Source organism: Meriones unguiculatus, chromosome 2, assembly GCF_030254825.1.
Source record: "Meriones unguiculatus strain TT.TT164.6M chromosome 2, Bangor_MerUng_6.1, whole genome shotgun sequence".
NCBI classification, from domain to species: domain Eukaryota; kingdom Metazoa; phylum Chordata; class Mammalia; order Rodentia; family Muridae; genus Meriones; species Meriones unguiculatus.
In genome coordinates, this window is record NC_083350.1 from 49,649,441 (window position 1) to 49,710,629 (window position 61,189).

General features: G+C 47.1%; 2 protein-coding genes and 1 long non-coding RNA gene across 5 annotated transcripts; 2 read left to right on the plus strand and 1 right to left on the minus strand.

Moving 5' to 3' along the window:
• The first annotated feature begins 1,324 nt into the window (after positions 1-1,324).
• Positions 1,325-16,489, plus strand: Pcdh12 (protocadherin 12). The gene is made up of 4 exons (XM_021664455.2): positions 1,325-4,529; positions 7,834-7,931; positions 10,144-10,295; positions 14,419-16,489. Exons 1-4 carry the CDS (start codon positions 1,665-1,667, stop codon positions 14,826-14,828), a joined length of 3,525 nt encoding a protein of 1,174 aa, XP_021520130.2. The 5' UTR covers positions 1,325-1,664; the 3' UTR covers positions 14,829-16,489.
• A 5,119-nt stretch (positions 16,490-21,608) lies between these two features.
• Dele1 (DAP3 binding cell death enhancer 1) lies at positions 21,609-36,709 on the minus strand. Of its 3 annotated transcripts, none has more exons than XM_021664450.2 (13): positions 36,551-36,709; positions 35,771-35,885; positions 35,570-35,687; positions 33,062-33,209; positions 31,956-32,114; positions 31,605-31,693; positions 31,407-31,503; positions 29,411-29,553; positions 27,557-27,715; positions 27,381-27,473; positions 25,241-25,400; positions 24,254-24,481; positions 21,609-23,696 (listed from the first exon to the last, which is right to left on the minus strand). In XM_021664450.2, exons 1-12 carry the CDS (start codon positions 36,579-36,581, stop codon positions 24,255-24,257), a joined length of 1,539 nt encoding a protein of 512 aa, XP_021520125.1. In that variant the 5' UTR covers positions 36,582-36,709; the 3' UTR covers positions 21,609-23,696; position 24,254. The 3 variants fall into 3 exon arrangements, with proteins under 3 accessions (XP_021520125.1, XP_060233347.1, XP_060233346.1); XM_060377364.1 differs by having other exon boundaries at positions 24,254-24,397; positions 36,533-36,709; XM_060377363.1 differs by having other exon boundaries at positions 36,533-36,709.
• Positions 36,710-36,719: 10 nt separating this feature from the next.
• On the plus strand, positions 36,720-47,365 carry LOC132652324 (uncharacterized). The gene is made up of 2 exons (XR_009589830.1): positions 36,720-44,139; positions 47,250-47,365. It is a non-coding gene; the product is annotated as an uncharacterized LOC132652324 (long non-coding RNA).
• The last annotated feature ends 13,824 nt before the right edge of the window (positions 47,366-61,189 follow it).

Here is a 61,189-nt window from a genome sequence, read left to right on the forward strand (position 1 = left end):
TGGGACATCTCTGGCCCCAAGGACTCAGCAGCAGACACCCATCTCTGGGAAGCTGACCTTAATTTCCACCATCTCAAACCTTTACAGACCTCCAGAATAAACCTACATAAGGCTAGGGCATAAGGCTGGAAGAATATTGGAGGCAGCATACCGAGGAAAACAGAAGGCCATGCAGGCCTCCTTCCCCCTCTGCCTTCCTGCACCTCGCCCAAGTGAGAAGGTGAATGGGAGGGAGATCTCACCTTAAGTCCCTGGGTGGGAGTGGAGGCATGGAACAGGCCGCTGCTGTTTGTAGGACTCACATAAACAAAAGTGGGTTGAGAAGAATTGGAGGAAGGGAGGAAAAGACAGATGAAAGGGAGAGGAAGGTGTGGGAGAAGGAAATGTGAAGAGTTTGAGACAGAGGAAGGGAGGATGGGGGTTCCCCAGACTGGGACTCAAGTTGGACCAGATGCAGAGAACAATGGATCTCAAGGATCTCAGGAAGGGAAGGGGGGAGGGAGCCTTGTTGTCAAACCAGACGGGTCCTTACAGCTTCTGGTAGAGCCATGGGCACCCTCTGGGGTCAATGTGTACAAAAATTACCCCATGGCCAAAACTCCAGCCACAGGTTAAGAGAAGCTGTGCTGACTACAATACCCTTACCCAAGCAACATTATTGTTTGTGATTTGGGACCGGGACCAGGCCAAGGGATTTTATACCTTGTTTCATCCAATCCTTACCATTTCCTTCAGTGAAGACAACTATTCCGTTCCCCACCCCCCCACTGAAGATGAAGGAAGAGAAGCACAGAGAGGTCAAGTCGTTTGTCCCAGAAGACCCAGCTGATGCCTTGCAAAGTCAGCATTTGAAACCACGCCACTTAGCTCCTGTGGCTGTTCTACTAATCATAGCTGCTTTTCAGAGAGACAAACACTGGGGCCAAGTTGAGGCTGAGAGTCAAACAAGTGTAGGAAAAAGACTGAGGCAGAAGGTAGAAGATTGCGGGCAGGAAAGCGAAAAAGGAAATGAGAAAGAGAGATGCGGAGCCTGACAGGCCCTAGAGGGATAGCAGTATAGGTCAAGTTCTTTGCTCACTTGGCTACTCAGTGACTCCCTGTCCCTCATTGGCTGCCTTGATGCATGGACAGCACCTTCTCACCCAGCCTGTCCCGGGAGCCCTGGCCTCATCCTCTTCAGCAACAGGCCCCTCTCTGCCTCACAGGAAATGCTCTTTCTCTAATTGCCATTGAAACTCACAGCCCTCCCTTTTCCTGTAGGTGGGGTTTCCATAGGAAAAAGCTGCTTCTCTGCTTCCCCAGCCTAGTAACTGTTTGGAAGTCGGCTCCCTACATCCTGCTTTACTAGGTCAAGTCTCTCTCAGACCGGTACTTGCCCATCACTGCTAAGTGGACCAGCTGGTGCTGCTGTGGAGCAGGGATCTCTTCAAGTAATTCATCTGTTTGGTGACCTCTCCGATCACTTGTCACGAAGATGGCCTTGCTTGGGAATCCTGCTTCTTTCAGCAGGATTATTATGGATTATTCTAATTATGGGAAAAAGTTGTACCAGCAGGTCTGAAGTGGAAGATCCAGGCTGACCGAGCCGTTCAGGAACCACTGGGGGCCACGTCCTGCCTTTGAAGAGCTCCAGTGGGTCAAGTCGAGCCCTCCCTGGGGTAAGCATGATGCTACTTCTGCTTTTCCTGCTAGGGCTCCTGGGGCCTGGAAGCTACTTGTTCCTTTCAGGGGGTTGTCAGGAGGTGGCCACTCTCACAGTGAAATTCCAAGTAACAGAGGAAGTGCAGCCTGGCACGGTGATAGGGAAACTGTCCCAAGAACTGGGAGTGGAGGAGAGGCGTGGGAAGGCGGGAGATGCCTTCCAGATCCTACAGCTGCCTCAGGCACTGCCTATTCAGATGAACTCTGAGGATGGCCTGCTCAGCACTTCCAGCCGGCTGGATCGGGAGAGGCTATGCCGGCAGCAGGAGCCCTGCCTGGTGTCCTTTGACGTGCTGGCCACAGGGGCCCTGATCCATGTGGAGATTCAGGTGCTGGACATCAACGACCACCAGCCAGAGTTTCCCAAAGGTGAACAGGAGCTGGAAATCTCTGAGAGTGCCTCTCTGCAAACACGAATCCCCTTGGACAGAGCCCTTGACCAAGACACTGGTCCTAACAGCTTGTATTCCTACTTCCTGTCTCCCAGTGAACATTTTGCCTTGGAGGTTATTGTGGGGCCGGATGAGACAAAACATGCGGAACTTGTGGTGGTGAAGGAGTTGGACCGGGAAGTCCACTCATTTTTTGAGCTGGTGCTGACTGCCCATGACAATGGGAATCCCCCTAAGTCAGGCACCAGCGTGGTCAAAGTCAATGTCCTGGATTCCAATGACAATAGTCCGGTGTTTGCTGAGAGTTCACTAGCACTAGAAATCCCAGAAGACACTGCCCCTGGCACTCTTCTCATAAACCTGACCGCTACGGACCCAGACCAAGGACCCAATGGGGAGGTAGAGTTCTTCTTTGGCAAGCACGTGTCCCCAGAGGTGATGAACACCTTTGGTGTAGATGCCAAGACAGGCCAGATCATTCTGAGCCAACCCCTAGACTATGAAAAGAATCCTGCCTATGAGGTGAATATCCAGGCAAGGGACCTGGGTCCCAATTCCATCCCCGGCCATTGCAAAGTTCTCATTAAGGTTCTGGATGTCAATGACAATGCTCCAAGCATCCACATCACGTGGGCCTTCCACATGCCGCTGGTGTCAGAAGATCTTCCCAGGGACAGTTTCATTGCTCTCATCACTGCGAATGACTTGGACTCAGGAAACAATGGTCTTGTCCACTGTTGGCTGAAACAAGAGCTGGGCCACTTCAGGCTGAAAAGGACTAATGGCAACACGTACATGCTGCTTACCAATGCCACACTGGACAGAGAGCAGTGGCCCATCTACACTCTCACTGTGTTCGCCCAAGACCAAGGACCCCAGCCTTTATCAGCTGAGCAGGAGCTCCGAATTCAGGTCAGTGATGTCAATGACAATGCCCCTGTGTTTGAGAAGAGCCGGTACGAGGTCTCCACCTGGGAAAACAACCCACCCTCTCTTCATCTCATCACCCTCAAAGCTCACGATGCTGACTTGGGCAGTAATGGAAAAGTGTCATACCGTATCAAGAACTCCCCCGTTTCTCACTTAGTGATTATTGACTCTGAAACAGGAGAAGTCACTGCTCAGAAGTCACTGGACTATGAACAGATGGCAGGCTTCGAGTTCCAGGTGATAGCAGAGGACGGAGGGCAACCCCAGCTGGCATCCAGCATCTCGGTGTGGGTTAGCCTCTTGGATGCCAATGATAATGCCCCAGAAGTGATTCAGCCTGTGCTAAGTGAAGGCAAAGCCACTCTGTCAGTGCTTGTGAACGCCTCCACGGGCCACCTTCTGTTGCCCATCAACAATCCTAGTGGCTTAGGCACTGGTACACCACCAATGGTTACCCACAGCCCCTGGTCCTTCCTTTTGGTAACAATTGTGGCAAGAGATGCTGACTCAGAGGCCAATGGGGAGCTCCTCTACAGCATTCGAAGTGGGAATGATGCTCACCTCTTTGTCCTCAGCCCTACCTTAGGGCAGCTCTTCATTAATGTCACCAATGCCAGCAGCCTAATTGGGAGTCAGTGGGACCTGGGGATAGCAGTAGAGGACCGGGGCAGCCCCTCCTTGCAGACCCAAATTCTGTTGACGGTCATGTTTGTCACCAGTGTGGACCACCTCAGGGACTCTGCTCATAAGCCTGGGGTCCTGAGCACGCCAGCGCTGGCCATGATCTGCCTGGCTGTACTGCTGGCCATCTTTGGGCTGATCTTGGCTCTGTTTGTGTCCATCTGCCGGACAGAGAAAAAGGATAATAGGGCCTACAACTGTCGTGAAGCTGAGTCCATGTACCGCCACCAGCCCAAAAGGCCCCAGAAACACATTCAGAAGGCAGATATCCACCTGGTGCCTGTGCTCAGGACCCAGGAGGATGAGACTGATGAACTTAGGCCATCTCACAAGGATACCAGTAAGGAGGCACTGATGGAGGCAGGCTGGGACTCCTGCCTGCAGGCACCCTTCCACCTCACACCAACCCTATACAGGACCCTGCGTAACCAAGGCAACCAGGGAGCACCAGCTGAGAGCCAGGAGGTACTACAGGACACATTCAACTTTCTTTTCAACCATCCCAGACAGAGGAACGCCTCCCGAGAGAACCTAAGCCTTCCTGAGGCCTCACTTGCCCTAGGCCAGCCACACTCGAGGCCTCCAAAGGTGCCTGGCAGCCCCATCGCCAGGCTGGCTGGAGACCAAGGCAGTGAGAAAGGCCCACAGAGCCCGCCAGCCTCCTTGGCTACCCTGAGAAGACAGCGGAATCTCAATGACAAAGTGTCTCCTGAGGGAGAGTCTGGTCCGCATCAGATTCTGAGGAGCCTGGTCCGGCTATCTGTGGCTGCTTTTGCGGAACGGAACCCTGTGGAGGAGCTCGCTGGGGATTCTCCTCCTGTCCAGGTACCTCTGGCATGGGCAAGCTCTTTTTCTGGTGATCGCAGAAGCATTAGGGCCCCCCCCCCAGGACATTAGACACCCTCATTTTTCATATTCATCCTTAGATTCTCCCAGAACATTGTGTTGCAGAAGTTATGGGCACAGTGGCGGAGGTGAACAGATCTTAACTGTCTGGTCCTGGACTAATTTTTTGTTCCTGAGTCTCCATTTCCTTATTGGTGAAGTAGGTATGGCAGTGAGAAGTATGTGCCTTGTGGAGTTGTCCTGAGGTGCAGCCAGCTAGTTCCTGTAAAGTGCTTATACACGTTTGGCACATGCAGACACACAGCAAAGTGTAGTGACTAGGAATAAAACCTGTGAGTAAGGTTGCCTGGGTTCAAATCCTGGCTCTACCTCTTCCACCTGTGGCTCATAGAGAAGTTACAGCTCAACTGTTGAAGGTCTCCACTTTACCAACGTCTTCCTCCCAAGTCTACATAAAAACAAAACGAATCAGTAGTGGCAGCAACTCCTGGACAGCTGTGTCTGTGTGGCCTGTAGCACAGCCTCAGCAAATGAGTGCTGTCACCTCCATCCCTTCTACAAAGCTGCTTCATCTTGGCTAGGCAACCTTTCTGTGAAGTAGTCAGGCCTGGGTACCACTGTCCCAGGCTCCAGGGGCTGCATTTGACTGGCCTGAGACCCCCCAAAGCTTACCAACTGGGTCCACAGAACGAGACAGTAGAAACAACCCTGCTAGTTAAGCAGATCCAAGTTCAAACAGAGCAACTTAGAACTGTAGTCTACAGAGAATAACCTGTGACTCTGGAGTCTCGTTTTCTTCATCTACAGAATGGGACTCAGAAAGCTAAACTTGGTCTCAATTGTCCTAAAGGGAGGAGTAATGGAATGATGAGGGACAGTGTGTTTCATGTCTCTGTATTAACACAAACAGGAGTTCTCCTCAGGGATAGTGCTTAACATATCCTTAACTGCGTCTCTGACATCCAGAAAGCCATCCTGTGCTAGCCTGTGCATCAGAGACATACTTCTATGTCAATCAGCTCAGGTTTCTCATGGAGCAAAGACACAGCTTCCTTCGAAACCCCGCTTCCCAGGAAACCGCCTGGAGATGGCTTAGCTATTCTCTTAGGGATCCTACCCTGGGGTCCCCTGCAAACCCAGAGGGACTTACAGCCAACCACATCATTCATTCACCCAGCTGCCTTTATTTTTTAATTTATTTATATATATGAGTGTTTCATTCGCATGTATGCCTAAGACAGAAGAGGACATCAGATCCTCTTATAGATGGTTGTGAGTCACCACATGGGTACTGGGAATTGAACTCAAGACCTCTGGAAGATCAGCCAGTGCTCTTAACCACTGAGCCATCTCTCCAGCCCAGCCATTTGCCTTTCGAATGAATTCTTATGCCATGCCAGTGGACATAACTATAGAGAACAGACAGTCTGCATGACACACTGAAGTGATGGATAGAAAGGTACCCATTTGGAATCAGTTGGAGGGTGAGAGCAAGATGCCCAAGGCCCAGGTCTTTTTTGACAGTTCAGCCCCACAATAAAGTGAGATATGAGTTCAAGTTCCAGGCCTTGTTGCTGCGAGGACTGCAAAGCTCAGGTTCCATCTCTACAAAATGCATGGGATGATGTCTTCTTCCTGCCACTGTTGGGTTGCACAGATGAGGTAGCTGTCACCAGGTAATTACTAAGCGCTACCACAGGCTCTATCAACAAGTGATTCACACACCTCAGCTCATTTAAATATCACAAGCACCACGTGACCTCCGTCTCATTATTATTCTCCTACTGCTGAGGAAACTGAGGCTCAGAATCCAAAAGTGACTTCTCTAGGGTCATGGAGGTGGGAGGTAAGGCAGGAACAGATTTAGAATGTGAGCCTGAGTCCAACTCCAGAGTTTGGGTTCCAACTATGAAGCGACTCAATGGCAGGATGCAGCCCTGGGCGTGGCCTTTAGGTTGCATTTACTGACTGTCACTTGGGTAAAAGGTAGCAGGTGCCTGCCTTGTAAAGGCTTTTGAGCCTGGTAGGGAGGCAGGATCTACCTGAGAAAGGCTATGGGATTCTGATTCTCCCAAGTCACAATGAAACAGTCCTGGCCATCCGGAAGCAGCATTTTTAGACGTTACATCCCTGATGAGTCTGCAGAACATTTTTAGTATTAACATATCTAATTAACACTGACAACGCTATAGAGAGTGCAGACCCACTTCAGACGATCTGTCTGAACATTCCCAAGCCACTGACCCTGAAGGAGAGCTCAGTCTGTCAAGACTAGGTCGGCTTCTTCTACAGTACCTTAGGGTGTGGGGCTGATAGCTAGACAATCCACACTTCTCCTACCTGCTGAAACCCTATCATTTTTCTGGTCTTCAAGAACCCTCAACAGAAGCTGTCTTCTCTTGATGTCTAGACCCCCCCCAGTCTCTGGCGGAATTCCTGTGGAACCGTAGGTCTCAGCAAGAGACCTGGCACACAGCCAGAATTAAAAAAAAAGTGTTTGCTAAATTGCCTGAAAGCCAGGTTTTGTGACGCATGCCTGTAGTTCCAGCCCTCAGGACTAGGCTAAGGCAAGAGTTCAAGGCTAGCCTGCACAGCATAGTAAGATCCTGTCTCAAAGGACAAGGAAGCAAATGGACAACTTTCATAGCAGTACCTCCCTACTTCCTGCCTACTCCAAAATAGGTTTCAGACCTCTGCTCCTACAGACCTCGCCCCTTCCTTCCCAACACTCAGATAGTCTCTGTCACCCCTTTCCTAGCCTTCCTTGTAAACCATGAGCTTCCAAAGACAACAGGGGATCCCCTTCTATGCCTGGCACAAAAAAATGCTTTTAAATACATGGCCATTGATTGACAGGGTGAGTAAGTGAATTGGTTAAATGACACCATTTCTTCCCTCTACAATGCAGTCTTAACACACTGCCCATACAAACTGGCCAGAAGGCTTGAATACTGCTCGCAGGGGAAAATAACTAGAAGATAACCCTCATCAAAATAACAACTGTAAGATCAGGAAATGCCTCTTTCGCTCCAACCCTCCAAGTCCACCAGCCGCTCTAGCTTGTGGGGATCACTCCAAGGGTCTCCATGCTGTCTCCTTCAGCTGCCCAGGTCCCTTACTCAGTCACACAGGTCCATTCCCCCGCCCCCTATCTGATCACAGAAGCATCTGAAGCCAGAGGAAAAACTATAAAAAGAAAGCAGCAGCCTTGAGGGAAACATCCGGCGAGGAAGCGTGCACGGTCGGAATTGTGTGGAGTCAACAGATTTTTCCTGTCTTGTAGCAAATCTCCCAGCTGCTGTCCTTGCTGCATCAGGGCCAATTCCAGCCCAAACCAAACCACCGAGGAAATAAATACTCGGCCAAGCCCGGCAGCAGCAGGTAAGCAGCGCGCAGCACCCACGGCACAGTCTCCTACGGGCCCCTAGGCCGCCTCCCTACAGCCTTGGTGAGGTGTGGAAGGGCGAGGACACCCTAGGAACCCAGCCCAGGGGGTACTTGAGGCAGACAGCACCCATCCCCCACTCCGGAAGCTCCATCCTGGGGCCACTGTATTTATGATATTTACAGGTTTCCATGTCGCTAAGGAAATTACCTCATCTCTTGCCTCTGTCTGTCCCCTGGTTACTTGAATGGTTTGAAACCTGTAACTTTTACCTTCTTTCTCTTGGCCTACAAACACACTTCTATAAGAAGGTAGATGTGAGGGTGTGGTCCTCAGGACAGTCCTGGAGTTGAAGAAACCTGAAGGGGATATCAAATCCTGTTCTTCACTGCACATGGAAAAACATTTTCTTTCTGCAGGCTCAACATTTGGGTCTGTGGAAATAAAATGGCAATAGGCCAATGAAGAGGTGGAAAGCCATAACATTTTTTTAAAATTATTTTACATTTGTTTATTTTGCATATGAGTGGGTGGGCGTTTACATGTGGAGGATAGAGGAAAACACGTGGGTGTCTGCTTTCTCTTTCCATCGTATAGGTCCTAAGGATTGAACTCTAGTCACTGGGTTTGGTGGCTAGTACCCTTAGCCATTGAGGCATCTATCTCATCTAAATAATAAATTTTTTTTTAAATCATAGTTTTATACAACATAAAAGCCTTTAGTTGAAGATTCAAAGACCCATTTTAAAGGTTGGGTTCAGCTGGGTTGCAGGAATACCTGTGAAAATATAAGTGGATAAAAAGGATATGAGCAAATTGAAATTTAGATGGGGGGCTCCCATCAAGGCCTACCTGCATAGCTTTTTGACTGTTTCACCAAGCATTCCTTGCTTCCAAGTATGGGCTAGGTGCTTTTTGGAATGAGGGACTTAGAACCTGTGATCAAGCTAGCCAAGTCAGAGAGTTTTTTTTATTGCCGGCTCTTACGCAGAAAGTGAGGGGGAGGTTCAGGTCGTGTTTTTAGGCTCTCTGGTTGGCTTTGGAGGAAAGTTCTAGTTTCTATGACCTACTTGGGAAAGAAGTTCTAGATTGCTATCCACTTGCCTGGGGGTGGGAGCCCAGGGATAGGAGGTCAGAGGGGCAGCTTTAAAGGCCCTCCCTCTTTGGCATGCTTACCGGAGCCGTGACAGTACTCACATTCCAGAGTCACGGGTCTGGATTTGAATTCTTGCTTAATTGTTTCGACCATGGGATCCTTAGACAAGCTGCAGAAATCTTCTCGTCGGTAAAATGGGAATGACTCCTCTACGTGGGCCTGAGGGGTTCCAGTGAGTGAGTGCCTGTGTCCCAACGAGCGCCTTGCACAGGGCAAGGCCTGGCTTAGGGTAGTTGTCGCTGATACCCACAGCTTGCTGCCTTCCGCTGATCTTAATAGCAGCAGAAACGGTCACAGTAGAAAATGAGGATAAACCAGTTAGGACTCTCGGGCCTTAGAGACCCTCTGGAAGACTTCTGCCCTGTAGAAATAGGGTCTATCCTGAACGACTGTGAGAGGTCGTGAGCATCAGTGAGACATGCGGCCCCCAGGTTAAGCCGGGAAGCTGGGGTGCAGGTGTAGGTACGAGCGATTTAAGGATGCCCTGTCCAGTTGTGTCCCTCACATCCTTTGCTCTGGGGCGTGGCTTAAGGAAGAAAGCCACAGTCACTCATTCCACAGTGTTTACCCAACACCCAGCGTGTGCCACCCCACCTTCTGAGCACTCCACAGGAGAACAAGGAGGAAGGACTGCAAAAAAGCCCTGCCTGGCTGGTGCTGTGTGGATCACAAAGCTGACTGAAGAACTTTACTGCAGGCCACCCGGTACCACACCCATCCAAGTTGTGAGGGTCCAATAGTGAGCAACATTCCCAATGGCTTCCTGTCTCTTCTGGATGCCTCCTATTTACCCTGTTGCCGGGCACTGTGCTAAACCTTTTACCTCCGGAGTCTCATTTTATAAAACCCTGTGACAGTTACTATATACTACTCCCATCTCGTAGTAGAGGAAAGAGTCACAGGAAGGCTGAGAACGTGAGACACAGTTCACCCTGACACGGTAAACCAGGCTCTGCACCAGTTCCCTGTGGAGACGACAACGCTGCTGTGAACAGACAGGTACGTGGGGATTCCTCGCTTGAAACCTGGTTGGGTTTTTTTTTTCCCCTCAGGGCCACCATCCCAGACACAGACGGCCTAGGCGTCAGGCCTGGTGGCCAAGCAGAACCTGACTTGGAAGAAGGGCCCTTGAGCCCCGAGGAGGACCTTTCTGTGAAGCGACTTCTAGAAGAAGAGCTGTGTAGCTTGTTGGACCCCCATACAGGTAAGGGATGCCCCGGAGTCCTCATAGTGCTGTCTCTGTGTCCATCGCCTTCCAGTGCACCCAGGCTCCAGAGTTCTGCTGCAATCTACTTCGAAGACGGGCATGGCCAGTGTTTCAGTTCCCCTGAAGAAAGTGGTTATTTCTGTCTGTGTATTTAGTTATGTGGTGGTATGTTGACGTTAGCTATTTAAGATGGTTTGGTTATTTAAGACGGGGTTTCACTATGTCAATATGTAGCCCAGGCTGACCTTGAATTCTTCAAAATTCTTCTGCCTCAACTCCCCAAGTGCTGGGATTAATAGGCAAGAGCCACCATGCCTAGCTTTCCTTTGTTTAATTCCCAGGCTTTATTTATTTATTTTTTAAATATGTATCTATTGGTGTTCTGTCTGCACATTCGTCTGTGTGAGGGTGTTGAATTCCTTGGAACTGGAGTTCCAGAAAGTGATAAGCTGCCATATAGGTGCTGGGAATTGAACCCAGGTCCTCTGGAAAAGCAGCCAGTGCTCTTAACCACTGAGCCATCTCTCCAGCCTCCAGGTTCAACTTTTTAAAGAAAAAAAAAAATCATTGATAAGAACAATAAACAGACTGGAGAGGTGGTTTAGTGACTAAGAACCCTGGCTGCTCTTCCAGAGGACCTCAGTTCATTTCCTAGCACCCACATGGCAGCTCACAACCACCTGGAACTCTAGTTCCAGGGGATCTGACACCCTCTTCTGAACCTCACAGGTACTAGGTACACATATGGTACACAGACAGATATGCAGTCAAAACACTCATATATATATGTATATATATATATGTATATATATATGTATACATGTATGTATATGTATATAAATATAGAATAAATAAATCTTTTTAAAATTAAAAAAGGACTAACATAGCACTAGGCTTGACTTAGTGTCATTGCTGAGTAAGCGATGTGCCAGGCACCGGGAAAGCCTGCACGAAGTCCTCCGGAAGTAGGTGATGTCAAGTGCAATATACAGGTGAACACCACTCGGCAAGTAAGCAGGCTGCCAGCGTCTCCTCCTCCTGGCTGGGGTGCCCAAACCTCGGCAGCATCGACATAACTGCACCATTGCCTTTGGCGTATTTAAATAACTTTTTCCTCCAGAAACGAGACAACTCCTTAGTGTGTTAATTGAAGCTAAAGAATGTTTTTTATATATAGAAAACAATTAGTTTTGGTTTGGTAGAGTGTTCCTGGGTTGATTCCCGAGAACCATATTAAATGGGCCTGTTGATACATTCCTGTAATCCCGGAATTTGGGAGTGGAGGCAGGAGGGTCAGAAGCTCAGATCCTCCTCAGTCACAGCATGAATTCTGGTCTAGTCTGGACCAGAAAATCCTGTAAAAAGCAGAACAAGAGGAGGAGAAAGAAGAAAGGGAAGGAGGAGGGAAAAGACAAAGAAGAGGAGGAAAGCAAAGCAATTACTTTTAACAATTACTTTTAGTGCAGACCTTTAATCCCAGCGCTTGGGAGGCAGAGAGGCAGGTGGATCTGTTAGTTTGAGGCCAGCCTGGCCTACAGAGTGAGTTCCAGGATAGCTAGGGCTACATAGAGAAACCCTGTCTTAAAAAACAAAACAAAAGACAAACAAAAAACAAATAATATGAATTTTCATGCAAGATTCTGCCAGCCGAACACCCTGAGTGGCATCTGGTTTGCCTCCTTCTTGGGACCCACTCTCTCCCTGGGCATCTCATCCTCTTCCTGCAGCTGATTTACTTCTCTCATGTTCTGTCTGGATGCAAAGCATTCCAGGTTTTGCCCTGGAATGGGGGCTAAAGACCATAACTAGCATTGACCGAGTGCTTTTTAAGTGCAAGTCACCTATTGTAAATTTCTCTGGAGAAAATATGAAGAGAACGGGGCTATTCTTTATCCCCATTTCATAAAGGAAAAAAAAAAAAGCTGAGGGTCAGGAGTGTTTAATAATTTGCCCAGGGTCATGCGGCTAATAGCTATTAACATAGGCAATATGGCTCTAAATTTCAGAGCTCTGCTGTTCAATATGATAGCCACTGGCCACTTATGGCTATTTAAGTTTAAATGAAGTGAAATTAAATAAAATGAAATATCGAGTCCTTAGTCACACCAGCTACACTTCAAGGGCTTAGCACCCACGTGCAGATGGTGGTCAGCTATCATTGAATTCTACCACTGACCAGCTGTGGCTGGAACCCATGGGCTCACTCAATCCTTGACCTGTCCTGCCTCCCCACAGCCCAGAAAGCACTTGGCAAAGTGACTCTGGAAGAAGGAAAAGGGGTTGGGAAAGACTTTGCTATCCAAGAACTGGATGGATGTACTTAGGACTGGGGACTTGGTGATTAGATTTAAAAACACAACAAAAACTATGTGAAGATGTGAGCATAATGGGGCTGATATGACTCAGTGGGTGACATGCTTACCATAAGTTTGAGGACCTAAGTTTGGATCCCTGAAACCCATGTAAAAGCCAGGTGTGACAGTGTGCCTCTGTAATCTCAGTGCTGGGGAGGCAAAGACTGGAGGATCCCTGAAGTTTGTTGACCAGCCAGCCCAGCTGAACTGTGAGCTTTAGGTTTAGTGAGAGAATCTGTCTCAAAAAATAAGTTGTAAGTCAGGTTTAGTGGTGTATGCCTTTAATTCCAGTTCTCAAAAAGTAGAGTCAGGTGATGCCTGTGAGTCTGAGACTTGCTTGGTCTACATAAAGAGTTCCAGACCAAATTGGGCTACAAAGCAAGAACTCACTTCAAAAAAAGAAAGAAAGAGAGACAGAGAAAGAAAGAAGGAAAAAGAAAGAAAGAAAATGGAATGAGACATCTGATGTTGATTATGGTAGTCTACACATACATACACACACACACACACACACACACTGATGAATATTGAACTCCCTGATGACATGAACTCCCTGAATTCATATTGGAGGTTGCACAGTAAACTCATCTCTCTCTATTTCTTAATAGAGATTTGGCGCTCTCTCTCTCTTGTTTGGCCTTTGCTTTGGGAACAATTCAAGTTTGTTTGTTCTTATTTGAGAAAGAGTCTTATGTAGCCCTAGCAGACCTAGTACTCTGGGTGAAGCCTATTCTAATTCTGGAACTCCCAGCAATCTTCCTGTCTCAGCCTCCTGAGTGCTGGGAAAGCAGGCTTGTGTCAGCACATCCAGCCTTTAGAATTATTATTTGGGACAGAATTTTTTGTTGGAGAAATGAGAAAAGAAATGTTGAGGTGGCATGAGAATCTAGGGGACAATTTTTTTAAAGCCTCAAATACCAGGCTGTTGCTGACGCTGCCACCGCCCTGTCCCTTTCTCAGGACAATCCTCAGGCAAGCAGCCCCTTTTCAGCTGGACACTAGACCAGGATTTCCTGCCTTTGGAAGAATTACAGTGTGAGGGGGGAGGTGACAGGGGCCTCATAGCGACAGTGCAGGCCCTGGCAGCCCTGGGAATTCCAGAGGCGGATGCCAGGAGCCTCCAGGAGCAAGAATAGCATGCCAGAGAGTAGGTAGTGTTGGGAACTACCAGGGACTTCAAAGTCACCAGACCTGGGTCTAGGTTACCTCATGGACAAGACTTCTTTGAGGGTCAGTTTCCTCATCCTTAAAAAGGAGCTAAGACCCTTGACCTCACATGCCTGAGTAGGTGAAATGAGATAGAGAGGCAATTTCTTGGCATGTGAGCAGTTACTAAGTGGTCATTATTATTTCTTTCCTTTCTTGTTTCTTTGTTTTTGAGATAGCTTCTCATTATGCAGCCCTGGCTCTCCTGGAACTTAAAGCACAGATGAGGCTGGCCTCAAATTTGTGGCTCTCTTGCCTCAGTTTCCCAGGTGCTAGGATGCAGATGTCTTCCTCCCTACCAGGCTGAAACAGGCTAATTCTGTCTGTCCTCATGCTCCTCCTAACTTAGCTCTTCCAGCTGCTTTGGTCAGCAGCTTTCCTGCCCAGGGAACTTGCCTGTCAAGGCCTCTTCCGTCCGGTCCCCCTCTCACCGTAGTGTGTCCCTCACCGTTTCCCTTTCCTTCTTTGTCCACTGCTCTTGCTCTGCTTACAGCCCCACCCCACCCTGCTTCCCTGCCCTTCCCTGCAGATCCCTCACCATGTCCCTCCTTCCTCTGCAGGTCTAGCCCTGGACAAGCTGAGTCCTCCTGACCCAGCCTGGATGGCGAGACTGTCTTTGCCCCTCACCACCAATTACCGAGACAACCTGTCTTCCCCTGACGCTGCAGCTTCAGAGGAACCGAGAACATTCCAGACATTCGGCAAGACTGCGGGACCCGGACCCGAGCTAAGCCCAACAGGCACACGCCTGGCCAGCACGTTTGTCTCAGAGATGAGCTCGCTGCTGGAGATGTTGTTGGAGCAGCACACGGTGCCAGTGGAAGCTGCCTCCGCTGCTTTGCGGCGGCTCTCGGTGTGCGGCAGGACCCTCAGTCTAGACCTGGCCGCCAGTGCAGCCTCAGGCTCCGAAGCACAGTTGGGTAGAAAGAAGGCAGCTGAGGACAGATTTGGCTGTGGCAGGAATCTATGAATACGCTTGGTTGGGATGCCTTTCGATTCAGGGACTGGGTCCCCTGGGAAATGTTAGGGCACTCAGGCCTTGAGGATCTCAGGGAATGAGCTGGTTTCTAAAATTGTGGATTTCACTGGCCAAAGATACCCCTAACTTTAGGGTGACTGATGCTATGCTATTCCCACAGAGGAGGCAGGAGCCCAGGACTAAACAAGCAACTGACTGGAGCAGACTTGGTAGTGGACTGGGTAGCTGAGCTTTATGGAAGACAGGGACGGCTTGTTTTTCTCCCAGGAGTTTGTGGTAAAACACAGAGTGTAAAGAGGTGGCCCTCGGGAGGAACAGATGGTGTAGTATCATGAGCAGAGGGAGAGCCTCATTGGAGACTGAAGGTAGGGGCTGGTTCCTGGGGGAGCCGGGCAATGCTCTCTGACCTACTAATAAAAGGAAAACTGCAGCTCATTCTGTTTTCAATCGACAGGAGGGAGGACAGAGTATCAGAGCGAGGGCTGTTTGTCATCTAGCTCCTGGCCTGAAACTCCTGTTGGGTCAAGGCAGGAGTGGGTCACACCTGGTTCACAGTGACAGGTACGCAGACAATGGGCGTGTGTGTCCTTGACCCCACTCCACTATGTTATCCGACAATATGCTTCTCAGCTGGAAAATCAGGACTAAGTAAAGCAAGACTGTAAATAGGGTATTTATATGAGCCAGGCACTAGGCTTTAATTTGATTTTTTCCCCATGCTAAGTTGGTGATATTATTTTACCCACTTAATAGAAACAAAGCTTGGAAAAGTTGAGTGTATTCCCCAAGACTGATCAGGAAACAGAGACCCAGGATTGGTGCTAAGCCTGGCCCAACACCAAAGCCTGTGCCATCAACCATGGCACTAGATTGCCAACCACGGAACAGAAAAGGAAAAGTCCCTGAGATGAAGGCTTGTAGATAGAAGGCACTCAGGTCCATACGAGGCCATGCTTACAAGCACAGGGTAAAAGGAGCTTGCATCTGCCCAGTGCCAATCCAGTCCTCTTCCAGGCTTCCGATGCAGAAGTCATCTTACCTGAAGCCCCAGCTGGGGAAGTCTTTCTCTATTGGCAGGCTTGAGTCTAAGAATTGATGCCCCAGAGGATGGCTTGTGAACTAGGACTGACAGCAGCCATCCATCCAGGGGTGGGAAGAGTGAAGAAAAAGCTAACATTTTCCCAAGGCTTTTTGTTCCTGGAAATTTCCAAGCAATCATGGCTAGTTTAGGGTAGTGTGGAGGTTGTTCTGGACACTGAAGGCAGACGATATCGTCTGCTTCACCTGTCACCTTCAGGAGCTCAGTGGTCTTGACTCTCACTGGTAGCTGGGCCAGCCATAGTCCCATCAAGGGCTGATGCCTGTCACACTTAGAATGTAGTGGTTATTCCATCTTACATATGATACCTGAAGATGTTAAGCATTTCAAAGGCAAGGTCTGTGTCTCTGATCATCTCACTCCAGGTCAGGGTGATCTTACAGGACCTGTGGTTGTCAGTCTGGCTCACAGAACTGTTGGGTTCCAGGCCACTGAGAGAGGCGATGAAAACTAAGCAAGAAGGAGCTCTAGCTTGTCCAGCCAGATGCCTGGCACAGATGACACTTGAAATACTTGTTGAGTAGATATATGAATAAATAAATGGGTAAACAAATGCTTCAGAGTTTCCTTCCACTTATGTTGGTGCTCCAGGTAGAAATTGGTGGTGGTGGTGGTGGTGATGGGTGGGGGTTCTAGTTCTGCTGACTAAAGTCAAAATTTGAAGACTAGCACAAAAGTAGACCATGCTGACAAATTATTAGTGGATTTGCAGGTTGAGGAGAGATGGAGTGGGCAGATGACTTAGGAATGCTGGAACCATAGATGAGACTCAGTTCATGGAAACACTAAATCAAGCTACGGGGTGGTGGCGCATGCCTGTAATCCCAGCACTCAGGAAATAGAGCAGGCAGATCTCTGAGTTTGAGGCCAGCCTGGTCTACAGAGTGAGTTCCAAGACAGCCAGGACTACCAGAGAAACCCTGTCCTGAAAAAAAAAAGAAGAAGAAGAAAGAAAGAAAGAAAACCAAACACTAAACCATTGCATCACTCTAGTCATAAAACTTCAGGCTTTGAATCCCTACATACCAGACAAAACTTTGTGCGTAAACATTTTTATCTGAGCAGAAGATACAAGGATCTTATCAGATCCCCAAGGAAACATGTGACCTGTAAAAGTTCATACAGCATGGCTCCGAGACACTGAACCATTGTAGACATGAAGCCTGAACGTTTCACTGTTTCAACTCTTCATGAGAGTTCAGTATAACCTTGAGTTCTTGACCCCGCCGAGTCCACCTCCCACGTCCTGGGATTGCTGGTGTAAGAGAGCTCGGCTCTCACTTTAAAGCCAAGGATATGGAAAGATGAAACAATGGGTGACCTGCACAAGCCACGCAGCAAGCTTGCTGCAGAGCTAGGATATGGGGTCAGGGATTTGGAATCTAACATGATATTCTACATCACAGTGGGTTTTTCTTTTCTTTCTTTTTTTTTGAAACAGGGTCTCATCAAGCGGCAGTCATGTACTCCTTTAATTCCAGTCAGCACTTGAGAGGCAGAGGCAGACATATCTCTGTGAGTTTGAGGCCAGCCTGGTCTGTAGAGTGAGTTCCAGTATAGCCAGGGCTACACAGAGAGACCCTATCTAGAAAAACCAAACCAAACCACCACCACCAACAACAACAACAAAAACAAAAACAAAAAATCAAACAGGTTCTTACTGTGTAGCCCTGGTTGGCCTGGTAGACCAGAGTGGCTTTGATCTCACCGAATCTGCCTTCCTCTGCTGCCTGAATGCAGGGATTAAGGACATTGATCACCAGGTCTGGCCACTTACATCTTTAATTTTTATTATTTCTAGTGGGTGGGGGTGGGTAAAACACACACCACGGACATGTGAAGGCCAGAGGACAACTTGCAGAGGTCAATTCTCCCCTCCTACCAATCCAAGAATCCAAATCAGGTTTTCAGGCTTAGGCCCAGCATCTTACCTTGCTGAGCTACTCATCTGACATTATTATTATTATTATTATTATTATTATTATTATTATTAAGATAGTCTCATAGTGTAACCTAGGCCAACTTGGAACTTACTGGGTAGCCATGGACTTGGACACCTGGCAATTCTCCTCCATCAGCATCATGAGTGGTGTTATCAGACATGTGAACCACCATATCTGGCTTCCATCACAGGTTCTTAACCTATGGCATTTGAGCTTCTGGATCTGAGTGGCTAAACTGCATGCCGTGCAGGGATGGGACGCATTTTCCTTTGGGCTGGAACAGTGCTTTCACCAGATTTTCAAAGTGACTCTCACTCCACTAAGATTAAGGACCACTGCGGCCTCTAAATCTGTCCTCAGCCTTCCCTACAGAACTCAGTGAACTTCTGGGCAATGCTGTCTCCTCAGAGTGGGGGGTAATGTGAGAGCTGGGGCTGCACCCAGCATCACGTGTCCCTTCCTAGTACGCTGACACCAGCATTTTTCCCTGCAATAGGCTCAGAGCAAGGCAGTACATATGGTGACAGAACTGGGTGTGCTGAACAGGAAGGTTACAGAAATTTCTTGACATCAGCCAAGATGTCAAAGCTGAGGCTTTGGACATACTTGAAACAGTTTCCACCAAGATGGGTTCTGTCCCCTGAGAGACAGGGAGAGCAGGCGAGCCAGCCAGCACTCAGTTAAATGTCGTCTTAATTTGGAAAGCACAGAGGGACATTTTTTTTTTTTTTTTTAAATCAATAGTCAACCGTTCTCCAGCACCGAGAGTGTCATGCAGTGTTCACTCAGCCTGGGGGCAGCTCAGATTGACAGGCAGCCTTCTCGCCTGTCACCCACTGTCAGCTTGGCAGCGCACTGACCCTACCTCTCCTCTGGCTGAAACAAGAATGAGACAGCAACATTACCCTTGGGACTCTGGAGGGAACCAAATTCCCAAAAGTGATAGGATGGGGGAGGAGGGAGACTTAGCAGAGGATCGACTTGGTACATCTTATTTACCTGCCAAGTAGGTCAGGGTTGTCTAGTTCCTCCCAAGAATGGTGTATATATACTATGAAGGCATATATAAACATCACTTAATAAACTTGCTTGCTTGACACACATGGTATACACTCACTTATATAGACCTGTAAGATATGATAAACATAATGAAATCTGTACACCTAAAGAAGATAAACAAGAAAGAAGACCCGGGTAAGATGATCAGTCCTCACTTAAAAAGACAAATGGGAATGGGCATTGGACGTAGGAGAAAACAACAGGACAGGAGCCTACCACAGAGGGCATCTAAAAGACTCTACCTAGCAGTGTATCAAAGCAGATACTAAAAGCAGATACTAAGACTCATAACCAAACTTTTGGCAGAGTGCAGGGAATCATATGAAAGAAGGGGGAGTTAGTATGATGGGGAGAGGATAGGAGCTCCACAAGGACCAAATATATCTGGGTACAGGGGTCCTTTCTGAGACTGCTACTCCACCAAGGACCATGTATGGATATAACCTAGAACCTCTGCTTGGATGTAGCCTGTGGTAGCTCAGTAACTAATTGGTTTTCCCTAGTAAGGGGAACAGGGACTATTTCTGACATGAAATCAATGGCAGGCTCTTTGACCTCCCCACCCCCAAGGGAGGAGCAGCCCACTAGGCCACAGAGGAGACTTTGCAGCCAGTCCTGAAGATACCTGATAAAACAGGGTCAGATGAAAGGGGAGGAGGTCCTCCCCAAGCAGTGGACTTGGAAAGGGGCAGGGAGGAGATGAGGGAGGGAGGGTGGGATTGGGAGGGAATGAGGGAGTGGACTACAGCTGGGATACAGAGTTAATAGAATGTAACTAATAATAAAAATAAAAAATTAAAATTAAAAAAATAAATAAACTTGCTTGAGTCAGAGTCTCTCATAGAAGGCCTTGAACTCAAGGTAATCCTCTTGCCTCAGCCTCTTCAGCGTTAAGATTACTGACATAAACCACCACACTTGGCAATATTTTGCATTTCTTAAACAATTTCTTTTTTTCTTTATGTGCGCTGGTGTTTTGCCTGTATGTATGTCTTTGTGACGGTGCCAGATCTTGGAGTTACATTTGTGAGCTGCCATGTGGGTGCTGGGAACTGAACCCGGGACCTCTCAAAGAACATTCAGTGCTCTTAAACTGCTAGGCCTTAAATAATTTCTAAGTGTCAGAAGTAGCATAATGATCAGAGAGAAGAAAGGCATAGAGGAGAAAGGCACAGAGAATCATTCATCCATCCACCAAAGAATTCTTTAAAACACCTACTATGTGTAGGCTTGTTGCTGGGCACAGAGTAGATGGGGTGCACAAAATCACCATTTGTTGAATAAGCATTTGCCAAGCATCTCCATGTCCTGCAATCACTGCATCTAATGAGCTGAATGGTATCACGGCTTCCTGAACAAAGCATCAGTACAGCTTTGCTCAAAGGTCTCACAGCTAAGGGACTGGTTGCATGGCCTGGCCTGGAACCCTGCATCCCGCAATACCCAAACCTGGCTGGCCTTGCTGTAGGGCCACCTCCCTGTCCTCATCTCACATTTTCCCTTCCTCAGGGCACTGATGAGTCATTAATAGAATTTTAATGGCAGCACAGCAGTTCAGGCCTGCCCATGCCGCCTGTCCCCTGGGGCTGTATGGAGACTGCAGTGATTGCATGGAGGCTACAATGACTGCACAGCCAGGGGTTTGGAACCCCTGACAACATCTCTTACGGCTTCTACTGTCCTCTCCCAGGCAGAGGCTCTTCTGAGACCGGAGAGGTGAGAAATACCCGACCCCAACTTGGGTGCCCAGACAGTGTGTCCAAGTGAGCAGGGACTGAGCTGGAGAGGCTCCTTGCACTATCACTGCAGTTCACCGGGATCCATTGTCTGGCATGCACAGTTGGGGAAGCAAGCATGCCTCTGGGGACCCAAATGACCTCAGTGAGACTCCTTGGAACGCTGGTGGTGACACTTTTCTGGGCTTCTTAGAACTGACTATTCTGATGTATACTGTGAATCAATAAATAGGGCAATGCTTCCCAAACTTATTTGACTACTGAAACATTTCTTACGTATGTATGCATGTACGTATTTATTTAAATTTTGCCATAGAGGTTAGTGTACTGCAGGGCTTCACCTTGCCTGGGACACTGCTCTAAGTGCCCATGTCTAAGGAGCACGGTCTGTGGAAGGCGGCATGGAAAGCGTCCAGTGGGGGTGAGGATGGAGTATAGGGCAAATCTGAGAAGAAAGCAGGGAGCGGGGGAGGCACGGGGTCTTCAGGGGAAGGAAGGTACTAGAACACTGTAGCTAAGACCTCACAGAAGTTGGGAGAAGTAGGGGTGGGCTGAAGAAAATGTGAATTGTCTTCCCTTCCAAAGCCTCCCATCTTTGAACTGACCATGCTGGCCAGGCAAGGAAACAGTTGCGGGGGAGTGGGAGAAGTGGAGCTGATCCTCAGTTCCTCCCACCCCCTACCCACAACCACATTTCTGCTATTGAACTTGGGCTAATTTCCAGAAGCCAGGGAACAGCTATTCACAAATTCAGTAATTGGAGTCATTAGCGTTGACTCAGAAAGTAATTTTTTTTTTCTAAGTCTCTCTCTTGGAGAGCTTTTAAGACCCTTTCAATTGGTTAATGGAGAGTTTAGAGAGGAGGATGGAGCCTCAGCTTCCAGACCGCCCCCCATCTTCCAGGCTTCCCTCAACACACTTACAAAGGCAAGACTGAGAGATAATCCACCATCTGTTTTATTAAGCACTTCTGTATTCCTAGCTGACCTTTCCCAAAATGGACTCATGGCCTCCACTCTCCACATGCCTAATCTCTACTGATATCTCCACATCTGCAGGGTGATGATAATGTTTTCAAATAACACTGCAGTATGAACTGGTAGACCAGAAGTCTGGGCTGGAGTCATGATGTCAGCTTTGATCCCCATCCTGGCCTGGTGATTCTTCTTTATTTTTGGCAGTGGTGGTTAGTGTTCAAGACAGGGTTTCTCTGGGTAGTAGTCTTGGCAACCCTGGAACTCATTTTGTAGACCAGGCTGGCCTTGAACTCACAGAAATCTGCCTGCCTTTGCCTCCTGAGCACTGGGATTAAAGGGATATGCCACCATGCCCAGCAGGCTGGTGACTCTTTAAGGCCATGGAACTGCAGGCACTACTCTACCTTCGGGAACCCAAGCAAGGGGTAAAAGTCTTTTCTGCAGTGGAAAGGTTGCACCTCATTCCTTATAGGCAGGGGGCACGCACTACAGCCCTTGGTCTACAACTGAGGAAACAATGTTGGGAAACCAGGTCACTGCTTCCAGGTGGCACAGGCAGACCAGTGGCAAAGCCAGAGCTGGGTCTTTTTTTTTTTTTTTTTTTTCAAACATACTTTGCATTTCTACTTAAGGCAAGTGAATTTCTTTTTTTTTTTTTTTCAATGCAGTCTATTCAGGAACCTTGAACAATCATCTGACCCTGGGGAAAGCCAGCCCACAGCTTAAATAGCCTCTGGGTAGCCAACCCCAGCGTACCACGTGGGAAATGCAGATAGGTCCACATATATGGAAGCAAGCCAGATCTTCAGCCTTAGCCAAATGTGGAGTTGTTCGTGACAGAGAGCACTCACCATCGGGAAGGTGGAAGGCGGAAACCAGCTCCATCTTTAAGGCATAGCATTCCGCAGCTCTCTACAGTTCCCCCTTTTTGTTTTAGACGCATCAGGCAAGAGTAGAGGTCTGATCTCTGATATTAGAAATAAATTGGGACTTTGTACTGATGTTCATTTAGGTGTCATCCACCCAAAGAGCATCAGACCTGACCGATACCCTTTTCTCAGAGGCGGGACCTGGGGCATCAACCCGCATGCAATCATACATGCTCTTCTCTGGGTCCAAAGCGGCTGACCCTGAGTCCAGTGCTTAGCCTTGCATCCTGAGCGTAACATTTTAGCTTTTTATGGTAGCCAACCATGCTTGGGGAGACTGTCCTGCTTCAATGGCTGTAAAGGCCTGAATGATCATGGCTGCCTGTGCCCGTTGATGCCCCTCACGCTATGACTCTTTTCAGACAGAAAAGAGATCTTAGAACTACAGCCACCATTGTTACTGCCATCTCATTGGCGGCTGTTGGAGCTACCACCGGGGCATTAGCCATGAGTCATACTGGGCAGACTGCTCAGACCCTGAATAATCATTTAGCCAATGTAGCTCATGCCTTAGTTGTACAAAAAGGAATTAATGCTCAACTAAAAGGAAGCTTGATGGTGTTCAATCAGAGGATTGACCTTGTGCAGGAGCAAACTGATACCCTATGGCAAATGGCTCAACCGGGCTGTCAATGAAAGTATGCTGGAGTTTGAGTCACTAGCATATAACATGAGAATTTTTCCTGTGCTGCAAATCTGTCTAAACAATTGTCGAGCTATATTTTAGGTAATTGGACTGGAGAATTCGATACTACGATGGAGCAGCTGACAGTGGCCATTGTCACAGTAAATTCTACCAGAGTGGACGCAGGACTAGCCACAGGATTATCATCATGGATTGCTGCAGCCATGAATCATCTGAAGGAATGGGTGGGCATGGGAGCGTTAGCAGGCCTTCTGGTGTTGGTCTCCTTGGTTTGCCTGTGGTATATATGCAAGATTAGAGTCTCACAACAGCGTAATGCAGAGCTGGGTCTTTACACGCACTCCTCTTCTTTATGGTGCTGGAGAGGTACTGATGGCTTCCCGGAAGCTGAGTAGCGAACTGGCCTCTTCTTTGGGACTCAAGTTGTGGTATTTCCGAGAACTCTCAGGTTCCATCATTAAAATGGAGGTCTGAAAAAAACCCAAGCAGACATATGCAGCATTCAGGCAACCCCCCCCCACCACATCAGATATGAAAATGATCACGAGTCTATTGGAGATGAACAAGGTGAGAATGCTGGGGCTACTCAGAATTCCCCGAGCTTCAGATACTCAGGGAACACCTCTGCACTTTTGCCACGCTTCTGGATCTGCTATTATATTCGGCATTATATATTAAACAAATCACTAAAGCAAAGCATCTTAATTTCATGCCACGAAAAATCCTATAAAGTTCTGAATGCATGCACATGTCAAAGGTTTTTGGCAAACTATGGTATGATCTAAAGGTGAGGAAACTGAGGCACAGGTACAGAGAAAGTTAGTTATTTGTTAAAAAACAAAGGTGAAGGTGACAAACAAGGGGTCTCTGAAGGAATATTTCTGCCAGGGTTAAAGTGGAGAAAAGGCCAAAGTCATGCACCTGAGCACTAACCAGAACTGCTACTAACACCCAATCTTTGCCACCAACCTCCAGCCTACCCTCTTCCTAGCCCACATGGCACTGCCAGGGCTGCATTTTATCTCACCTTAGCCGAAACCCAGTCTCACGAGACTCCTTTCCAAGGATGGTACAGGCCTGCCAGGGGCTCCACGGTTGACTCCAAGATAGCCACTTCTGCAGAGGAGGCCAAGACTCCCAGTGCTTGAAGCATGAGGGAGGCTTGAGGCACCTGCCAACAGGGGGTTTAGGCTACAGAGGGAAGGGCTGGAGAAAGACTTCAGTCCTGTCGTGGCCAGGTGGCTGGGCCCTGGGGCTACAAAAAGAAGTGACAGCAATGCTTACTCAAGCAGTTCTCAGAGCAGGGCCTTTGCGGTAGGCTCTCTCTACACAGTCCTGTCTGTCCCGTAACCCACTATATAGACTATACTGGCCTTGAATTCAGAGATGCACCTGCCTCAGCCTCGAGTTCTGGGATTAAAGGTGTGCCCCATCATGACTGTGGGGCATTGACTTCTTAAAGGTTCTGACTCCTCTGGCACTGCTAACGGCCCAGCTCCAGTGAATCAGAAGTCAATGGGACTCCCACAGCCCTAGAAAGGTAGGTCACCCAGTCTTAAGACAATGGCTGTCCTAAGTCATGACAACCATCATTTATTGGCTTATTGAATACTTACCACGTGCTAGACTCTGCTTTGCTTTTTTTTTATTTTTTTTATTTTTAAGGCAGTGTTTTGCTATGTTACCCAAGCCATCTGGGAATGTATGCTTTGGCATCCCAAATGCTGTGACATGCACCACCATGACTAGTTATGTTAAGACCTTTACTTCTGAAATTTAGTGTTTAAATAAGCTAAGGAGTTAAGTTCTACTGTTGCTCTCACTGTTAGGAAGAAACATCTGGAAAGCATGGAGTCCCAGTTTAGTGTCAGCAGAGGTCACAACACAAGTTTACTTCACTCTGAAAGCTGGGCTTCTAACTACCACTGGGGCCAGGACAAGGAGACCTGGGCTACTGCCCTTGTTTGTCACAGGGCACTGAGCTTGGAATGAACATGGCCTTGACTTGCATTACCTGCTGCCTCCACGTTAAAGAGGGTTCGAAGCCTTTCCTGGGCAGGTTCATTCCCCACAGCTGCTGACTGCTGGTAGCACTTCACAGCCTCTCCCAGATTCCTCTGTACACCAAGACCCTTCTCATAGCAAATTCCCAAGTGGAACCTGCTCTGAGAGTCCTAAAGGAGAAGACAGACAAATTGAAGAGCTGGGATGCTGGGCCAACATCGAGGTGGAGTCAGGCAGACACACTGGTCCTCCTCCATGCAGCCTGCCACATTCCAAGCTCCTCAACCATGAAATGCCAGAGGCTCAGTGCTTGTCTAGGGCATTAGGTTCCTCTGCCCAGGGAGACTCCACCCTGCCAGCCTGCTTCCCTGACTTCACCTGAAAGGACAGCAAAACAAAAACCAGAGCACAAGCAAGAGGCCCTGGCTCTCTCTCCTCAGACATGGTGCTCCTCTTTGAGATCAAAGAAGTAGGCATTAGGAGCCTGGCTTGCACAGCTAGCCTTTCTGGCTTCCAACCTGTGTGCCTCAGCTTCCTCACTTATAGGACAGGATAATAGGGAAACCACCTGCTGAGGTTGTCCCTGTATCAAAGTGCTAAGGTCAGTGCCACTAGCATCATATTCCCCTCTGGTTAGTCACACCACTGAGCTCTCCTCCCTCGCTAGAGAGCTCGTAACATAATTAATCCCCCTCTTTTAGAAAAAAAGTTTTACAGACTCCCAACCATGGTCCCATTTCTCCTCTGTGTTCCACAGGTTTCTGCTGCATACTCTGATCCCACATTTGTGACATGCAGGCCAAAGTCTATATATAATAAATACAGTAGATCTGGAGCTGTAGGCCAGGGCAGAACAAGGCAACAGGCATATGTAAGCCCTAACCCCCACAACACTACTCAGTATAAGCCCTTAGTGACCCAGTTTCTGGAAGGTTGAAGAGTGGAAGGGCTGTGTCCCAACACAGTGCTCCATAAGGGGCGACAGATATCCCTTTGTACCTGTCTCCTTTTGGCATGCTAGTCTGACCCTAGCAGGCCAGGTGATCCAAGGTGTACCTGGCATATGGACACCAGGCCCACTCCTCCGGAGGAAGAGCAGTCACAGTGTGGTCACTGGCCGGGCTAGCTGTCCTCTTCTGTCAGGTACTACAAATACTACGGGCAGCACAGAGTGGCTAACGCTAAGTATTCTGATTCAATAATGCTATCAGCCTGCCGGTCAGAGAACAAAGAGAAGCAGTGGTGTCCTATGCAGGCAGGACACACTGCCTGCTCCAATCCAGGACTCCTGACCTTCCAGGAACAAGGAAACACACACACTTATCCAATAAGCTGGGGAATCCGAGGAACCACAGACCACCTTGGCATTTCAGTGATTAAAAAGCTCTGAGATTGTCTACACCCAGAACAACCGTTCACACTCAGCGCTCCTGAGATCCAAGTAATCATTCCCCTGGCCTTCCTCCTCAGCATCCCATGGAAACCATTCCCTGTTGAACAAACTGCCACGTGAATGGCAACACCAGGTCAGACAACCAGGTATCCCTTTCTCTTTCTGTCTCTGACATCCCCACTTACAGAGAGCTCTCATACCTGCCATCTTGGTCGATACGCCCACCAACCCTGTGAAGTAGCAGATGTTAAGGTGGGTATTTTGCTTGGCACAGTGGCACACGCCTGTAATCCCAGTACTTGGGGAGGCAGAGGCAGACCGATCTCAAGCTCTATAGACCAGCTTGAGGGCAACCTGGTCTATAAAGTGAGTCCAGGACAGTCAAGGCTATACAGTGAAACCCTGTCTTGGGGGGGTGGGGGGGCATTTTATGCTTATTTTACAGGGAATCAAGAAGTGATGTGGTGAATATGTAGCAACAGGCCAGGTGGCTGCTGTGAAGCCAAACTTGACAATATCTGCAAGCAAGGATTCAGCTGAGCAGTCTTTAAAGCTCAGCACCCCAGTGGCCCTGTCCAAGGTCATACAGGGGGGCGGTGAAAACTGTGGCATTACTGAATACCATTATTGATAGCATTATCATTTTCAAGGCTCCTGGAAAACACATCAAGAGCCCAGAGCTTAGAACGAGTTCCCAAATCCCTTTTCTTATCAGACTTGATCCCCAACATGCGCGGACCAGAGATCTCATTCGTACCCCATTGCTGGCTGCCAGCCAAAGGTATTTAACAGCTCTCTGCTCATCCAGGTACGGCTCCTTGGTAAAAAGCACTCCAAGGAAGGCTTGGGCCTGTTGGGGAAGAAGGAAAAGAGCGTCTTGGTCACTCAGGCTCTATGTACCTCACTTAAGATAGACCCACCAGTGGCACTCACCTCTGTTAAGCCGGAGTCTGCAGCCTGCTTCAGCATGGACACCGCCCTCTGCTGCTCGGGGTCTGACAAAGAGCCTGAACTTTGTAACAGGCACCGGGCATAGCGGTACTGAGCCAGCCTGTGGCCCTGGGTGGCAGCCAGGTGGTAAAAGAGGATTGCCTGGGGCAACAGGAGAAATAATCAGTCTGCAGGCAACCTGGCTCTTTTTTTTGAATGAAATTTTAAAAATTCATTCAAATAAATACATAATCATTAATCAGGTTAGTCAGGTAAATGCTGTTAAGTCAAAAATTAAAAACAGAAACCCAAAATAGAAATGTAAAACCCCAACATGGCCTGCCTCCTAAAAAAGCACTAGGATTTTTTGTTGGTATTTTGATCTATTGTCTTTTTGAGAGCAGGTCTAGATCTAGAGTTCCTGCAGCCTGTTACTACCTATACAGCCCAGACTAGACTGTGTGGAAATCTCCCTGCCTTAGCCTCCAGAGTGATGGAATTAAAAGTGTGTGTTACCATGTTCAATTAAGATCATTCTTTGCATAAATTTATACATGTATGTTTGTGTCTATGTCTATACACTGCTTATTTTATTTTGTTTATTTTATGTCCATGGGTGTTTTACCTTCATGTATGTGTGTGCATGTTTGTGCAGTGCCTGTGGAGGCCAAAGAGGACGTCAGATCTCCCAGAACTACAGTTACCTAGGGCATTAGGTTCCTCTGCCCAGGGAGACTCCACCCTGCCAGCCTGCTTCCCTGACTTCACCTGAAAGGACAGCAAAACAAAAACCAGAGCACAAGCAAGAGGCCCTGGCTCTCTCTCCTCAGACATGGTGCTCTTCTTTGAGATCAAAGAAGTAGGCATTAGGAGCCTGGCTTGCACAGCTAGCCTTTCTGGCTTCCAACCTGTGTGCCTCAGCTTCCTCACTTATAGGACAGGACAATAGGGAAACCACCTGCTGAGGTTGTTACAGATGCATGTGAGCCATCATATGGGTACTGGGAATCGAACCTGGGTCTTCTGAAAAAGCAGCTAGTCTGTTTAGCTGTTGGGCCATCTCTCCAGTCCTATACATTTATGTATGGATATACACTAGTACAGTGAAAGAGACATAACTACACTATGAATATCTTTCCCTGTTGATGTAGATCTGATATATTATTATTAAGTTCCCATAGACATTTAAGAACATTAAACTGATTTTCCCCTTTCCCTTCACATACAGCTCAACAACAACAATAACAAAAACTCCGTTTTTTTTGGTTTTTCGAGTCAGGGTTTCTCTGTGTAGCCTTGGCTGTCCTGGAGCTCACTCTGTAGACCAGGCTGGACTTGAACTGACAGAGATCCACCTACCTCTGCCTCCCCAGGCTGGGATTACAGGAATGCACCACCACACCCAGCTTTCAACAAAATATTTTGCATATGACACCCTTGCACACCTATCTTTCTATTTCACTATTAGTTTATTTATCAAGGCACAATCTAGGCTCTGAGAGTGCAAAGAAAGGCAGAGTGCCTGCCCTCCCCGAGTTCTGAGTACCTTTCTTTTTGTTGTTGTGTTTTGGTTTTCAAGACAGGGTTTCTCTGTGTAGCCTTGGCTTTCCTGGACTTGTTTTGTAGACCAGGCTAGCCTTGAACTCACAGAGATGCTCCTGTCTCTGCCTCCCTGAGTGCTGGGATTATAGGCGTGTGGCACTGTGCCCTGCTTCCTGAGTACATTTCTATAAGTTACTATATCTTACTTTGGAATCACAGCGAGGCTCTAACAGTCAGGGAGAGAGGTGGAACTATTAACCTTTTTTGCTTACTGCTCATTTTTTGAGCTCACTGGGTCTGGGGATAGAACAGTACCTTGCTGAGGTCCCTGGGGGTGCCTCTGCCATGCTCAAGACACAGGCCCACATTGTACTGTGCTTTGCTGTAGCCACGGTCTGCAGCTTTCTGGAAGTAGGAGAAGGCTGCTGTGTAGGCTCCTGTCTTTATATTCTCTGTCCCTGAAGGAAAGCATGAAGCACAAACACAGTTCCTACTGTGACCTTCTACAGCCTCAACCAGACCCTCAGGGCTGCTCATCTTCTCCCAGAATCTGCCTTTTCTTCAAGTATGCAACACTGACTTTCCCAGCTGGCTCACAAACCAGTGAGAAATGTGGGTAGATCAGGGGCTTGGTGCCAGAGATGTCATGGCTCTGCTTGCTTATCTGGCCAATAGTTCAGCTGCCCTTTGGGAACAACCCCTCCCCTGGGCTATCAATCACACTGCCTGTGTACCCATAAATGAGACTTTGTCGGGAATGTGAATCTTAATCAGGTTGAGAAGATTCTCAGAGAGGAAAGAACCCTTAAGTATTCTGACCGCAGCAACCTTGAAACATTGGCAGTGCTGGCCCTGGATCTCTGAGGCTTCGTTGATTCTGGGGGGGGGGACACCCCCCACCTAGGCTCAGCAGGTCAAGAGACCCAGAGATTCTTGAGCTTACAGTAGCTAGAGAGGGTTTCCATGGCAGGCTTGAATCCCACAGGTGATCCTGCTCAGCTAGTCGTATGGGGCAATAAGAAGCCTTAGCAGAAGATGGCCCAACACTTGACTGATGTGTTAACTCTGAGGCGGGACTCAACTTTACCAGTTTTCATCTTTGCTCAAATTGTGTCCTGCCTGAGACCCTGTGTTCTGCACCAATCACCAGGCCTCCCATCATTCCTGCTCTAGAACCTTCAGATTACACTTGGGTTTAAACTCTTTTTAGCACTTTCCTAATATACCAAACCTTTGTCTATGGACGCAGCTGTTACAAAAGAATAAGCCCTGTCTCCTCAATTATACTGTAAAATCCTCGAGGCAGGCAGAACAAGAACAGAGAAGTAATTTTGTATGGGATGAAAATTCTACATAAATGCAAAATATGATTATAGCTTGTGCTGCCTTTGTGCTCTGCCACAGGGCTCAGCAATTGCTGAATAAATGAATATATGAATGGAGGAATGGGTAAGAGGGTTCTGAGAAGAACCTGCCCCTCAAAATCATAAAAAGCCAGCCAGGAAAAAGCCAGTTGCTTCCTGTCTCATAAAATCCCTTCTCTCTTCTTGGGCTCAGAAAACTTTCCTGGACCTGTAGCCTGCCTGCTTCATCCCTCTTCCTTTCTGTGAGCCCTAAGGTGCAAGTACACTCATCTCTCCTTTGTCCCTTAGCAAGTAAAGCTCAGCACTGCCTCAGGACCTTTGCCCTCACTTTTCTTCTGCCTTCACAGGACAAGATTTTTAAGGAAGCACATGCCATTCGACTGAAGACATTTTTTCACGCTCCTCTATAACAGATAACCTATAAGCCCTGTGGCTTATGTACCTCCATGAAGGGCAACTTCAAGGTCATGCCCTTAGAGGAAAGGAGTGGTGCTCTAGCTTACTGTGTCCTTCCTCTCAGCTGCCAAGAGTGTATACAGGAGGGCAGGAGCTGGAATAACTAATTCAGAACCCAAGATGAGAGCTAGTTTTAAGACTGGCTGAATGAGTCAGGTGGTGGTGGCAGTACATGTCTTTAATCCCAGCACTCAGGAGGCAGAGGCAGGCAGATCTCTGAGTTCGAGGCCAGCCTAGTCTACAAAGAGAGTTGCAAGACAGCCAGGCCTGTTACACAGAGAAACCCTGTCTCAAAAAATAATGTAAAGAATTGGCTGAACCTATCTAAGTAAGGATGGCTCCCCACTGAAGCATTATGCCACATCTGGTCTACGAACTAGAGAGAAGATAAACCTCTCATTTAAACCATTCTCTATTTTGACTGTATTCAACCCAGCCTATGCCCTTTCCATGTTACTCATTCTCCTGCCTTGAGGCAGGGAACCAGGTACCCAGGAAGTTGAAAGCGATGGCAACACTGAGCTGAAAGAGTTGCTGGATGCAAGTCACAGCCTCCTCTAGGGGAAGAGCCTTGGGCTTGTCTTGTTCCTGGAGAGGAAACAGGAAGCAACATCAGGGTATGGTTCACTTGGATATCTACCCACCCTCGGAGTGGGGTGGGTATCCAAGGTACCAAACCTGAACCGTACATTTTTTTCTCCAGTGGGGTGGGCCTCGTCTGCCTTTGCCTGGGATGTGAAGTGCCCACTGTCATGCAGAAAGCCAAAGTCGCTGGGCTCTGCAAGGAAAAGCCCCATATCCGTGCGGTCAGGGAGAGAAGGGTGCGATTTTTCCCTTCTTTTCTCTCCTCGTCTGCCCTGTTTGTGTCCTGTAACTCTCAGTCACCCCAGAAAGCAAGAGGCCTCACAGGAATGACAGCTGGTTACCTGGGCACACAGAGCAACAGAGGTCTACCTGGCAGCCCTTCCCCCTTCTGTGGGTGTTAGGTTCATCCATCCCACAGTCCCACCCCGCTCTGTAGGTATTAAGTGAGGTCTCACCTTCTTCAGGTAGGTTCAGAAGGTCAGCTCTCGGGGAGCCATCTGCAGGAAAGAACTGGGGCGGAGCTGGGGGTGCTTCCTGGCCCAGCCTCAGTTCCCTGAGGCCAGCATTCCTGGGAGCTGGGCAGTCAGGCCTGGGAAGAACATGCCTCCGAAGCGCTGGAAAGAGCCAGCAAGGTCAGATGAGAAAGGGATCAGTTCTTGGCGGGGGAAAGGGGAGGCAAGGGCAGTTGACCCAGTCAGTCCTCTCTGAGATCTGGGAGGCCAGAGGAAAAACTGTGACTCCTGAGACCTCCCTATCCACTCCTACGTAGCTGGCCTTCCTCTACAGAGATCCACCCATCCTTACGCTGACCCATCTTATCCATACTTATCCTAAGCACAAATCACTTGAATTCTTGCAGTGGTGGAAAGTGCCTACCTCATTCACTGTTGTAGCCGAGCAGCCAGCTCCCTACCTGATGCTGACAATCTGTTATCAGAGGACAAGAACCAATACTCTAGCCAATAATACTATGTGCATACTATGTGATAAGTCCTTGACATATAGTAACTTATTTGGTCTTCCCAAGGAACCCCTGTTGTACCATTTATTAGTACTCCATTTTACAGATGAAGAAACTGAGGTATGGGGATATTAAAACTGATTTCTTCAGGGACACAAGAATAATTAGTAAGCAGCAGTTGTGGGCTCAGAACTCTTACTATAGAGCAGGCTATGTGCAAAATGCACACTCAACAGATTCAGTTACTGATGAGGAAAAATTGTGAAACTCCTGAGACACCTCCCTCTCAGGTTCAGACTGCAGGACTGAACCTAATTAGTTGAGGATTGGGAAGGAAGCCACACCCATGGTGTAAAGTAGCCTGGGCCCTAGGGCTTCCTCTCTGGGAGGTGATAGAAGGACACTGATGAGCACTGAGGGGCAGGCATGGCCCACGCCCATTGTGGACGGCACTTCCCCACAGTCCTCTTCCTCTGACTTCAGAAAGGAAAGGCAAAGAGCTGCTGTGATGGCTCTTTTCCTGAGGTGTGGCAGAGATACTTCCTGGCCCAGAGAAACTCCCAGCCTGCCCCAGTTGCCCCTTGAGGGTCAAGAACTCACAGGAGTGCGGGTGCCACCAAGAAGAGGAGAGGAAGCGGTACAGGGAACTGTGCCAAGAGCTGCGTTCAGCTGGCTGAGGTCCTGCTACCGGGGATGCGTGGAAGTGGATCTGCCTCGCCAGGTGCAGGGCCAGCACGGCCAGAGTGCCCTGGGAAAGAAAGTGGTACATCAGGAACACAGCGCCTACCAGTCAATCATCATCTGCTCGGTCGCCTTCCCTGACGACCTGGGCAGCTCCACAGTGTGTACCTTCACGGCACTTGAGCCTGGCCTTTGTTGTTCTGTGGTCCTTTCCAGTTATTCACTTAGGGTTTGTCACTCCTGCTTAGTCTGTAAGCATAACAGAGGCAGGGACCATGGACCATGCACATTCTGGTATCCCTGGAGCCCAGGGTGGTGTTAAGTGAGAGTAGGTACCTAAAGAAAAATGGATGCTGAACACCTGTGCTAGTAAGGGACAGACTACGAGGGTCTAGGCAGACCCTTGTACTGTGGTAAGTTGGAGCTTAGCCTAAAATACAGGGACAAGGTGAGTCCCCAGTAAGGCCACGAACACACATGTACAAGTGGAAGTTTGAAAAGCTGACTCAGAACAGCTGAGTTGCTTATCCCTATCTTCCTGTGCTGTGCTGGAGACGCTCCAACACTTCTTTGCTGCCACAGGAACTATGCACCATAGCAAGTAAGACGGACAGTGCCTGTGCCCTCATGACATTTCTATCTTTGGCTGAAAAAGACAAAATCAAGCCGGGCACGGCGGCACACTCCTGTAATCACAGCACTCCCACAGGCAGAGGCAGGCACATCTCTGAGTTCGAGGCCAGTCTGATCTACAAACTGAGTTCAGTACAGCCAAAGCTACACAGAGAAACCCTGTCTCAAAAAAAAAAAAAGAAAGAAAGAAAAAGGCAAAACCCAAACATACAGAGAAACAAATACAATAACCTAACAATTATGCTAAACATCAAGAAGAAACCAAAACCAGAAGGCTACACAGAGCTTGAGAGGGAAGAGTACTAAAAAGCTTCCCTATGTAGCGGATGAGGGAGCTGCAACCAGGAGGAAGATACCATCATTAGGAAGTAAGGTGAAGAACACACAGTGTTGGAGACAGTTTGTGTGCAGAACTTTCCACGTGTGTGGTGGTGACACACCTAGAGACAGCACCTCTGGGATCTACGCCAGTTCTCTAAAGAAATCAACGTGGAACTGATCTAGGGTTCAGATCTTTGACAAAATGGAAAAATATTCCCTTCTCTATGGTATAATCTGCCTCTGGTCCACAGAAACCCAGATAGCCATGTCTGTGTCAAAGACATGACACATTCGGCTCTGCTGATGACACCAAATTGCAGGTTACAAAAAGGTGTGTGTGTGTGTGTGTGTGTGTGTGTGTCTGGATAGCTCAGTGGTTAAGAGCAGCTCTTCCAGAGGACCCAGGTTCAATTCCCAGAACCCACATGGCAGCTTACAACTATTTGCAACTCCGGTTCCAGGGAATCTGACACCCTCACACAGATATACATTCAGACAAAACACCACTGCATATAAAATTAAAATAATTAAAAAAACAAAAAGTGAGGCTCAGAGGGGTCAAGTCACTTGTCCAAAGTACACGGCATGAAGTACCAGGATGGAATGTAGTAGACCTGAGAGTGATAATGTGCGTCCGTTTCCCTCAGAATACCTTAGAGCTAGAATTTCTACACGGAACACTGCCTGTGCATCCAGATTCTGCCCTATGAGACCTAATGTTTGCTTTGTTCTGTTTTGTTTTTTGAGACAGGGCTTCTCTGTGTAGCTCTGGTTGTCCTGGAATTCACTGTGCAGACCAGGGTGACCTCGAACTCAGAGATCCACCTGCCTCTGCCTGGGATTAAAGGTATGCACCACTATCACCTGGCATGAGATCTAATGTTTATTATGCATCCCTGACCTTAGAGATCAAGTTCAACAAATATTTACTGAGCAGCTATTATGCATTAGGTTATTCTACAAGATACAAGCTACAATTCTACAAGGTGAAGCAGCCATGTGGAAAAGTTTGAATGTCAGGCCAGTAAAATCAGGTTCTTCTACTTAAGAGCCATGTGAGGTCAGGTACATTACTAACCCAAGTGTCCTTGTATATGAATTGAGGGTTAAATTCTCCTGGCAAGATTTTTGTAAATATTAAACAAGATAATGTGAGCATACAGTTCACGTTGGGAAGTCATGCTATCTATCAGCAATTTATTATTGTTTATGCTAAGTTCCATGTAGGCAAGAACTGTATCTTTCTTGTTCTCTGTTGTGTCCTTAGTACTTAACTCAGAAGTGTTAAATAAATGTCTATCGAATGGAGAAGAACAAATGCATGGCAGAGGCTGGAGGGATGGCAATATTTCTGTGAACATGCTCAGGTCACAGGCCTCACATGTAGATACAGTCTTGCCCTTGTTTCTACATTAGGGTGTTGTCCCATGAAAGATCATTCTGGACTAGGAAGGTACAGGACTGGAGCCTTACCCAGGAGATGGCATCCCGCAGACTGTTTGGGGAGACATGAGCAGACTTCCTGTGAAAGGCATCTTTCCATCCATGGCACTTTGGGTCCCTGTTCCTCTTTGGACCATGGGAGCCTGACCTAGATGACACAATTAGAATCTATTACATTTCTGTACAAAATGGGAGCAGGAGGCCACATGTGACAGAACTTCAGCCTCTCACCTGTCAAGGTTAGGCCTAGGGAACAGCAGGGTGGTGGAGGTTGTCTGAGGCCCATCTGAACTGGTGGGCCTGGGTGTTAGCCCTCGGAAGCCAGGTCCCAGCAGGCGGGGAAGAGCTGTGGGAACAAAAAGGGTCAGTCATCCCAATAGGGATGGATTGCATAGAGATGGCCTCCATAGTCTTCAGTCTGTGAGGGAGCCTTACCCCGGGAGCCCAGGAATCACTGACATCTGTTTGCACAGTGTTTGCTGGAGACGGAACCCAGGACCTCTAACATTCTAGACAAGCCTTCCATCATTGAGCCTGGGCCCCCGAGCCCTGGCAGCGGTTCTTAAATCAGGGTACAAACAGAAATCTTTGGCCTCATAGGGCATCCCAGGGTAACACCATCCCAGAACTAATAAAGCAAGACCCCTAAGGATGAAACACATTTGGAAAAACTTCTCGCAGAGTTCTGACGCAAGTGGTAACTCCTGTTCTAGAAGGTCACATCTGTAGGCAAACATTCTCACAGTACTAAGCACGTGTCTCTAAATTCCCCGCTTCCCACTGGCGCTCTTCCTTTGACTCCTCCCCTTCCAGAGCTCTCCCTACTTTGTTCTAACCACGTCTCAAATTCCAAAGGCGCCGGACACCTCAAACTGAGCCTCGTCCCCTATGTCCCGCCTTCCACGGGTCTGACACCACCCACTGCCGCTATGGCGATGGTCCCGCAGATCACGGCTCACTGCAGTTCCGAGTCAATCGCCTGCTGGAACTTGCCTTGCTGGCGACCCCTACCTCGCCCCAGGAGCCCTGTCAGGCGCCACATGTCGTTGCCAGCACCATAGAGAGCGCGCAGCCGCCAGATCCAGGCCAAAGGACGGGACAAGCGCCGCACGGGCCGCGGCGCAGTCCCCAGCGGCCGAGTCCCCAGCCAGCCAATCAGCAATCAGTCCTGCCGGAAGGATGGCGCTCTAGGGAGGAAGTGGCGGACGGGGCGGGCCTTGCGCTGGCGAGGTGAGGATTGCAAGGACGTAATGCGGATGCGGGGCCGAGGTGTCGTCCGGTGTCGCCAAAGCGGAGCCACGACGGTACGGGGATCCCGGATGGTGGCCGATTGGCGGCCTAACGTACCCAGGGCAGGTTTTTGCCCCCAGATTATAGCGCTGGCCCGGTTTTGTTTCTCTTTACACCTATACTGTCCACGAGGCAGGAATGAAAGGCAGAAAAAAATCCTCGCCAGCAGCCGGGCAAGAATTCCAGCACAGTTAGCAGCTGTTTAAGGCCGTTTTCTCTCTTCTCAGCCATAAGCTATTGTTTCTCTAGGAATTTCACTAGAAACCCAGTTTACAGGCAGAGGACAAAACTTACCTTGTGCAACCCTAGTGGCACCTGGTTTTTACTTTATCAGATTACAGTTCCATTCAATGAACCACCCATAAAGTTGATTTAACAAAAGAGAGAGAAGTGGAATGGTTCTCAGCGACATTTTGAGATTAACCACCAAAGAAGTATATGGCCAATACGAAGACAATTGCTACTCTCTCTCCCTTGAGGAGTCCATATTTCCACGTTGGTATTGCCTTCTGAGCCTCATGCTTAGGCCTATATTAAAGTTATTCCTAATAAAATCTCCAGATCTTCATCACCTTGGCCAGTCCTGAAATCTTTTTGGTCTGTAAGCCAGGAATCCTAGTTTGGCCTGAGTCAAAGTTCCTAAAAAATTAGAAGTCAGGGGAAGAAAAAAAAGTTAGGAGACTGCGGGCTGCTAAAGTTACAGTGTAGCGCTGTTTCCCTGTGCCTTCAACTGCTGACATTCTGTTTTCTGGGCCTCTGCAAGGATAGGATCAGCTAGAGCAACCTTGACTATTTGTTCCCATTCCTGTTCCCCCAGGCTGAGACCTTCGAGTGGTTGGTTGGTTGTTCCTTTCAAAATACCTAAAGATTCACGGCCCTGCTCCAGTCCAGTTGCAGCCAATGCTAGTTTTTGTAAACTGGTCCCACTTTGATCACTCTGGAATCCTTTGGGGGGAAAAAGTGAGGTGTTCAGACTTCCTCTCTCCTTCCCCACAATATGTGACTTTTAGGTGGGTGGAAGTGTCTGGGATAAAAGAGTACTGGTTGTACCTACTCTTAGACCCAGGCATGTGGAGTGAAAGTTGTGTTTATCTGTTAAACAACCTCAAGCCATATGTCAGCCACCATTCTAGGATCTAAGAAGACAGATTGATAGAGAGCATTTGTGGCCTCCAGAAATACATGGCTCTAGTACATTAAGAGTGGGCTGAAGTGAGGTATAGTGACATACCCTTTAGAAGTGGAGCAGGAGGATCAGTAGTTCAGGGACGTCCTCAGCTACATGGTTTTAGGCCAGCCTGGGCTACAGGAGATCTTGTCTCAAAAAAGTAGAATCTTGATACTAATTCCAGTAGTCGGGGGCTGGGATAGGAGGATCACAGATTCAAGACATAATGAGTCCAGGCCATTCTGAGCTATAAAGTGAGATCCTGTCTCAAAAAGAGAAAAGAAGGTCTGTAGGGGTCTCAGGGTCGGAGGCCAGGCTTATCCTGCACAAGGCCAAGTTCAGTCTCCAGCACCAACAAAAAGCAAATGGGCCCTGGTCCCACAAATGCCACTTTGAATACTAGCTTTCTGGTTTCCTGGCTTTGTTACTGTTGCAGGTTCGAAAGCACACTAAGCCTGTTATCTGTAAAATAGGGGAAATGATACCTTGTGCAATTGTGAGAGTCAAAACAACATAACTGTTTACTTAGGTCCTAGTCCAGAGAAATAAGTTAGTATTAATTATGGTGGTGGAGGAGGTTAAGCAGGGAACTATAAATAGTATTTTAATAGAAGCATGAGCAGTGGGTGAGGAATATAGCGTGGAAGGATTCAGATGTGGTTTGCATTTGAGTTGGGCTTTTAAACTTGAGTAAGTTTATTAGGAGAAGGAGAAAGAGCATTGCAAGCAGAAGAAACCACATGAAAGTCCGGGAGCCTGAACATGGGGAGCTATTCAGAAATGTTCTTGCCTGGGGAGTTGGGACAGCCACCTTTCATAGTGCATGTGCTGCCTGAAATAAAACAAGTGCTGGCTTGGCTCTGCTCCTTCTGGGACTTCCGGGCTCTTCTTCCTCTCAGATGCCTTTAGTTGGCTTTCTTCCTCAAGGCTCAGCCTGATCTCAGGTCTGCCATGAAGACTCCTGAGCTCTCACCACCTCTCTGCTTTTCCCAATCCCTGCAGTCCTTAATTTTTACTACACAGTTTAGCAGTAATTATATGTTGTCCTGTTATTTAATTATCTCATCTATGCAAGTGTAGTCTCTTCGGTTCTCTCCCTTGGGGCAGGGGTGGCAGCTTCTCATTTTATGTCCAACATGGGACTTAACCCAGACCATCAGCCCACAAAATATGTTGATACAATGTCTGTTAACTGCACAAGCCACAAGCACCAGGCCCTAATTATTGGATTACTGATTGAGCACATACTGGCCTGTCTGAAGTTAGTTGAAGAGGTTTGAAAAGAGAATAAGGCGTCTGCCTCCATATACAAAATGGCGTTACAGTCAGGGGTGTTGGCGTACGCCAGTAATTCAGTCTTGGTTGACTGAAGTAGGTGGATTGTGAGTTCCTGGCCAGTCAGATAACTAGTAAGACACTGTCCAGAAGGAGGAAAGACATGGCTTCAGGACATGACATGGCTATCACATTCATGAACTCAGCAGCCGTGGTCGCCTGCACCTCATCCAAAATACATGGCTCCAGTACATTAAGAGTGGGCTGAAGTGGGGTATAGTGGCATACCCTTCAGAAGTAGAGCAGGAGGATCAGAAGTTCAGGGATGTCTTCAGCTACATGGTTCTAGGCCAGCCTGGGCTACATGAGATCTTGTCTCAAAAAAGTAGAATCTTGATACTAATTCCAGTAGTCGGGGGCTGGGATAGACCAGCTAGAATTCTGATAAAGTTGAGGGAGGGGCTCTCCAGACACCACCCTTTATTTGAGGAACTGTTGGCAGTTGATATCTGCTGCGAGAGGGAAAATTGTATTTTTGAGGATGTGGCCTCTGGTGGGTTTCTCATGCTCCAGGGGGAAAGAAGGACCATTATTTCCCCCCAGAATCTTGGGAACATCAAGAGACTAATTGAGTGAGTACTGTGGAGGAAGCTGGAATCTTCACATCCATTCACTTGTTCAGCACGACCCACAGTAACACTGTTGGAATGACATTGACTTTTGCTCTTACTAGAAATGTCAAGACTTGAAGCCATCAGCCATTTTCTTCTTCTGCTCTCACACTCTGTCTTTTGGATTATGACCCAAAGTCAAGTTGATTCGATCTTTCCACAAAGACCAGCTGTTGTCATTAAGAACCTATTGTCTAGGTACCTAGTAAATCACTTCTTGTGATGTGTATACAAGCCATTCTTTTCCTATAACAGGGAGTACTGTAGACATTTGTTGTTGCCTTTATTTTTGTAGATATTTTTAATTTGTACTAACCAAGTTTATGAGAGTTTATTCAGTGCTGGAGGATACCTAGAGTTATTTATCAACTTAAAAAAATGGATGTGGCCCACTATGGTGGTACATGCTTATAATCCCAGCACTCAGGAGGCTAAGAGTCTGAGGCAGGAGGATTGTCATGAGTTAGAGGGCAGCCTAGTCTACATGGTGAGTTATAGGCAGCCTAGGAGACCCTGTCTTAACAGCAAAACAGGTCAAAGCAGCTTGTTCATGCAGATGGGCAGCACTAAACACAGAGATACATAACTGGTCAAAGTTGAGAAGTGACTGAATACTCAGCTTTAAATGATGCTCTTCCAACCCACAAGGATGAGGGAAGATGGCAGACGAGGAGGTAGACTGTAAGAGCCAGAGGATGTGAAATGCTCTCTTCAGGCATGACATGACTGTCACATTCAGGAACTCTACAGCTGGGGTCACCTGCATGATCTAGCCAGCTAAAATGCTGATATAGTTGAGAGATATGCTCTCCTGGTCCCCCTCCTTGTTTGAGGAACTGTTAGCAGCTGATATCTTCTTTGAGAGGGAAAATTGTTATATTTTTGAGGATGTGGCCACTAGTGAGTTTTCCACGCTCCAGGGAATGGTCCCGCATCCATACACACACGGCCAGCGCTAATTTAACTTTGTAGGCTAACAAAGGAAAAAGAAGACTCGAAGTTGAGAAGGAGATGTGTTGGGGAGATACAGGAAAGGTTGGAGAGGGAAGTGGGGAGTATATGTACATGGTCATATTTCATTGTATATATGTATGAAATTCCCAATAATAAAGCAAATTTATAAAAACAGAAGAATATGGTCCCTGAGGAAGCAATGTAGTAGTGCAGACAAAGCCAGCGGGCAATTAAAATACATACAGTGGCCTGGAGAGGTGGCTCAGAGGTTAAGAGCACTAGCTGTTCTTCCAAAGGTCCTGAGTTCAATTCCCAGAAACCACATGGTGGCTCACAACCATCTATAATGAGATCTGGTGCCCTTTTCTGGTGTGCAGGTGAACTTCTTACATAGTGGTTCAGAGTATACAAAAGTAGAACTTGTCAGGTGTCTCAAAAACTAGGCCTGGAACCTGTACTGTCTCTTCTGCACTCTGTTAGTTTAATCAAGTTACTGTGGAAGGGAAGACACCAGACCATGAATGTGGTGAAGTGTGGTTCTTTGGAAACCGAAAGATTCTACAGGAGAGGCTGTGCAGGAGCCCCATATAGGATGACAGTAACAACTTCTTTCTTTTTCTTCTTCTTTCTCTTCCTCTTCCTCCTCTTTTCTTCCCCCTCTGTCTTCTGTGTGTATGTCATAGAAGGACATTGACTATCTTTCTTTATCACTTTCTACCTTACTCCTTTAAGACAGGGTCTTTCACTCAACCAGCAGCTTCCCATTAGGGTAGGCTGGCTAGCCAGCGAGCTCCTAGGACCTGCTTGTCTCTCACCGTTCCCTCATGTTGGGGTTGTTATAGGTGTGCATAAGCACCTTTTTGTTGTTTCAAGGTAGGGATTCTCTGTGTAGCCTTCACTGCCCTAGAACTTCCTCTGTAGACCAGGTGGGCCTTGAATTTAAGAGATCTGCCTGCTTCTGCCTCCAGAGCTCTGGGATTAAAGGTGTGTGCCACTACCACCTGGGCATGCACAGCTTTTTACATAGGTGCTAGATATTTGAACTCAGGTCCTCATGGTTGGGCATCTTACTAAACTATTTCTAAATAGTTACTAAACTATTTCTCCAGTCTCCACAGATTGACTTCTTTCAAATGAATGTGGGGCGGGAGATAGAGCTGGGGCTAGGAATATAGCTCAATTGGGAAAGTGCTGGCTGAGAATGCATGGATTGTGCCCAGTTCCCCAGGACTTCATAAACTCAGCCTGATGGCACATTTCTGTAAGCTCAGCACGGGGAAAGTGGAGTTAGGATTAGAAATTCAAGGCCATTTATCCTCAGAAATGTAGCAAATTGGAGGTCAGCCTAGGATGCATGAGACCCTATCTCAAAAAAAAAATAAAAAATAAAAAAGATGGCAAAGACTGTGGGGAGTATGTATGTGTTTAGGTAACTGCTGTGTGGGATAGGTTGGATCTAGGAAGGAGGTCGAGTCCTCATTGTCACCCTGCCCTTCTCAGCCAGGAACTTCACATTTGTCACTGAAGGCTGAGTCATTCTCTTCAACACGGGCATCAGTTTTGTTTGTTTACAGGATTTGTTTTTTTAATGCAAACTCTTTAAAAATGTTTTGTTTTGCTTCATTTATTTTAAAAGAACATTTTGCAGGAAACCTGCCACCTGGTAGGAATCTGGACATGGGGTTGGTCGGTGGTCAAGCAATTTATACTTGGGTGTGAAGTGTGCTGAGGAAGAACCTGCTGGCAAGGAGCAGGGAGCATGGCACTGACCTCTCAGACAAGAAGATATATGAAATTGAAATTATCTTTTCATTACCAACGAAAAGGTAATGTAGAAGAGGGCAGAGAAGGTCGTTAAAAGAGTTTTCGCTGTAGTAAAAAGTCAAATAGTACTAAAGGGTTATATCAAAACGCAGTAGACCTCTGCTGCATGCCCTCCACCCTCCAGGCTGGCTCCCTGGAGGCAGCCGTTTTCAACTCTTTGAAGCGTCAGGAAGCTGGGCAGAAGAGCAGGAGTTGTGTGACCTTCAGTACCGTGCTCCCACTGACCGCCTGGTTGTCTTGGTCAGGTTAATTATTGTTTCCTTCAGTTCTCTCATGTGTATCATGGGACTGATGAAATAGTGCTCGTCTCAGAGGACACAGTCAATGAATGATGACTACATATGATGATGATGATGATGATGATGATGATGGAGTGATGATGGAGGAGGAGGGAACTTGAGAGCCACTGTGAACACAATTGGGTTTAGTCATACACCATACAAATAGCTCTAGGGCGTGGTTGTGACTTAGGGGAAAGGACAAGAACCCAGGCTCAGTTGAAGAAGTTTGAGCTTTTTTCCTAAGAGAAATTATTTGTTCCCAATCCCATTCTTTTATTCCCTATCTCTTCTACAACCTTGTCACTGTAATTACCCTGATCTTCATATCAAAGCATGCATTTCTTCACTAAGTTTTTGCTTTCCGCCTATGAAATATACACAAGCCTTTCCTATCTCAGCCAAGTCATTAATTGATCCTCCTGCTTCTTCAATTATCAGTCTGTTTCTTTGTCTCCATTGCCAAATTTCTCAGCACGAATGTTGCCTCTTGTTTCTGTATGAATCCCTGGATTTTGGCCTTGTTGGCCACTTCCATCTCTGTCTTTATGCTGCACTGGACACCAGGGTCATCAAGACCTGCCTTATTGGCCACCAGGGTACATTTGGACCCACAGTGTTTGAGTGGGTTGAGCACATTACTCCTTCAGTTTTACCTACAAAGGCTCACCCTGCCACTTCCTTATTTCTGTCTGTGTTTCTTCAAGCATCTAGGAAAGCGACCTTGAACTCCAGGTTGGCTCTACTTTCATTTGTCTTCCACGTGTTAGTTTGCACTGTCATTGTCAATACTGAAGCGTCACGGAAGCTAGCATCTGTAAAAGTTGCGTCAGAATCTGGAGGGGTGGGTGTAGATATCTGACGAATCCCAAAAGCAGAATATAGCTGGAGCCCAAGAAAGACCAGAAACTTGGATTCCGGAGCCAACAGAGTGAGCTCCTCCCCAGCCTGCCTTATGGATTTCTTGTGATCTGTATAGACACCCGAAAGGTGTCAGACACTCCCACACCCAGCTGATCACCAGGTCCTTCAAAAATCACACTCTTGCCTCGGGCACTTGAATGTGTGTCTCGTCCAGCTTCCCCTGAGATTTTGGCCATCTGAGGTCCCAGTTCAGATACACCTGTTGGAGTTCTCCAGGTACGTAAGGCTGGGGATGCGCCTCAATTGGTAGCATGCTTGGAAGCGTGCACAAAGTGCTGGGTTCATTCCTCAGCGCTGGGAAACCTGCATGAGGTGTGGCACACCTGTGATGCCAGCAGTTTTGAGGTGGGTGCAGGTGGCCCTCAACTACATAGTAGGTTCAAGGCTAGCCTGGCTACCTGAGACTCTAGGGGAGGAGGGCTGGAGGGATGGCTCAGCAGTGAAGACCACATCTTCCTGCAGAGGACCTAGGTTCAATCCCCAGCACCCACATGGTGGCTCACAACCATTTTTAACACTGCTGCATAGTGTTAAACATACAGAGGGGTGAGATACTCATATACAGAAAATACAATCAATTAATCTAAAGTAAGTAAGAAAGAAAGACTAGTGAGATGGCTCAGCAGATAAAAGCACTTGGTCACAAACCTGACAAAAAGAGCTCTACCTCAGGGACCCACATGGTAGAAACAGAGAAACTACCCCTGCAAGCTGCCCCCTGACCTTCATGTGTGTGTTATGGCATGCAAACGTACATGCATCTCCTACACATACTCACACTCAGTAAATATAGTTTAAAAAATAACGACATTTCAGATGCTGGGGAGGATGCAGGTTTCCGAGTGCTGGGGAGGTGATCTCATCTGGCCTCAGCCAGACCTCAGCAAAGAAGATCCTCAAGCAGGGTTCCCCTCCCAGCTCCCAAAGCTGTCACTACTAACTGAGGATCTAGGTGTGGCTGCCATGGAAGAGCAACGCAGAGCATGGGAATCCAGCCTTCAGAAAAGCTGGGGCAAGAGATGTAGCAAGCTCTGCAGTGCTTCCAGGAGGTGAGAGAGGTGAAAGCGGCATGCTTGGGGCTTCGTGCCAGGCTCAGACTAAGGCCTTCCTCAAGTGCTGGCAGCTAGAAGCCGGAGGTGCTTCTGATTCTGCTGAGCCCCTGTAGGTCCCTCTGCACCCTTGCGAGCATTTCTCATCAGGCTCTGTGTGTAGGGCAGGTATTTGGCTTCCTCAGGTCCAGCAGGCCTTCTCTCCCTGCCTGCTCCTGGGTGGTGGCCCTCCTGCCGCTGGAACTGCAGCTCCCACGCCCACCAGCGCAGAGCTGGGGGTGGGGCAGGGAGGCCAGCCTCACAGCTGTTTGCTCCCAGGCAGCATGGCTAAGTAGTTCACAGCTCTGGCTCTGAGTCAGAACCCGCCCATTTCACTCTGTCTGCTGCCAACGCTATCTTTGTGGCCCTGGGCAAGTTAACTCCTTTCTGCTTCATCTGTGCAGTGGGGATAATAATGATAGGCCTTGGTGCTGGCCCTGAGCTTTACTCTGATAATGCAGAGAAAGCACTCAGCTAGGTCCACCTTCACCTCCTGAAAACAGGGCCCAGTACTTGTTAGCATCGCTCCCCTCCCACCCTCCTCACTCTGCTGCCTGCTCCCTCTCTCTGTTCACATGTCCGTCTCCACCTTTGGCCTGAACTCCACCAGGTCAAAGATAAAATTGTATGTGTCTGTGTTCTTGGTGCCCAGCACAGGACCTGGCATATTTGATAATAGGGATATGAGTCTACTGTTGTAAGGAATTGATGAAACAGTTCAAAAGAACAAGAATACAGGGGCTGGAGAGATGGCGCAGCAAGTAAGAGGACCTGGGTTGGTTCCAGGCTCCCACATAGTGATTCTAACGCCAGGGTATCTGACGTCCATTTCTGTCCTGCATGGCACTAGGCTCCCACATGATATACAAACAGGCAAAATGCCTGTGTACATAAAACAATACAAGAAAAAGCCAGGAGTGGTGGTGTGTGCCTTTAATCCCAGCACTGGAGGCAGTGGCAGACATCTAAGTTCAAGGCCAGTCTGGTTTACATAGTGAGACCCTGTCTCAAGTAGAAAAAGTGCAGGAGGCAGAGGAAGGCCAAAGGAGGGTGTTGGGCAGGAGGTGGGGAGGGAGTTGTCCTCAGAATTTCATTGGCTTTGATGGTTCACCTTCCACTCCGGTCATTTACTGCACTTGAAGAAGTTTCTGTCATGGGGTTGGCCTGGGGGCCAAGAAAACTTCACGGACCACAGTAGATCGCACTACTGACCTTATAGAGCAAACTGAAAAATTGATGGACATTAGCCACAAAAACAAGCTAAGGATACATTTCATCTAGGAACCTTGCAAGGAACCAGAAGCCAAGGCTCTAATAGAGAAAGTACATTTTGGGGAGGGAGGAAGCAAAGCAGTAAGAGTCCTGGATGATGTGAAGGGTTGGTTGTGTCAAAGCAGAAGATGAAAGAACCTTCTACAGAAGGGCGCAGGCAGAAGGAAACTCGACTGTTGGGCAAAAAAACAAGGTTAGTGCAACTGGAGTTGAGTAACAGGGTGGGTCAAAGCTTCTACAAGGCTGCAGAGCTGGGAGAATGCATTCTGCAGAGCCACAATGAGAGACGCGAGCCTCTGTCCTAATGATAATAGCTCACATTTATTCAATTTTGTGTATATGTACACTGTGCTAAGCACCTTGTGTGCTTTTGTCATTTACCACCCACAATCCTCTGGGAGCCTGGGAATAAGTACTGTTATTCCCACGCTGCCTCGGGGAAAGTAAATCTGCTTAAAGGCGATCAGCGGGCTGTAGCAGCTATGATTTGAATCTAGGACCCAGCACCTTCCCTCCAAACCCCAGTGTGGTGCAGCCAAAGAGCTAAATGCGGACAGGCGAACATCTCGACTCCACGCTTCTCCGTGGCAGCCCTGGCTCCCTCAGGTCGGGGAGCTCGGCGGGGCTGACTGCCCGAAGAAGCTGCCACCGGATCGCCGGCCTGGGCGCCCACCCGCGTGGGACGCGGCCGCAGTGCGGAGGGCGCTCGGGCGTGTGCACGCGCGGTCGCCGCGGCTGTCCCGGCTGCAGCCGCGAGGTGTCCGTGTCGGGTGGCAGGGGCGCCCCGCGGCGCCCGGCAGGGGGCTCTCGGTTCCAGGCTCCCGCAGCCAGCCCACAGCTCCGCTGCCCGCATCACATCCCCTCCTGCCTTGAGGGAGAAAAGCGGGCTTTCGTTTCTGATTTAAAACGACTATTTTAAAATGGGTTTCATTCTTTTTTATTTTTTTCCCCTGCCTTCTCTCACAGCCAGAAAGAGGGGGAAAACGACGCCAAGAATCCATTCCAAACGAACAACCAAGATGAGGCGCGGCAGCTCCCAGATGTTGATGTTTTGTTTTTTGACATAAATCTTCTCACTCATATGGGAGTTTTCATTGATTCATGTTCCCATCTGCTGAATTTCCTTTTATTTATTTAATATGGCTTTTTGGGGAAATCTTGCTTCGAAGCTCTGGAGAAGCATAAACCGTGGCAGCCGCTGCAGCCCTCCTCCCTCTTGCAAGCCTTGCTGCTGGGGGCAGGGAGATGCGGTGGCGTCCTGCAGAGTGGGGTGGGTGTTGGGCGTACTCGGCAGCGAGGGGCAGGCGCTGCAGGCCTGCGCTAACGTGGCGATTCTGCCGCTTCGAGCCTTCCAGAGGCAGGGAAAGAGGTAGAGTGAAGAAGGGAGGAAGGGGGGGGGGGGTAGACTGGCTGATTCTGCTCCTGCTTCCCTGCTCACCCTCAGCACTACATTCCGTCCCTTTCCTGCTAGCATACACTTTCCTTTTGACACCTTGAGTACTAGGAAGCATCCAACAGTGGACATCAATATTAATCTGACGCTACATCTCCCGGTCCATCCTGTACCCTTCCACCCCAATAGTGATTTATCAGTAATTACAAACTCCAACCCTGGAGTCAGACCGAATCTTGACGACTTTCCAGAGGGAATTCTTGAACAAATTAACTTTTTAGAGCTTTGGGTTTCCTACATATAAAATAGGAATAATTACTACATCCTTCTCGGTACCAGTATGTTTTACAGAAAAGGAAACCGGTGCAGAAACCGATTAGGGCATGTCCAACTCGGCCCCATCCAAACCTACATCTCTACCAACCAGTTTCCCATTCCATCTCCTCCTCCAGGATTCCATTTTAAACTATTTGCCTGACAAAGATCAGAACGTTTCCCTCGCCCCCCCCCCCCCAAGAGGCAGAAGAAAAGACTAGGAATTAATGGTTCAAAATGATGGATAATTGAGAACAGTTTTCCTTGAACTTGGAAAATAGGCTCAGACTTGGGAGAACTCCTGAAGTCATCTTATTGGGTCCCTTATAGAATCCATACTGGCCTCCCAGACAGGCAGGTGCACTTACAGACACCTCTTACAGACACCTAGTCTATCAGAGGATACTCTGAGACATTAAGAGCCCCCTATAGGGCCAGCGCTTGAGAAGCAAAGGCAGGCAGATCTCTGAGTTTGAAGCCAGCCTGGTCTACATAGAGAGTTCCGGGACAACCAAGGCTACATAGTGAAACCCTGTCTCACCCTCCTCCCCCCCCCAAAAAAGCCCTGCAGATTATGGGATAGGCGTATTTGAATGTTAAGAACCGCAATTTCCATAGACCACAGTCCTTAAGACCTATCAGTGTCCTTATCTATATCTGTGAAGGTCAGTTCTGAGCAGAATGGAGTTTCCCATGTTGTGTGACCTTTTTCTGAGAAGAATGAACAAATGTCTATTCATCCCAGATAGGAAACAAACCACAGGTTGAAGAAACAATTTTAGCCAAGTCTGGTTTGGTGAACCAGTGAGTTTAATTGGGAGCAAGGGTGTTGGTTTACCTATAGGCACACTATCAGCTTACAGGCAGCTACACTGCTAAAGAAAAGTCCCTCTCCCCCAGCAACCAGTACCCGCTTATGTACTGTCCTTGCAGAGGGGCAGAGCCCAGTGAAGCCTCCTCCCTCTGTCATCGATGCTACCGGAGCCAATCTACTGTGACTCTCATGCTCTCGTAGCTGCTGAGAGTACAACAGCTGTGTCATTTCAGGAGGCCAGCATTCTACAACACCTGAGGTCACTAAGCTATAGAACCCTCCTCTGGGTATTGACATTCCTTCCCTATGAATAGGGAACCTTCATCCAACCCAACCTTCTCTATGTGTTCTGGGGGACCCTTTCCTGGCTGGGCTCATGTAGCTGCATATCTGAGACTGATTTGATTTATGCTTGTTGAGCCTTTGCACACATCCATAACCTTCACCCACGCATGCTGTTTTCTGGAACCGCTCTGAATGGTAAACAGCACAATACTTGGGCATGGGCTTAGAGCTGCACAGGAAGTGAACACTGAAAATGTGTACAGTGAAAAAAATAGATTATATGAAAGACTGCTCCTCTTCACTTTGCCCAAAAGCCACCTAGGCTGAAAGATGACTTCATTGGGACACTAAAGCCTACTCATCCAATCCATAATTTGTCCTTGAGATTGTTGAAATAGAGCATACACATCACATACAAATCCAAAAATAGAAAAACAAGGGATACTGGATCTATAGCTCCGTGGTAGAGTGCTTGCCTAGCATGAGTAAGACCCTCGTTTGATGCTAAGATCACACATAAAGAGAGAATGACCATAACAGACATGTGTAATAGATAACCATAGGATAGTATGGGGATAGCTGCTCTTATGCACATTTTCAGCATTGTCTGAATTTGTTACACCTCACAATAAAGTTGTTTAGACATAACTTACCTGGTAAGTTGTGTGTGAACTGAGGGAGATAATGCAGTTTCAGCTCTGACCAATCCTGTCTCGTGTGCAGTAGGTAGGCACTCAATGGAAGTGACTTTTCATGTTGAGGGATGATTTGAAGCCACATAATTAGTCACTGACAAACATTAAGAAAAGGTCCTTTGCTTGGAAGCATTGATTGCCTATTTTTGTGTGTTTGTATGTATGGGGGTAGAAGGTGTTTGCTGATTTAGAGAAAGTGACAGTTACAAACTCAGTGCAGAATTAGAAAACCTTACTCTGATCCCTCCCCCCCTCTCCCCCAAGAAGACAGGGGAGGAACAGAGGAACAGGAAAACTGGTTAACTCTGGGGGGAGGGGGGATCTAGGTGAAAATTCCATTTGTGTTGGCTCAAAAAAAGGGGACCAGGTCTGGGGTTCCAGTAGACCCCTGGATGTCTCACCTAAATCTGTCTGGCTGCATCATGCTTCCTGCAGTGTGGATGAGACGTCAGAAGCCAGCTCAGGCGACAGTGGGTTGGCCCAGGCCCAGCTCATTGATGGCGAGAGAAGCCATTCTGCTGACTGTGTGCTCTAAAGGTGCTGTGGAAGTGGCCAAGAGCAAGAGGCTCACCCAGCCAAAAGGCACTGAAATCAACCAGGGAGGCCAGGAGAATCTTGCCTTAGTCTTTTAGCCAGGAGACGCCAACAGAACTGTGTACCTCTGAGTATAAGCCTTTTGAGGGTCTCAGAGCCAAGACTGCTCTGGCCAGGCTTGCCATAAGCTCCAGGATATGCCTCCCCAAGTATAGCCTCCATTGGGGGTAGTGGGAAAGGCCTCTTTCCCCAAGCGTCTGTCTGCTTTCTGTTGTTATAACACAATGCCACAGAGTGGGCCACAGGCAACAGAAGCGTGTTCTGCTCTTGGTATTGGAGACTAGAGAATACAAGATCAAGGAGCTACATGGGAACATGGGCTTTCCTGCTGCACTAAGGCATGGAAGGAGGGTTCTGCAAGCACAGCAAACAGAAAGGCAGGACCAGAAAGAGGAAAGTGATAAACCCACAGTCAGAACTCTCATGACCTAACTAGTTCTTGAAGGCCTTCCACTTAAGATAGTTACAATGACAAATTCCAAATTGACTTTCAGGACTGACATTGAGACTACAGCACCATTGCTGTAGTTAACATTCTGTTAACCACCCCCCCCATCAGTGAATGTATGAGAGACATGATAAAAGCTTGAACCCATCACCAACACCGTGGATACTTGGCCTCTTGACCCTTTAGGATGTCTCTCACTTTACTCTGATTCATTCTTCTTAACTTAGTTCAGCCATTCAATTCTGCCGTGGGCCCCCAGACCTTAGCACAGCTAATGCCATGATGGAAGTACCATTCAGGCCATAAAACTCAGGATGTAGATGGCACAACCTGCCAAAGTGAAAAGCAAGACCTAATCCATCAAAGTCCATAGTTTTGGGAAAGTCCTAAATGTACTAACCTTGCTTTTTGGCTTCTGTAGTTTTGCCTCTGGTTAACTTAAGTATTCTGGCTAACTGAAGTATGTCAACCAGGATTTTTTTTTTTTTTGAGGCAGAGTCTCACTATGTAGATTTGGCTATCCTAGAACCCACTATGCAGACCAGGCTCTCCTCAAACTCATAGACATCTCCCTGTCTCTGCCTCCCAAATGCTGGGATTAAAGATGTGCTGTTCTTCTGGGCTTCAGCCTTCTTTCTTGGAGGCATTGCCCACAACGGGCTGGATCCTCCCATCTTAATTACTAATTAAGAATATGCTCTGTAGACTTGTTTACTGGCCCAGTTGATGAGAGCATTTTTTAATCGAGGCCCCCTCTTCCCAAGTGACTTCAGTCTGTGATAGGCTGACATAAAACCAGCTGGTACTAAGGGAAAGAAAGAGCTGCAGGATAGTTTATGGTTTTGACATTAGCAAAAGAGAAGCTCAAGTATGCATTCATGGAGGTAGGAGGTTGGTTGGTGGTTTGTTTGCTTGTGGTAAGGTTTTGCTACTTAGCCCAGACTAGGCTCAGTCTTGCAGTCCTCCCTCCTGAATTCTGGGGCTACAGTGTAGGCCCTCATGCCCACCACATATGTAGGATGCTTCATGTAGTTTAATGATGCTTCTCCTTGGGCCAGCTTTCAAAAGTGCTTGAGCTCCTCGTCAAAAAATCAGAGCCTGGAGCTTGTGTCATATGCATCAAGTGAAAATTGGTATCTCTGAAAACAGGGCCCAACATGACTAAGCAGGTGAAGCTGTTTCTTGAGTAAGCATGGCAACCTGATTTGGATCCCAGAACCCAGGGATTAGGGCAGACATCCATCTACACAGGTGTGGTGACACTTGGGGGCCTGTACACTCTTGCACTCAATACCAATAAATTAAATAAAATAAAGTTGAAAGTGGGATCCAAGTAATCTGCTTTTAAAAAATAGATAAAATGTAGCTAAGGAAAGAAAAAAAAAAAAAAACCAGTGTGCACACACTCCAGCGCCCTTTAGTGTTTTTCCACTGGTGTGTGATCACACCTCTATCTAGTTCTAAAACACTTTTACCAGCCATCAAAGATGTTCTATCCCCAGGAACCAGACACTCTGGTTCTCTCTCCTGGCAGCCTCTAACCTGTTGCCTCTTTCCAAGGATTTTTGGATCCTGAACATTTCATGCAAATAAAATGAAACAGTATGTGAACCTTTACGTCCAGCTTTCTTTTTTGTTTTTGTTTTTTTTTTACTTTGAATTTTTTTTTTAGGCTTATCTGTATGGTTAACTAATAGTTCACGTCTTTTGATTGTTGAATTATTTTAGCCATTCATCCACTGATGGACATTTGGGTAGGTCCCACCCTTGGCTACTGTGAAAACATTATTGCTATAAACATCCTTACATGAATCTCACTAGGTGTATTATTTGCAGATTAACTTCTGCAACACAATTTATTTGATTAGATGTTTTCTTGGGTCCACACCCAGTAATTGTTGGGATTCAGACCTGGGACAAGAAGCTGAGGTGCCTTTTTAACCAAAGCAGACCTGGCCTCCAGGTTCTCCTAACATCCCCAGTCCCTTCATGTACAGGGCATGGCTGGCATACCTCACCCTCTACCCTGAACTTTGCAGCCCTATATAATCTAGACTTTGGGACCGATGAACCCGTTGAGAGCTGCACACAACAAACCTGCATTTATAAGCTCTTATCTTGGCTGGAATTGGCTCATTTTGTTGAGTGGAAGAATGCTTTATCAATGTAATTGCTGGGTTACATGGTAAGTCTCTATTTAACTTTTGGGGGAGGGGCATGGGAGGAGAAGAGGGAGGGAGCTAAAGCTGGGATACAAAGTAAATAAATTGTAGTAAGTAATAAGGAAAAAAATTTAAAAAACTTTTGGGGCTGTTTGTTTGTAGACAGGGTCTCCAGTAGCCCAGGCTGACCTTGAACTCTTGAACTCCTCTGTCTTGCCTCCACTTCCCAAGTATCAGGATTACAAGTGTACATTACCACACTGTGTTAACTTTTTAATAAAACTACCAAACCATAGAGGCAGCTCTACTTTGGTTTCCATAGGAATGCATAAATAACCAGCATCTAAATTCTTGCCAACACTTGTGATTGCCAACACCATAACCATCATTATGGAAGAGAGGCGGTATTTCATGTGTCTTTGATATGCATCTCGATACTGACCAATGATGGTGAGCATCTTTTCATGTACCTATTGGCCATTTGTATGTCTCTTTTGGAGAAATACTGTACTGGCTTGAATAAGAATGGTCCCTGTAGGCTCATATATTTGAATTTTTGGTTCCCAGTTGGTGGACTATTTAGAAAGAATTAGGGGGCTTTGGGAGGTGTGTCACTGGGACTAGGCTTTCTTCAAAAGGCCACACCAGTCTTGCTGGCTTTCTGCCTCGTGAGCGTGGAAAAGCTGCGCGCTCTCAGCTCCTTCTCCAGCACTCTCTCTGCTGCCATGCTCACAGCCATGCTAATCATGGCCCAGTGCTCCACAGTTGTAAGCACGCCCCCAAACAAATGCTTCAATTTATAAGCTGCCTTCGTATGGTATCTCTTCCCAGCAGTAACTTAGGATGTCAAATCCTTTGCTCACTTTAAGAAATGAGTTGTCTTGTTGCAATAGAATGTTTCTTTAAAAAATTTTTTTATTTTATTTTATTTATTTTATTTTATTTTATTTTATTTTATTTTATTTTATGTGCATTGGCATTTTGCCTGTGTGAGGATATGTCAGGTCCCTGGAACTGGCATTAAAGGCAGTTGTAAGCTGCCGTGTGGGTGCTGGGAATTGAACTTGGGTCCATCTGGAAGAGGAGCTAGTGCTCCTGACCGCTGAGCCACCTCTCCAGCCCAGAATGTTTCTTAATATACTCTGAATACTAGAAGTTTATTGGATGACATATGATTTGCAATTAGAGTAAAAGCTTTTTGAAATACTTTCTGGATGATGTTTATTTACACAAAAGTTTTTAATTTTGATGTAGTCTATTTCCTTTGTTGCTTATATATGTGCTTATTTATTTATTTATTTATTTATAAGTAGTCTCACTATAAGCTAAGACCAACAGCCTTAGCATCCTAAGCACTGAGATCACAGGTGTACACTGCCACTCCCAGCTTGTTGCTTATAGTTATGGTTTTTTGTTTGTTTGTTTGTTTTGGTTTGGTTTGGTTTGGTTTGGTTGGTTGAGGGGCATTGTCTGCCACAGCTCAAATGTGAAGCTCAGAGGACAATCTGTGGGAGTCAGTTCTTTTCTTCCACCACATAGGTCATGGAGATCTAACTCAGCTCATCGTACTTGACAGATAGCTCTTTTCTCTCTGGGCCTTGTTGCTTATAGTTTTGACATCATATTTAAAAAAAACCACTGCCAGTTAGGCAATGCAAATGTCTATGGAAATAGATAGGAGGCCAACCTGGGTGGGTGAGAATCTTTCTCAAAGGAAAGGAAAGAAGGAAAGAAGAAAAAAAGGAAAAGAAAGACCTTGCTAAATTTAAGGTCATGAAAGTTTACACTCATTTTTTACTCAAAGAGGCTTTATACTTCTTGCTCTTATATTTAGATCCATAAAAACTTAACATTTTTGTTGATTTGCTTTTGTTATCATTATGAAGTTTGTGGCAACTTGCTACACAGCAACAGGAAACTAACACAGGCATTGATCAGGAGTTATCGGAGAGGAAAGCGACTCAACTGAGAAAATGCCTTCATAAGATCCAGCTGTAAGGCATTTTCCCAATTAGTGATCAGTTGGGGAGGTCCTGTTATAGTTATTTTTATAAAACAGTGTTTGTTTCTCTCTTAGGCAAGCTATCACACCAATAATTGAGACTCTTTTATATTATTTTAATAAGCTTCACAGCACAAGAACTGAGCAGTTATTAATCTACTCTTGACCTTCTAAGCTAATTTGGTTTCCTCCCAGTGTACATCCCAGAAATGCTTGGCACTTTGTAGCTTTCCCTGTTCCAGCTCTTTCTCTCCGGGTGTCTCCTGGAACTCTCCCGTGGCGGAATCCCCTACTTCCTCTTTCTAACTCCTTCTCTTGTGGCTGGCAGGAAGTCTAGCACTATTCTCTCCCCTGCTCAACAACTAGCTGTAAGCCGCTTTATTGACAAATCAGGGGACAATTGGGGGCAGTGTTTACTGAGACAGGAGATTCTCAGTACAGAAACCAGCATTTGAATTACATAATGACCTTATACCTACAGGTCCCAGATCATCGTGGGTAGTGCCACAATGGTAGACATGGGCTAGTGGTCCCGGGTTCTATAAGAAAGCAGGCTGAGCAAGCCATAGGGAGCAAGCTAGTAAGCAGCACTCCTCTATGGCCTCTGAATCAGCTCCTGTCTCAAGATTTCTGCCCTGCTTGAGTTTCTGTCTTGTCTTCCTTTGGAGATCTGGACAGCAATGTGGAAGTGTAAACTGAATAAACCCTTTTCTCCCCAACTTGCTTTTTGGTCATGGTGTCTTGTAACAATAGAAACCCTAACTAAGACACCTATCAATTCAGCAATACTCCAACTGTCTGTTGCAAATAAGGACCATCTGGGAATCCCTGATAAGTAGATACTCCTCTCTCTCTCCAAAGATATATGGTACCCCACCATGCCCAGCTTAAGATATGCCTTCTTACACAAATGTGTTCATACTTTGAGAAACCTGCTCTCAAGTCTATTTCCAGGCTCTGATAGACACCAAATACTTGGCCAGGAATACCATCTGGACGTGTGACGTTTACCTCTCCATGACTCAGTCCTTTAAAGGATACATACAGACAGCTGTATGGAAGATATGTAGATAGAGAGACTATCCACACCCTCTCCAGTGTATCCAGCTACCAGGAAGCTTTATAGTGAATTAAGGGTTGTCCACCATGTAAGGTGGTATGCGTTAGTTATTTCCTGAGACAAAGCTGTGGGAAAACACTGGACAAAAGCTCCTTAAGGCGGGGCTTATTTGGGCTCCAGGGTCTGTTATACCAGGCAGGGTACTACAGCAGGACTGTGAGATGGCCGGTCATATATTGCATGCAGTTAGGAATCTGAGAGATGAATCCTGCGGCTCGACTCTCTCTCCATTTCAGCAGCCTGAGACTCTAGCCAGGGGAATGGCACCCATCCAGGCTGGGTCTTTCCATTAAGCCTCCGAAGACACCCTCACCCACAACTAGGAGTGTGTCTGTTAGGTGACCCTACATTACAATCAAACCGATCATCAAAATTAGTCATCACAATAGGGGCAACAATTTCTGGGGGTTGTGTTATGTGTTCATCCGCATTCGTTTGCTTTGAAGTAAGGTCCTGACATACAGCCTGGGCTGCCCTTCTACTGAGACCTTCCTACTTCAGCCTACCAGGTGCTGAGGTTATGGCGTTGCTACTAGGTTCAACCTCCAACTTATTTTAGTGTGTAGATACCCAGTTGTCCCAGTGCTATAAGAGAGCCATCTTTTTTATTTATTTATTTAATTTAATCACTTTACAGCCTGATCCCAGCTCCCTTCCTCCTCTGTTCCCAGTCCCATCCTAATGCCCTTTTTCCAAGAGAGTCAGCTTGGTCTTAGAATTTTTGCTAAAAACCTGTTTACCACAGTTGTATGAGTATTTTCCTGAGCCCTCAAGTCCACTATCTTTTGGGTTTTGTGTGTTTAACTTACTATGTAGACCAGGATGCCCTCAAATTCACAGAGATCTGCCTGTCTCTGCTTCTCAAGTGCTGGGGCTAAAGGCCTGAGCCAACGTACATGGATCCAATTCGATTATCTTGATAGATATATTTACCCTTAATCCAGTATCAGACTATTTTGGTAACTGTAGCTTTGAAATCATTAAGTGTGAGTCCTCTGACTTCATTCTTTTTTAAAACTGTTTGGCTTTCCAAGGCACCTGCAATACCACATGGATTTGGGGATCAACTTTTTCATTTCTGCACTGAATCGAAAGATCTGAAGACAGAGCCAAGGAATGATTGAAAAAACAAACACCTAAGTCATAACTTAAAGTTGACTGTTTTAACTTTAAGAAACTTATTCACTTATTGTGTGTGGGTGTGTGTGTGACAGATGCATGTGTGCCGTAGTGCATGTATGGGGGTCAGAGGACAATTCTGTGGATTTGGTTCTCTCCATTCACCTTTACAAAGGTTCCAGGCATCAAACTCAGCTCTCTAGGTGGCTTTACCAGCAGAACCAACTTGCTAACCCTATCCATCCACCCACCCACCCACCCACCCATCCATCCATCCACCCACCCACCCACCCATCCATCCATCCACCCACCCACCCACCCATCCATCCATCTCTATATATCTATGTATTAAGCATTCAAGTTATTTATTTACTTTACGTCAGATCGTAGCTTCCCCTCACTCCTCTCCTCCCGCTCCCTCTCCCCACCCCTCCCTTTCATCCCCCAAACCTCAAATGGATGTCAACAGGCTGCAGCGGCATGTCAAGTGGCAGTAAGACTAGGCGCATCTTCTTCCATTGCGGCTCGACAAGGCAGCCCAGTTAGGGGAAAGGGATCCAAAGGCAGGTGGCGTAGTCAGAGACAGCCCTCCTCCCACTTTAGGTGTCCCACACAAAGACCCAGCTGCACAACTGTTGCTTGTGCAGAGGGCCCGGGTCCATCCCATTCATGCTCTCTGGTTGGCGAGTCTTTCTTCTATAAGTTGCCTTGGTCATGGTGTTTTGTCTCGGTAATAGAAAGATAATTAACACACACACATGCACACGCATATTCACACAAATAAATAAAATTACCATTATTTAGGAGAAAAAAAAGAACTTATTTTCTAAAAAGAAAAGAAAGTCCAGGTTAGTTGATTCTGTAGGTTTTCTTGTGGTGTCTTTGACCCTTCTGGCTCCTTCAATCCTTCCTCCCCCTCTTTCACAAGATCCCCCAGACTCCACTTAATATTTGGCTGTGGGTCTCTGCATCAGTTCCCATCAGTTGCTGGGTGAAGTCTCTCTGATGACAGTTATGCTAGACAGTTATGCCTGTCTGCAAATACAGCATATAATCACTAACAGTGTCCAGGGTGGGTTTCCTCTCATGGCGTGGGTCTCAAGCGGGGCCAGTCATTGGTTGGCCATTCCCTCAGAGTCTGCTCCATCTTTTACCCCTGCATGTCTTGTAGGAGGGGCAAATTGTGGGTCTGAGGTTTTGCAGCTGGAGCCAAACCCTATTTGAAAAATTTTAAGGGACTACCATACTGTGTTTTGGTAGAAACCACACCATTTAACATGCACAGTTTCCACTTTCTTCACATCCTCACTTGTTATTTTTTGAGATTGCTTTTTTTTTTCCTTCTGTCCTTCTTTCCTTTTTTCTTTTTTGATACTATGAAATGACATGTCACTGTGGTTTAGCGCACAATCTTAATTTTAAAATAACCTTTTTTATTTTGGAATAATTTTAGACTTACAAAAAAAGTTGTAAACAGTGTCTCATTCAATTTCCATTTCTCCAAACGTTACCACCTGACTAAGCACTTTATCAAGTCTGAGCAGCTGTATTTTTATCACACGAGTGTGTACTCATGCATAGATGAGCTTGCACGCACGTGTGTGCACATACAGAAAAATTCTTTTCTAAATAATAATAATTGTATTTATTTGTATACAGATGTGTGTGTGTGTGTGTGTGTGTGTGTGTGAGTTACCTTTCTATTGCCAAGAGAAAACATCATGACCAAGGAAGCTCATAAAAGAAAGCATTTGATTTGGAGCTCACAGATTGAGAGGGTTAGAGCCCATTACCGTCATGATGGGAAGCATGGCAGCCAGACATGGTCTTGGAGCAGAGGTGATACGCAACTGATTCACAAGCAAGAGGCAGAGAGACAGAGACAGAGAGTTGAGTGGGAACGGCCTGAGCGTTTGAAACCACAAAGCCCACCTCCTTGTTGGAGGAGGTGTGCCACATGGTGACATCTTCCAATCCTTTCCAATCAGTTCAATGACCAAGTACTCAGATACTTGAACACTTGAGGGCCATTCTCATTCAAACAGCAAGTGTGGTTGGGTGTGGAAGTATGCATATGTTGCAGTGAGCGTGTGGGGGCTAGAGGACAACTTTGTGACCTCAGCTCTTTCTTTCCATGGTAATTTCATTTCCAGAGATTGGCTTCAGGTTCTTAGGCTTGTGTGGCCGGAGCGTCATCCCCTGAGCCACCGTAAAGGGCCTCACATGGTGTTTTTCACATGTGCTAGAGAGCTGCTGATCTGAAGGCTGGAAAAGGTTTTTCAGAGAAATGCATCTCAGGTGTTACTTGAAAGACAAGTGTGAATGAATACAGGAAGCAGGGTGTGATCCAGGCAGATGGAACAAACTGTGTCAAAGCCTGGGGGTAATAAAGAACCGAGGACACTTGAGGATAATCATAATAGCAATAATAGTAATTTATTGACACTTACCATATGCCAAACATTGGTAAGTACTTTAGAATGTTATTTCACTTAATTTCTCACAACAAGTCTATAAAGTGCGAGATGTTATCATTTCTGTTTTCCAGATGGGGCAACTGAGAGTTGAAAGAAATAAGTTGTCCAAGGTCACCCAAGCGGTTATAAAATGGCAGAGGCATGATTTGAACTGATCTCCCCCACCACACACATACCACACACACACACACACACACATACCCTCACACACGTATACACAGCACTCATTATATACACTCACATACACACATCATACACACACTCTCACGCACACACACTCACTCATAGACACATACACACACAGTATTCATCACACACACACACACACACACACACACACACACACACACTCCTGATTCCTTTTCTTCCACCAGCCCCAGTAAAGTTTATTCACTTACCTATAGGAAGAAGCGAATGATTGAATACAGTTTTCCCTTCTCAAACCATTCACCTTTCAGGGAGCAGAGAGGCATTGTTATTCCAAACTGTTGCTTACTCTTATTGTTTCTCTTTTATGAACTGATAGCTGAATGGATGAATGAATAAATAAATAGAAGCAAAAAGCATTGGTAACAATTTGCAATTATCTACTCATTCGTGTGTTTACCTGTTTAATGCCTGCCTCTCCCACTGAGATTTCAACCCTCTGACATCAAGGATCCATTCTGTTCAGTGAATCTGATTGATACTAATAGATGCTTGGTTTTGGGGGGAGTTTTGCTGGTGCTAGGCACTGAACTCAGGACCTTGCACATGCTAGGCAAGCACTCTACCACTGAGCTACATCCCTAGACCCTTACATATGTTTTGATTAAATGAAAATACAAATTTCAGTATCCCTGTGATGTCAAATAAGCAGGGTTTTGTTTTTTTTTTTTAATTTAAAAGAAATAGATTCTTGGGCATCATTTATGATGTCAGTCATAGTTCCTTTTGTTTGCAGCCTGACTCATCCATTTGTCATATACCATAGAAAATGCTAGGGGTCTATCCCTTTCTGTGGAAAGGGATACAGGAAATGCCCTGATTTAGCTGGCATAAGAAGCATCTCTTGAAGTCTTTGAGATGGCTCTGTGAGTAAAGGCACTAACCACCAAGCCTGACAACCTGACTGAGTTTAATCCCCAGGACCCACATGGTAGAAAGAGAATTGACTCCTGTATGTTGTCTGCTGGCCTCCACGTTACACGCACAGAGGCATTTGTGCCTACACACACGCAGATACGATGAGAGACACAGACAGACAGACAGACAGGGACAGAGAATAGAGCAGATTTTCTTTTCTTGTATACACCCTTAATCACAGTAGTTGAGTGGCAGAGGCAGGTGGATCTCTGAGTTTGAGGCCACCCTGTCTATGGAGCGAGTTCCGGGATAGCCAGGTCTACACAGAGAAACCCTGCCTCAAAAAAGCCAAAAAATAAAATAAAAAGGAAGGAAGGAATTTTAAAGAAACTTTTTGACTATTGAGAATTCCAGACC

What these genes read in the sequence shown, in the direction of transcription:
- Pcdh12 (XM_021664455.2), top strand. Translation starts at nt 1,665, where the DNA reads ATGATGCTACTTCTGCTTTTCCTGCTAGGGCTCCTGGGGCCTGGAAGC. An exon ending in GCCAAGCCCGGCAGCAGCAG is followed by an intron (nt 7,932 to 10,143) that starts GTAAGCAGCGCG and finishes TTTTCCCCTCAG; the next exon opens with GGCCACCATCCCAGACACAG. An exon ending in CTTGTTGGACCCCCATACAG is followed by an intron (nt 10,296 to 14,418) that starts GTAAGGGATGCC and finishes CTTCCTCTGCAG; the next exon opens with GTCTAGCCCTGGACAAGCTG.
- Dele1 (XM_060377363.1), bottom strand. Translation starts at nt 36,581, where the DNA reads ATGTGGCGCCTGACAGGGCTCCTGGGGCGAGGTAGGGGTCGCCAGCAA. An exon ending in CATCGCTTTCAACTTCCTGG is followed by an intron (nt 29,554 to 31,406) that starts GTACCTGGTTCC and finishes GCTTTCCTTCAG; the next exon opens with GGACAGAGAATATAAAGACA. An exon ending in CCCCCAGGGACCTCAGCAAG is followed by an intron (nt 27,716 to 29,410) that starts GTACTGTTCTAT and finishes CTGTTGCCCCAG; the next exon opens with GCAATCCTCTTTTACCACCT.